Source organism: Oreochromis aureus, linkage group 22 (genome assembly GCF_013358895.1).
Source record: "Oreochromis aureus strain Israel breed Guangdong linkage group 22, ZZ_aureus, whole genome shotgun sequence".
NCBI classification, from domain to species: domain Eukaryota; kingdom Metazoa; phylum Chordata; class Actinopteri; order Cichliformes; family Cichlidae; genus Oreochromis; species Oreochromis aureus.
In genome coordinates, this window is record NC_052962.1 from 39170179 (window position 1) to 39241984 (window position 71806).

At 41.1% G+C, this 71806-nt stretch overlaps 4 protein-coding genes and 1 long non-coding RNA gene across 5 annotated transcripts; 1 reads left to right on the top strand and 4 right to left on the bottom strand.

Moving 5' to 3' along the window:
* Positions 1-34690: 34690 nt before the first annotated feature.
* On the bottom strand, positions 34691-37771 carry LOC120435608 (CD209 antigen-like protein E). Its single transcript, XM_039605361.1, has 7 exons — positions 37577-37771; positions 37057-37168; positions 36288-36368; positions 35681-35719; positions 35497-35601; positions 35073-35212; positions 34691-34813 (listed from the first exon to the last, which is right to left on the bottom strand). The coding sequence occupies exons 1-7, from the start codon at positions 37769-37771 to the stop codon at positions 34691-34693; spliced, it is 795 nt and encodes a 264-aa protein (XP_039461295.1).
* An 11192-nt stretch (positions 37772-48963) lies between these two features.
* On the top strand, positions 48964-50727 carry LOC120435953. Its single transcript, XR_005610037.1, has 3 exons — positions 48964-49626; positions 49887-50050; positions 50126-50727. It is a non-coding gene; the product is annotated as an uncharacterized LOC120435953 (long non-coding RNA).
* A 252-nt stretch (positions 50728-50979) lies between these two features.
* On the bottom strand, positions 50980-54736 carry LOC116333539 (C-type lectin domain family 4 member C-like). Its single transcript, XM_039605975.1, has 7 exons — positions 54695-54736; positions 54038-54384; positions 53493-53600; positions 53199-53381; positions 52985-53109; positions 52416-52537; positions 50980-51442 (listed from the first exon to the last, which is right to left on the bottom strand). The coding sequence occupies exons 2-7, from the start codon at positions 54192-54194 to the stop codon at positions 51316-51318; spliced, it is 822 nt and encodes a 273-aa protein (XP_039461909.1). The 5' UTR covers positions 54195-54384; positions 54695-54736; the 3' UTR covers positions 50980-51315.
* Positions 54737-63192: 8456 nt separating this feature from the next.
* Positions 63193-66432, bottom strand: LOC120435623. The gene is made up of 2 exons (XM_039605378.1): positions 63676-66432; positions 63193-63274 (listed from the first exon to the last, which is right to left on the bottom strand). The coding sequence occupies exon 1, from the start codon at positions 66120-66122 to the stop codon at positions 64038-64040; it is 2085 nt and encodes a 694-aa protein (XP_039461312.1). The 5' UTR covers positions 66123-66432; the 3' UTR covers positions 63193-63274; positions 63676-64037.
* Positions 66433-66952: 520 nt separating this feature from the next.
* Positions 66953-68525, bottom strand: LOC120435609. Its single transcript, XM_039605362.1, has one exon. It carries the CDS (start codon positions 68489-68491, stop codon positions 66953-66955), a length of 1539 nt encoding a protein of 512 aa, XP_039461296.1. The 5' UTR covers positions 68492-68525.
* Between the last annotated feature and the right edge of the window lie 3281 nt (positions 68526-71806).

The window sequence follows — 71806 nt, forward strand, 5'->3', positions numbered from 1 at the left end:
AAGCACTTGTTGCAGGCTGCTGAGTTTGCATCTTTTGCTGTGAAGTACAGCCAGACTTTTGATCGCTTCGCCTTGGGCATTTTTAATCTGTAGCTCTGCTCTAAAAGAACGTACGTACCTGGGCCCGCCTACTATCCTCGGAAACGTAAAATGATTGGCTAGAATCTAAAGTGTATCACAGCTCAGGGAAAAAAAGCACCGAAATAAAGCACCAAAATGTGCGCTGCTTTTTGGTCTGCTTACTACCGTTTATGTCAGAACCGGTGCCATAATGGTACCGGATACTGGTACCCATCCCTAGTGGAGAGCAAACTTTATCACAGTAGATGTCTTTGTGAAAGTGCTGTAATTAAGTTTAAGAATATAATCCACCCACTGTTATCATCTTCAATGCTCATAGAGCAGAGCAGCTATCTGAACGCTACTCCAACAGAGGTCGATTATCTTGTTAATAACTTTGACTCTTCACTACGTACGACTCTGGATACTGTGGCTCTAGTGAAAAATAGAGCCTCAAAAGAGAAGAACTTGACTCCGTGAACTTTTTGTGTCCGTCTCTGTGACCATATGTCGTCCTCCGCTATTCTCTTGTGGGGTGTCCCACAGGGCTCAGCTCTAGGCCCCCTAAAAAATTGTTTTGTTCTATTACTCTTAATTTATTTACTGTACAGCACTTTGTTCCTGTTCTGGCTGTTTTAAAGTGCTTTATAAATAAAATTGGATTGGATTCTTTCACAAATGTTTGTAGAAGTAGAGTCTGCTTGATTTTATACACCTGTGGCCATGGAACTGATTGGAACACCTGAATTCAGTGATTTGGAAGCCATGGTGAGTTTCCATAATGTTCAAAATCAGCAGCAACGATGGGAAGCGGGGAACTGAAGATAAATCTTTCTGTACTTCCAGGTAGAGACAGAGATAGAAGGACTACCTCTGAGGGCACATCAAGCCTGACATATGATTTAGTATTAAATACATTAGGTTACATAAAACTGGAGCCAGCTGTGATCTTCAAAGTGATACGTGACGAGTGAATCCTTTCCAGTGTCCTCAGCTTTAGCTGCTGGTGATTAGCCACTAACGTTGTAACTTTATTGCAGTTTATTGTTTGATAACAGCATTTTGGTTATTTTGTAAGTGATTTAAGTGTTAGCCACATGTTTAGTGAGAGCTGTTAATTATAGATTTCATTTTCTGCTAAAAGGGAGCATTTAACAGGTATTTCATTAGAAAACTGCGTTTCCCAGAATCGAAAGTTACTTTGGTTTTAGCTAGCAAAGAAAGTTTCTGGAAGCCATTATATGTTGCTCTGATGTCGAGCAGTTTATTTGTTGTACATCCCCTTTTGAAGCCCTATATAAAGACTATCGTTTCTGCAATTGATGTCTGATCCATTTTTTTGGCTAAGTGGATTCGCCACAATATTTTTTGGTGCCGAAACCCGGGAAAAAATGAGTGAACAGAATTTACGCGGAGCCGCCACCGAAGCTGCGGGAGTGGCGGATGACGAGCATCAGAGAGAAATGGAAAGAATAAAACGGAAACGTGGGACGATAAGAGGTGCTACCACACGACTTGTACATCAAATTGACTCCGAAATGGCTAAACCAGATCCGGACACTGACCATCTGAGCACATTACTGGAAATGCTGTCGGCAAAGGAGCTCAGTTTGTATGCCTTAGATAGTGAAATAGAACGTAAAACAGCTCTGGATGACCTGGAAATGGAGATCGAAAGCGCAGAGGAATATAAGGAGCGCATCATCCTGTCCAAGAGCCGTGCACGGCGCATAATTAAGAGAAATGAGGATTGCCACGAACGAGCCGCGCATTAAAGGGTGAGTGACGCTAGCTCTGCTCATTCATTGGCACAGAGAGCATCGGTAAGGCTTCCTAAGCTGATCATTCACAAATATGATGGAGATGCCAGTTTGTGGCAGGAGTTTTGGAGCCAATATGAAGCTGTTATTCACCACAATGATGCACTATGCAAAAGAGAGAAGTTTACATATCTGAAAACCTCTCTCACTGGCCAAGCAGCAAAAGCAGTTGCAGGACTGATGTTGACAGATGAAAATTATGACAACGCAATTGATTTACTGCAAAACCGATTTGGAAGAAAGGATGTAGTAATTAGTGCGCACATGTCAAAACTGCTGAACCTCACCCCTGTTAAAAAATCCTCTGATGTGCATGCTTTGAGGCAGCTGTATGATGAATGTGAAATTCAGATCAGAAGTTTAGAGTCATTGGGTGTAGTGTCAGACAGCTACGGAAGCTTGTTATGCCCAATACTGCTAAAGATGATTCCAGATGATATAGCTCTTGAATACAGCCGTCAGAGAAATGGAGATGAAGAGTGGAAAGTGTCAGAAATGGTCACATTCCTACAGAAGGAGGTTCAGAGCAGGGAAAGAGCCCTGCAAATGACAAAGTCGTACAACCCACAGAAAACTGAAAATAAACTGTACAAGCCACCGTTCAGTAATGTGAGGTTTAAAAGGCCTAGCATACAATCTGCTGCTGCCCTGTACACAGCCAGCCAGAAACAAAACACCTGTATATTCTGTGAGTGTGACGATCACAAATCGGAAAACTGCCCAAATAATGACACGCTTCAAAGAAAGGACAAGTTAAAGAGAATGGGGAGATGTTTTGTGTGTTTGGGACAGAAACACATTGCAAGATTCTGTAAGACCAAGAATGTGTCCTGTGAGAAATGTGGACGGAGACATCACGTTGCTGTGTGCGGTGGTGAAAGGGTGGATGTACAGGCCCCATCCCAACCAGAAGAAGCAGTGGTCTCCTCCGTGCTCCCTCATTCAGTAAGAGTGAAACCAGGTGAACAGAACACTGTGTTGCTACAGACTGCAAAGGTGTGGATTGAAGGCCCGTCAGGCAGAAGGGTAGCTCGTTGCTTATTAGATGGAGGCAGCCAAAGAAGCTTCATACATGAAACGTTGGTGAAGAGCCTAAATTTACCAGTAATAAGGCAAGAGACATTGACACTACACACATTTGGATCCTCTTTTCACACAAGATCACAGCGCGGCATAGTGAAGGTTATGCTACAAAATATCTGGGATCCTAGCCAGAGTATTGTAATAGAAGCTGTGGAGACCCCACAAGTGTGCTCGGCAATAATGAAGGTTCCTGGTGAACAGATCCAGCATGAGCTTAAGAAAAGAGGACTACAACTGGCTGACTTCCCAGGATCCAATGAGGAACCTGAGCTTGCTGTCCTCATAGGAGCTGACTACTATTGGCAGATCGTGACAGGAAGGGTGGAGAGACTGACAGAAACATTGGTGGCACTGGAGAGCACCTTCGGATGGTCTGTTCAGGGGCCAGTCTCTGCATCAACTGTTACAGAGGCAACCTGCATGTTCATTCCCTGTGAGGAAGAGCAACTCCTCTCCAAGCAACTGAAAGCATTCTGGGAAATAGAGTCTCTGGGTATTACAAACGAGAAAACGAAGAACCCAGAAGATGATGAGGCTCTGCAGATGTTTGAGAGAACGACTATGTTTAAAGATGGACGCTACCAGGTGGAGTTGCCATGGAAGCCAGAAAAGGTAGAGCTCTCAGACAACTACAGAGTTGCCAAAAAACGGCTGGAAGGTCTGAGTAAAAGATTTAAGAAGGATGTCACACTCTTCAGCAGGTATAATCAAGTGGTGGAGGACTACTTGGACCAGAACATTGCCGAGGAAGTGACACCAAACAGCGGCACAGACTCTGTAATGTATTATATGTCTCACCATGCAGTGCTGAGAGAGGACAAAGCAACTACAAAATTAAGAGTGGTCTTTGATGCATCGTCCCATGAAGAAGGCTGTCTGTCGCTGAATGACTGCTTATTTACGGGGCCAAATTTGAATCCAGATCTGCTCAGTGTTCTCCTTAGATTTAGGGAACACGAAATCGCCTTTCTGGCAGACATAAAACAAGCATTCCTGCAAATATGTCCTGCAGAAAGGGACAGAGATGCAGTCAGGTTCCTGTGGTTCACAGGTGCACCGAAAGGAGAAGTGAATGATCACCTGCGCATTCTGAGGATGACGAGAGTGGTGTTTGGAGTTACGCCAAGCCCGTTTCTGCTTGCAGCGACAATTCAAAGACATCTAAAACAATATGGAACAAGCCAACCACAAGTGGTGAATACAATAAGGGAGTCACTTTACGTAGATGACTTCATTTCAAGTACACGCTCCGTGGAAGAGGCGTATCACATGACGACGAATGCCAAAGAAATACTGGCGGCTGCTGGTATGGAGCTTTGCAAAATGGATGACAAACTCAGCTGAACTGAGGCAGAAATGGGAGAAGAGCTCCACAAACTACATGATGGGGTGATCGTGGCTCAAGAGTTGGGAGTTCGCCTTGAAATCGGAAGGTTGCCGGTTCGAGCCCCGGCTTGGACAGTCTCGGTCGTTGTGTCCTTGGGCAAGACACTTCACCCGTTGCCTACTGGTGGTGGTCAGAGGCCCGGTGGCGCCAGTGTCCGCAGCCTCGCCTCTGTCAGTGCGCCCCAGGGTGGCTGTGGCTACAATGTAGCTTGCCATCACCAGTGTGTGAATGGGTGGATGACAGGTTGTGTAAAGCGCTTTGGGGTCCTTAGGGACTAGAAAAGCGCTTTACAAATACAGGCCATTTACCATGATGGCACCTGAGACGAATGGAGTAGCATTAAAGGTGCTAGGATTAGTGTGGAGGCCAGAGCCTGATGATTTCACCTTTGACCTTAGTTCACTAGTGAGGCTTCTAACATAGAAGAAAGGAACCAAACGAAGCGTGCTGCAGTCCTCAGCATGAATTTATGACCCACTTGGGTTTCTGAACCCCTTCACCATTAGGGTCAAGTGCATGTTCCAAGCAATGTGGGAGAGGGGGCTCTCCTGGGATGAAGAATTGCCACCAGATCTGGCACAAGAATGGCAACCGTGGTGTTCAGAGCTTACTCAGTTACACCAGCTCGCCATACCAAGGTAGAGCTGGGCGATATAAGATTTTTTCATATCACGATATGTTTTTTTTCATTTCAGGCGATAACGATATATATCACGATATAAGCCAAATAACTATATTTGTAAGATTTAAATGTGCCGTTGCTCACAAGTAAAATGTGAAATAATCAGCAGCTTGTTTTGATTAAAATATTTATTTCCCATAATAAGTTCAACAGGGTAGATGTACTTAAGGAACATGAGACTTCAGTTTCAGATAAATAAAGGCAAATATTGCAAACTACACAAAAGGCAGCCGCTAAAGCGTTTAAGTTTCAAAATAGAACAAACAAAACAGACTAAACTGTCAATTCCACTTAGAAACAAAATATTAATTCTAAAAATAAATCTTAGGTCGTTTTACAGAAGAACAGACAAAATTGACTAACTTTTGTCAATATCAAATAAACTGAGAACTAAAAGGAAATTCTCAATCTCTCCTTGTTGTATAGCTTAGCTTTTCAAACAGTTTTAACAGTTACTTTAGTCTGACAAAAGCCGAATGACGAATTAGCGCTTTCAGTCAGAGATTGAGCATGCACCGCTTTATTGTATTTCCAGACTTGCTTTCGCACAATTTACAGTGCGCCGCTACTCTGTTTTTTGTCAGACTTGAAATAGCCGAAATACCTTCACACTACGGAACTTCTGTGGCCCTTCCGTTCGACAAGCTCTCCGGCATTGGAACCATCATCTGTTTTTTCTTCGGTAACCTTCGCTCACGCTCTCGGTTGATTTTTCTCTAGTCGGCAAACTCCTTTCCTTCATTACCCGGGCAGCCCAGATGGGCTGCTTCCCAAACAAATACACATGTGCGCCTTGGCACTTGTGCTGTACGTAACAAGTCATGTGACGTGACGCTGCGGCTGTGATTGGTTTGGCTCTGCGCTACTTAATTTGGATTGGCTGTTCTTCTTTTTTTTTTTTTTTTTTTTTTTTAAGAGGACAAGAGAGATTAGGCCTATCGCAATAGTTTAATTTTTCTATCGAGAAAAAGTTATTTCGCAATACATATCGTTATCGTTTTATCGCCCAGCTCTATACCAAGGTGGTACCAAATCAATATGCAACAAGAAAGCAAAGATGGCTTGGAATTACATGTGTTTTGTGATGCCAGTGAAAGGGCATACAGTGCTGTGGCCTATTTGCAAGGCAAAACACGAGAAGGAGAAACGACAATGAGCTTGGTTGCATCTAAAGCCAGGGTGGCTCCCATAAAGAAAATGACGTTGCCACGTCTGGAACTCATGGGAGCCGTGATTGGGGCCAGATTGGCCAACAACTTGATCATCTCGCTGAAGATGGAGCAAGCCCAAATAAAAAATTGGACTGACTCCATGATCACTTTGCAATGGATTTGCAGTTCGGCACAAAGGTGGAAACCGTTTGTTGCAAACCGAGTGACTGAGATCCAGACTCTTACGAGTCCATCTTCATGGTCACACGTCCCAGGGAAGGCTAATCCCGCTGACCTGCCCACAAGAGGACAATCAGTGGAGGCCCTACTACAAAACCAGCTATGGTGGAATGGCCCCAGTTTTCTTGTATCAGAAGATCGGATACATGAGTCTGAAGATCAAAACATTTCAGATGAAATGAATGTAGAACTTAAATCCAGTCATCAAATAGCCGTGCAGTTTGCTGCTAATGACACTGATATCTGTGAACCAATACTGAAGCTTGAGAGTTACAGCAAACTGAAAAGAGTGCTCAGAGTGACAGCATGGATTAGGAGATTCATAACTAATGCAAAAACAACAATGCGACCAAAGATGCAAGGTGAGCTGACAGCAAATGAGCTTCTTGATGCTGAGAAGTACTGGATTAAGGTTGCACAACATCACAGTTTTAACCAGGAGGTCCAGACACTGAAGGCAGTGTAGAATTATAGGAATTATTTTAGGGTTACTGTTCATAACCATCATCTTTATCATTGCATTAATTATCATTTCATCCAAGCATTTATTGAAGTGCTGGCATTAGGTTATAATTTGTATTACAGGGGTTATCATAATCAAATATTAACATGTTTATTACAGGTTGTTCTAAAATTTAAAGGTTTTCGAATGTTTTTATATTCTTATACTGAAGTCTTCAGTGGGGGAGAAGCGGACTGCAGGGATAGGAAGTTACATGTGTTTGAAGTTGCAGGTTCTGCAGAAGTGAAACCGAAAGCAGAGCGAGCGCAACCCAAAGAGTAGGGTGTTTGTTCAGTGGATTGAATATATAGTTCCAGTAAGGTTATTATAGGGAGGGATGAGCCTCTGTTCTGGTGAAAGGTCAGAAATGTAACGGGTGAGATGTGAGAGCATTTAAGGGCGAGACATATACATACAGACACAAATAGTGAGAGAGGTCATGACACGCACGCAGTACACAGCATGCATGCACGCCCGCACGCGTATGCACACACACACATACACACCATGGTAGATCTATTTTGGTAGGGCAGAAATGCAGAAGTTGTGCCTGTATGAGTGACATTTTCTACAGGAAGTGCAACTGATGTTCCAGGGAGATAAGCGACAGCGAGAATGGAGACAGGAAGCATCAGCCGTCGACACGAAGATGATGTTCTATGTTAAAAGTCATTGGGGTTTTGGTGTGACGTATTTCTGCCTAGTAACAGAAAAGGGGGCTGTACAATTCTTAACCCCATAAAACAGTTGTCTGAATATGAGAAAGACAGTTCAACACTGATTGGGTTGTTGAACTCACACATGTGTTCATTAAAATGCCGTCTAAATTGCACACGCCTGGATCTGTGGTTATTTATGGATTCCTCTCTCAACATTGAACCCTAACATTTGGGGGCTCGTTCCGGTGAGAGAGAGGGAATAATGTTGGGGTTTTGGTGAGATCCGGGGTCTGTGGTGATTGGATGGGCAGATACGAGTCAGTGGTCTGAAGTGAGAGACAAGCCGGCTTAAACAAGGTAAGGCACATACCTGTTGAATTTTCCAAAATGTGCTAGATTGGACATGTCAAATTAAAGTCTACTCACTGAAAATTACTGGTGAATGTCTGTTTTTTAATTTTGGTGAAGTTTTCATGAAGTTTACCGGTTGAAGTAATGATAAGGAAGTATAAGTGACAGTACTGAGTAATGAGAATAAAGGAATGAAGAGAGTTAAGGCAGTTGGACTGCCAAGCAGTTGGACTGCTAAGTGAACTTAGAATGATAGGGAATTTGGTCATTGTGTGGGTTAAAGTCCCGTTGGTCATTTGGTCTACGCGTGATGGTCATTTTTGTGGGTTCAAGTCCCCTATGTCCACAACGGGAGATCTGCCTCAATCTTAATCCTGCTTCGGGTGTAGATTGTTGTTTCAAATTATTGTAAATTTTTCTAGGACGACAGCGGCGTCTGTTAAGAAGCGCATTTTTCTCCTTGGTAACGCTTGCACCTGGGCAGGACGCTGACCCTTGGCCTACCCTGAAGAGTAGGGATAGTACCGTCGACAGCGGGAGAGAACTTGGGAACCTCCGAAATTGCTAGGAGTTAGAGTCTCCTATTTTTGCGCTTATTGGGTATGCTGGCAAATTAAGTTAGGTTTAGAGATCTGGACAGGACAGTCTGGGACCGCCCTGGTGAATTGAGCACAAAAAGTCTGGGACTGATCGGTTGGAGCCGTTATGTTCTATTATCGAAATTACATAGGAGTTGAAAAGGCCTAAAAAATCTGTGCAGTTGTAATTAATAAGACGTCTGTAATATAAAATATGAGATCTATGAGTAAGATCAGTCTCTGTGTCAGCGATGCACAGCCGGATGTGCACGGATGGTGTGTAAATGCAAATGAGCAGCAGTGACGCGCAGAGAGGGTGGTTTCAATTTCGAGAGGACTGAGAGCTTTTTGCTAAATGCCTGTATATAAGAGGTTGGTTTTGCTTATTATGAGAGTGTAAATACAGTGTGAATATATTAGTGTGGATGTATAGCAAGTGACTGAATTTTGATAGATGTATATTTCGTGAGCCATAAATGTTGGTGTGTTTTATTTTTCAGTTATGTGTGTGTGGGGAGAAGCTGTGAGACGATGAGAGGTTTCAGTTTTCTTTTTCTTTTTTCTTTTGACTTGCTCTTTCTGATCATGGAAGGCATGTCCAAAATACTCGTATGAAAGCGTATTTTGTGTGATTTTAACTGGGTGAATGCTGTCAGTATTTGATTTGAGTGACTGGGTGATTTGTCTGAGTAAGTGAAAAGGGGAAGTTTGAGAGAGAGAAAGGCAGTGCGTGTGAGACGATTTATGGCGTCTGAAAGAGGTTAGAGCATTTAAAAGGTGTGTATGGAATAAAGGAGTGTGAAATATATTTCTTGTGTGATGAAAAGTAGGATGTGCTAAAGTTTGAAAGTGTTTTTAATTTAAGAAAACAAAAAACAAAGGAGTTAGATTAGTTTGAGGAACAGGAAATATGGCTCTGTGTACCGGGGCTGCAGCGACAGGAAATAGTGAACAGGAACTTTGCATGCCCATATATGGGAACTGAGTGTGTACAGAAAGAACACAGAGAGACAGACGAGGCCCATGGAGCAAATGAAGCCTTTAAGAACAATGAATATATTACTAATTGTATGCTTTAGTGTGTCAATACAGGTGGACTCTCTCAACATTGGAACCTTGAGTTCAGCAGCAGAAAAGTAGATTAAAAGAATTGGGAGAATAAGCCAGTTTTTGGCTCGAAATTGTGCGGCTGGATCTCTCACTTTGTCCCTGAAGCGGAGAAGAAGTTCAAAGGACAGTCAATCGCCTGATGAAGACCGACAGAACATCGTGGACTTGAATACAGCAGGCAAACGGCAGTGCCACTGATCCATTAACACTGATGACGACTGACGACCAGCAGCAGCATGTAAGAGTACTGCAACATGTACTGTGAAAATACAGGCTGGGCAGTTGAACAGTGGGATAAAGAATTGTGGAAGAGCACTGGACATTGAGTGATATTTTGCCATGCTGGGACTTAATCTGAAAGAAAGACTGTAAAGAAACAGAGAAGAAGACAACAGCTGAGTTGAGACTGTGTTTGCTGGAGCTTTGAAGCCCGAACAGGACATTGTGCAGAGAGGACCAGTGAGAGATGAAGCTGGACGAGTTTGACTGCGAGAATATAGGATATAATTGGATTGAAAATTGAAGCCTGAACTCATGAATTGTTTAGGGATGTCCACTACAGCATAACAAAGAGGTAAACATTAGAAAAGGTAAGAATAATGAACAAAAATAATTGTCATGACCTTAATGAATAGAAAACACACATACAAATTGTTACATGTGAGATTATTTTTGAGATGAATCAGAAGTGAGATAGTTTGAATCTAAAGCTCAGTGGTGAAATGCATAAATTAAATATGAATATATAGGATGCAATGAAGAAACAGCTTACACGTAGTGTACATTAACATGAATACATCGCAAGGCAACGAAGAACTCAATGAATTAATTTAATGAAGAAGCAGTTTACACCCAATTAACATAAAATGCAAGGAAGAACACGCTTACATGCCTGGCAAAATTGGTATTTTTGACTAGAAAAAGAGAAATGGGTCGTTTAGGCGTCCGTGATAATAATGAAAATGTTTTAGTTTGTTATTTTTAGGGGCAAGCAGACCTGGACCAATTCTCCAGATCCAGGAGTCGGACGAAACTACAGGTTAACATCTATGGATAAGTTAAGGCAAGTTTCTGGTTGAATTGTTCACAGCATGATGTGTCCAGGAACCTGAAAACCAAGCCCCAGCTCCTGGCTGAAGACCAGGAGGGCGGTAATTTAAGGTGGGAAATCAAAATGTGGGTTAGTAACTCAGGGAAAAAGAAAACTGACTGCTTAACTGGAGAGTTGGGAAGAAGTCTGGGAGACTGAAGTCATAGATGCAAAATAACATATACCCATACACACACAAACAGAAAATGCATTAACCTTATAAAGACAAGCTCCTGAAGCTTAATGAACAGATATTGATTAAAAACCTGGCTAAGAGCATAAGCATATGCAATGAAGATCCGCTTGCTGCTTGTATGAGTGAGAGAATGGTGTGAATGGTTAATACAATTGATGGAAAGATTTAAAATAGATGGAAAAAAACAAAAGAAAAGTGTTTATAAGAGAGACTCAGGAGTGCTCTCGTACTGAGTGATCAAAATCAGTGATTATTATAGAAAGAAAATGAAAATAATTCAATTTTGTTTGGTACTTTGATGAGCTAATACTCAGCTCTCTTTTTTTTTCTCATTTTTGTTGTAAGCAGGCCTGCAAAAGAAAACAATGGATAACGGCGCTGACAATAGTCTCAGGAGAACAAAAAGTAAGGTGACCTTGTCCGAATTACAAGGGGACAGATTGTGGGTCCCTGTCTAAAAGGATTGGAGCGAGCCAATCCAGTTCAAAAGTATAAAGAACTATTTTCCTAGAAACAACTAAAAAGAAAATAGAGGAGTATATAAATTAACTGAGTTTACAAAATTACCAAGTACGAAAATCAGGTGGGCATTACAGAATTATAATTGATTACGATCAGAGACTGATTGGCGGCAAGTCTCTGTCTAAAAATGATTGCAGCGTGTCAATCCAGTCAAAATATAGAGAACTACTCTCCTAAAAAGGAAAACGAAATAAAACAAATGATTGAGCTCATTTTGCTGATGTGGAGCATCTGATGACGTGCGCAGAAGGCTGCAGTATCAGCAAAAAATATCATGGGTGAATGCATGGGAGTGAATGTGAGTGATTGGACCAAGAGGGGAAACAAATAAAAGGTTGACAAACAGGACAAGTGGGAGACTTAAATATGGGGATGCTGATTTTGGGTTGCTGATGTATGTTTGGAGAAAATTTCTTTTTTACTGGGGTTAGATTATGGGATTACATTATATTGTTGGGAGAATGCTAAATGCTAAAAGGGAAACATTGATGTAACTCAAGTTACCATTAACTGAGGTAACACATGATTAATAACTGTTCTGTGTAAGTTTATTTTGGGTTATGACACAGATTGGATCATATAGGGGGAGAGTTGAGTAAAGGTTTTGTTTTCAGGAAATTCCAAGGATCCAGACTTTGCATGGAGCAACGAGTTGAAGGAGATTTGACATGATGATTAAATTGATTTTGTTCCTTAAACACAGGTTTTCAGGGCTGGAGCAAAACACCGGAGGGGAGGATGGCTGAAGTGTTCTGAGAAATGATATGATATGACTAACCTTTTTTCCTTTTAATTTGTTAAGCTGGGGTGAAGCATGTTGAGTTTTTTGCCACATGAGATGTGTCAAAAAAGAGAGGGATTTAAGATTTAATTTGTTTAATTTGAAATGGGTTTTAGTATGATTTTATAACGATTGGGTTTTTTGATAATTTAGATATGGTAAAATCCTTTAAATTCTTTAAAGAGAGGATTAAAATGAACTGAATTAGGTTTAGAAGATAAATTGCTGGGGTTAATAAGAAGTTGTACACCAAACTTAAAGGGGAAACTGTGGGAATAAAGGATATGCTTTGGGGGAAAATAGTGACGATTTTATGAGTTGAAAATGTGGGATTTCTTTTTGATTTTTAGGATAAGTTGTAACAGTGACATAATGTTAGAATGTTGTTATAATGTAGGCTTTAGAAACAGATAGTAAATAGATTTATTTTTAGGGTAGAGGAGAGCTTTTTATGAGGATGTTAAAAGTCTCGCTGACTCAAATGAATAATATTGGAGATTATATATGTAGAAATGATTTTTTCATACACATTGCATTTTGGTGCCTTTAACGGAGTTGTGGCTCAGAGAGTCGTCTCTTGAGGGTCACAAACTTTTGGTTAACGTTATGATTAGCCAATCTACTGTGAGAATGACCTGAGTTTTGAAGGATTGCACACGCTTACAGACATATAGAGTTCATCAACACACAGGACAGTATTGATTTGAGGCCTAGGGCCTGAAATTCATTTAGCTTTTAACTGAATTTGAGTTGGCCCGGTAACAAGTGACAGAAAAGAGGAACTGAATAGGAGTTTCGGTGGTAACTAAATGGGGTGACATGTAAAATACGGAGATAACACATGCAGCTCTAACTTAGTCCTCTTATATAAAATGCAGTTACAGAATAACAAATGCTTGTTGAAGTAAAAAAAAGTTGTTGTTTAAAACAGAAGCAAAGGGAGAAAGCTTATATATTTTGGTTAAGTCTGATAAAGTTTAAGTTAGAGGGAGTCATTACATTAAGAGTAGCAAAATGAAATAAAATGATAGATTCAAACAGGTTATCACCCAGGAAATGGGAGTTCAAAATACAGTTAGAGTTCAGCTTTTAGCTATGATGAAGTTTATCTAGGAGCAATTAACTAGGTGCTTACACTGAGTGATTAAAGTGGTTGTTTTTTCTTTGATCCTTTTAGTAGAATAAGCCCTTATAATGATTTTATGATGATTATGCTTGTGATAGGTGACTTTAGATGAGAGGCACTTGCAGCAGCAGCGACAGTTTTGTGCACAAGATGTTGATGATCAGATAAGGAGCAAAGAGGAAGCACATGCAGAGACGTGCTTCCTTTGATCCTCTTAAAGACAACGCTTTCAGAGGTTCACAAATGCTGAGTAATGTTGAATAAGATATGAAAATAAATGTCGAAAAACCAAATACAAAATTAGGTTCATGTTTTGAGTAACATTAGGTTTGAATAAGGAAGACAACTGAGGGACATAAGGCAGGGAAGCCGTACTAGGGAGAAAGTGTTTTCTATCCTTTACAGGAGAAGATTTCCACAAGGGAAGGACCCAGAAAAGGGACAGACCACTAGAGATTCACACGTGTAAGGGGTCTCTCACCGGGTATGATTGGGTTCAGGGGTGAGGGAGGAGTGCTGATTGAGCTCTGCTCGCACTCTTATTCTCTCCTGCCCCTGATCAACTTTAGGCTCACTGATACTTTGGTGTGATTAACCTCAGGCATGAGTGTTCTCAAGTGGGAGCTGGCAGTTTATTACTGGACCACCTAGATGACAGGAGGTTATTGTCTGGTTTGCTGAGTCAGGGGACGGCTAGAGAGGGTCAGAGCGAAGGCAGTAGACCTGGGAATGGTGGTTTCGGGGCCCATGATGCCATTAATGGATCTAGAGGTGACCGAGTGGGTCGAGGAGTGACACCACACACAGTATGGTGACCTCTTGTGGTCAAGAGGTCAAGAGAGGGAAGTGTAGAATTATAGGAATTATTTTAGGGTTACTGTTCATAACCATCATCTTTATCATTGCATTAATTATCATTTCATCCAAGCATTTATTGAAGTGCTGGCATTAGGTTATAATTTGTATTACAGGGGTTATCATAATCAAATATTAACATGTTTATTACAGGTTGTTCTAAAATTTAAAGGTTTTCGAATGTTTTTATATTCTTATACTGAAGTCTTCAGTGGGGGAGAAGCGGACTGCAGGGATAGGAAGTTACATGTGTTTGAAGTTGCAGGTTCTGCAGAAGTGAAACCGAAAGCAGAGCGAGCGCAACCCAAAGAGTAGGGTGTTTGTTCAGTGGATTGAATATATAGTTCCAGTAAGGTTATTATAGGGAGGGATGAGCCTCTGTTCTGGTGGAAGGTCAGAAGTGTAACGGGTGAGATGTGAGAGCATTTAAGGGCGAGACATATACATACAGACACAAATAGTGAGAGAGGTCATGACACGTACGCAGTACACAGCATGCACGCGCCCTCGCACGTGTACGCACACACACATACACACCATGGTAGATCTATTTTGGTAGGGCAGAAATGCAGAAGTTGTGCCTGTATGAGTGACATTTTCTACAGGAAGTGCAACTGATGTTCCAGGGAGATAAGCGACAGCGAGAATGGAGACAGGAAGCATCAGCCGTCGACACGAAGATGATGTTCTATGTTAAAAGTCATTGGGGTTTTGGTGTGACGTATTTCTGCCTAGTAACAGAAAAGGGGGCTGTACAATTCTTAACCCCATAAAACAGTTGTCTGAATATGAGAAAGACAGTTCAACACTGATTGGGTTGTTGAACTCACACATGTGTTCATTAAAATGCCGTCTAAATTGCACACGCCTGGATCTGTGGTTATTTATGGATTCCTCTCTCAACATTGAACCCTAACAGCAGGAAAACCTATGATGAATGACAGTAAGATTCAGGAACTGAAACCATTCCTTGATGAAGATGAGCTGCTTAGTGTTGGAGGCAGGCTGCAGCAATCGGACTTCATGTTCAGAGAGCAGCATCCTTGGATTCTGCCAAACAAACACAGATTTTCAGAACTGCTGACTGTCACAAAAGGGTTGTGGTGGATTTTTGTGTGATATGTATAACTATTATCGAGAGGAGAAATATTTTCCTGCTATTATTTGCTGCTATTTTGATAATCATCATTACCGTTTCATGTTAATAGGGATGTTGCATTCAGAGGTTCAAATATATTGGTATTATATTAGCCTTTATTACAGGTCCAAGAAGAACCACTTTAAACGGTTGAGTTGAATCTATAATTGTAAATGTTTTTAATGCTTTTATGATCTCAGTGTAGAGGGCAGAGACAGGAAAATACACTCTGTGCCAAAATGAGACAGGAAACGCGTCTGCAGAGCATGTTTTTGCAGAAGTGAAACTGAAGCCAGAGTTTAAGTGCAAGCCAAAGAGTAGGGTGTTTATTATGCATTTATTGCGGATTAAGCCTTAAGTAGTTGTGGTAGATTGAAACAGTTGTTTATATATTTTACATATAAGTCGAGATCATTACACACAGGATGGCCTTAGCCTGGTTGGTTGCTTAAGTTGAGGTCAACTAAGGTTCAGAAAGCAGATGCAAACTCTGCACGTACAGACAGACAAATAGTGAGAGAGGTCATGACACGCACGCAGTACACACAGCACGCACGCGCCCGCACGCACGCACACACACACACACACCATAGTAGATCTATTTTGGTAGGGCAGAAGTGAAGATGTATTTTTGCTGCAAATGCAGAATTGTGCCGACGTACTTAGAGGAAGTGCAACAGATGTCCTAGGAGATAAGCGACAGCGAAGACGAGCTGAGGGGAAGTACCGACCCGAAGACAATGTTCTTTAAAACTATGTTAAAGGTTGTTGACAGAACATTTGTGGTTTTGAGTTGACGTATGCTTTGTTTAAATCTGCCTAGCAACAGAAAAGGGGGCTGTACTATCTTAACCCTATAAAACTGTTGTCTGAATATGGTAAAGACAGTTCAATACTGATTGGGTTGTTGGACATGTGTTCATTAAAATGTCGTCTAATTGCACACTGGACCGGATCTGTGGTTATTTATGGATTCCTCTCTCAACATTGAACCCTAACACTATATACACTATATATCTATGCGCACTGAACATATATATTTTAACTTTCATGTAGAGTCTTAAGCACAAGACATTTTTGCTTCACCGAGGTTTATTAAGTTGGGACAGTAACAGGGCAGTTAATGTAAGGGGAGAGTTCTCTTGAATAATTTACTTAATAATTAATTAATTTAACATCTTTAATGCAGCACAACCAAAACAGTAACATTGTAACAGAGATCCTGAACACATAACGATAAAATATCATACAAAGTACACACACACACACACACACACACACACACACACTTTGAACCCAAACTGAAGTGTTTTTAAGCATGTAACCTGTGTATTATATGTTATAAGATTGTGCCACTTGCTGAATAAGATTTAATAATTAGGATTAATGTCTGACCTTTGACCGTGTCATGACCTATTGTGATAAGCCAGAGCAAGGGGTACTCAGAGTCCTGACTGGCCTTTGGCCAAGACCTTGGCCGCTATCTGACCCCAGCAGCTGTGCGGGGCGTGTGGGAAAGTTACCCAGCAGCAGGGGGCGGGGATACTGGTCCCTATATTAGGGGACCAGAGGACGCCCCCAGAGCTCTTTTCCTCCTGCTGCTGCTACCTGTCTGTCTCTGTGTTGCTCTGCTGTCTGTGCTTAAGGCTGTACACCCTGGGGTTTTGCTTTGCTAGCTTTCTGCTTTGTAATTTTCTTGCTAAATGTCTGTATGTATTTTTCCTGCTGTTCATATGATTCAGTGTATTAAACTCTGTTCCAAGAATTCTACTCTTTTACAGAGCATCTTTTTGAGTGTCTTGATTTTAATTGGATTTGGGTCTCCACATTGTTGGTGGAAGAAGGTTATCAGGATGGCCTCAAAATTTGCCACCACAATTGGCGACGTACGAAGGGACAAGGAATTAAGGTGATTGCTGGCAGCCTTGGGGAATGCCAAAGCCTTGCACATCAGAGAACACCAAGCGGCCGCTATAATAAGGTAAGCAGAGTTTTTTTTTCTGCTCAATGTTGGTGTTGTCTGAGTGCAGAAGGGGGGTTCCACCTTGGCTCCAAGTAGATTTCACCTAACCTTGAAAAGGACTTTAATCAAATGGTCGCTGTTATTCTAAGTGATAAAGTGTTACACTGTAAAAATAACGTTGCGGATGCTGAAGGAGTGGAGTTTAATACTGCATCATATGTGTGTGTGTTATTCCTGTAACTTGTGTGACCCGCGGGGGGAGTGTGAGTGAGCGCTGTATGTGTGTGTGCGTATTTGGGGTTTTTGTGTGTGAGAGGCTGCTCTGCCCTGTGCTGGAGTACGACTCCAGGGCTGTGTTGGGGGAGTTTGGGTTTATTTTTCCGCTATTCTTTAGTGCATCTGAAGAATAGGCGTAAGTTGCGCAGAAGTAAAAAGTTGAAGTGATGAAAAGTGATGAAAAGTGAAATATATGTCGGCACCCCCAAGGTGGTTACCGCTGGAAACCTAGTTATCCATTTAGGTAGACAAGGTGACACAGGTTAACTAGGTTAACCATTTAATTGGTTAACCTAGTTAACCCAAGTGAATTGCTAGGTAGTCAGGACTGCTCGGGCTTTGGGGGAATTTTGGAGATAAGAACTCAGCACGTAACGCGGGGGCTTGGGGCTCGCAGTGGGATTCTGAGGGCTTTCGAGTCCACCGGTCTGGACGAGCTAGATGAACTGCGCGCGTCGCTGTATGAAAGGCGACACCTTCGGCCAAAGTGTAAATATGTAAATAGCTGTTACTAACCCTTAAGTATAATCACTGCTGTAAATATTGCTAAGTAGTAGTCTAGAGTATAACAATGTATTGCTGTAAATATTGCTTAAAATAACTCTTGCTGTAAATAAGAGGAATACGCGTAAGGGGTGGGTTTTGATAAATAAATACGGAAAAGGGAAGTTAGTAGGTAGATAAGTAAAAAGTTGTAGAGGGACTGATTTGAGAGACTAAAAAACTGAGCTCTCTGTGCTGCAGAGCGCTGTGTCTGCAGGCAGTTTGTGAATCATCCCTACGGTACGTGGAGGAGTGAGAGGAGCATCAGAGCAGTGAAAAGAGATAAGTCGGCAAAAATTAAGAGTTTTTGAATATAAAGAGGAAAATAGACACTGCTGCTGAAATATAATGTTGTTGTTTAAGGAATTTAAACTCAAAGATCTGTAGAAATAATATTTGTCAAGCAGCAATATGAAGTAAGGTGGAAAATTTGTGGGTAAATTTCAGTAAAAGAAGATATTAATTGCCAAAATAGGGATAATGAGTAAATAGGGATTGCAGGCACTTTTTTGGATTATTAACTTAAAAGTATGACCAAAAGTTAAATTGGAAATAGAGCTGCTTGACTAAAGTAAAAAAAAATAAAAAAGGATAACCTAACCTAGAGCTAAATTATAACATATCCAAACTAATAATAGTAAGAATGAGAACTATAAACTAATTCTAATAATAAAACATAGCTGGGATAAAACCCAGGGAAAGTAAGTAAATCACACAAACAAATAATAAATGAAATAGGGAGCTTTGTGTTGTGTTTGGAGAAATATAGAAGGCAGTGGTGATGATCTAAGACCATCTGAACATCTTAGTAAAGAGGGAGAGATAGAGACTAAATAAATAAGAACATGTCTGGGCTACAACGGAGATAAGAGAGTCAAAAGAGCTTCCATAAATCGATCTCAGTAAAATGCAGGAGTTGTAGAAGAATCTAATAATGTCTCAGAGTTTGCATGTGAAATGTATATTGAGGGTTTGTCATCACTCACCAAAGAAATAGTAAATAATGTTGTAGAGAGTTCTGCCGAGGGGTCATAAACTCACCCAAAAGCATACAGAGAGTGCAAGAGGCACCTGAGTAATATGATGTGAAATGAATGATTGTTGGAAATAAATTGTGTGACGCTCAGAGGAGTTCAGAATAAACAGGCTGACATGTTGGGTGAAGTGGTCATGAGGACGAATAATGAACAAATTAACAAAAAGAGACACCTGCTAGAGATCTGTTTAAAATGCTGCCATCACAAATAAGTAGTTGGGAAGAGAAAAGAAGGTAGACACGTTTAAATGCAACTAACTGATATATCAAACCCAGAGCATAAGAGCTAAAATCACTGGATGGAAAATAGTGAAGTGAAATAGAAGAGTTTTGTTGGAAATGGTGGTTTAAGTCAGAGATTGTGACTTAACAATTTCAAGTAAAGTTTAGCGCCTGTTGAGTGTGGCAGAGGGAGACAGTTAAAAAAAAAAAAAAAAAAAAAAAAAAAGGAAAAGTGTTGTAGTGAGAGAGCTCACATCAGCTGAGCCGCTGCTGCAGGAGGCGGCCTGTAAACAGCGTCACAGGGTGTAGCTGGCTCAAGTTGCTCTGACTGTGGAGTGTGTGGGGTGGGCCCCGACATCCTGCCAAGAGTGTCCTTGACCAGTGCACAGGCTTTCAAATGATCTAAGCCAAATGTAAGTGTGTGAGAAGACGAGTAAAAGACTGACCCGCATGTCTCAAAGAGGTTATTGTTATGGTGAGCTTGTGCGAAGCTCAGAGGAGTCACCTGAGACAGGAAGCAAAATTGTTTGCTTAAAAAAAAGAAAAAGAGAAAAAGATGTAACTTGTTTGTAAAGTTTAAGGTCCACAGCAGTGAAGATGCTTAAACAAGTGATCAAATGTTGAGTACTATGAACAAAAAAACAAAATGTATAAAAGAATAGTGCCCATCAGAGTGAGGAACAGGAAGAAAGAAGCTCTAAATTTGAGAACAAAATATTAGAAGAAACACCTGGGAGGAAAATGATAAGGCCAGTAAACTGGTTCTCAGGTAAATTAAAATAAATATAACAAACTATTAAAATAAGAACAGGGAAGTAAGACAGAACTGAATGACAGAGGGGCAAAAGACATAACAGTAGAGAAGCAGTGGAAAGAATTGAGAATAATAATAATTCAGCGAGTAAACAAAAAGTTTAAATATAATAGTAACTGATTAGAGTGTAATGTTAACAATAATAAAACAATAATTAGAAAGATGTAATAAATAATGCCATTAAGTGTAATAGTAAAATAAGAGGAAGAGTAGGTAAGAATGAAAAGTGATTACACTCAAGCACTTTAGAAAAAAAGAATAAAAAATTTAAAGAAAAAGAATATTTGGCTGGGAAAAGAAACAATAGAAATAAAGTTGTGGGATGCATGGCTGGTCAACCTGCAGCTGTGGATCATTAGAAATGCTGATCAATAAATAAAAAGCATGATTAGATATTGTATGGGGGAAGGGATTATTAAAGGGATCTTTGGTATCTAAAACACTCACCTTGATGCTGGTCAGACTGTGTGTAATCCTTCTTCTATAGCTATGAGAGAAATAACATTTAGACGAGCTTCAGAGGTGGGTGACATAAGAGGGCCTTAACCCTTTAAGGCCTCGAGTGTCAGGCTTGAATCAGGAAATATTTAAGTTTTAAGAGTCCCAAAACATCAGAGTGATTTTTACCATCCAAGAAAGTAAATAAATAAATTGCACTTTATACATTTAAGGAATAACTTGCAAAATGCTGTCTTTAGCAAATGCAATATGGTAATTCTTACATATGCAAAATTACTATTGCTTTTAATTTGTCAAGTTTAATAGGTATTGTGACAAAATTTGGGGGTAATTGTTTCAGGAATCAGGGTTTTGAATAGTGACAGGATTAATCCCACAGCTGCATCTTGTCACTTACAGGAAAGTTGAGCAGAAAAACATAAAACTGTTGTATATGATAATAAAGCCCCTATGATCTTGTTTTAGTTTTACAAGGAAAATAAAATAAAAGCAAATATAGATAAATCTCTGCTGCCAGTAGGAAACAGAAAGCTCCCTGAATAAGCAGTGTGCATCGTGCAGGGAGGAAATACACAGGAGCAGGGTTTGGAGGGGATGACAGAGCCTTTGTTCCAGCAAAAGCTGGTGATTAGAAAGAAAACACATTGACCTAAAATGCAATAAGGAGAAACCAAAAGTTGAGCCTTTGTACTAAAAAAACTAAACAAAAAAACAAAAACCATGACAAAAGTGATTATGGCTTAGAAGAGGAGAAGTAAACACGAGAAAGTTTGAGATGTAGGAAGTTAGATAAAGGAACCGCAGAGTGAAGAGTGATTAGAGAGGTGGGACAAAGACAGTTGTGAGTCAGAGGAAAGGAAGCTAAATAGGAGAATTCAAAGACCAGGAGTAAGATAACAAAGAGTAACATGAGGTCGAGCTCACAGGCAAAAGAAAAAAATGGAGCAAATGAAAACAGTTACTAACTAACTGATGTATGCACATACTCGAAACAATGACTCTCCTGCTATGGAAAAAAAAGAAATAACCCCTTACAGATGAAGGAGCTCACCAACTGAAGGGGAGAAACACAGAGCACCAGTGAAAGACACCAGGCCATGAGTCTGTGGAGTAGAGCAACACTGGCACTGCGAAGGCCTACGTCACTAATGAGGCCTGCACAAAGGTGGAGAGGAGGAGTCAGCTGTATGACGACATCCAATGGTTGGCACATGTGAAAGCCCAGGAACTCCAGAGAGGAGCGTCCAAGTGAAGATCCACAATTCATGAAACCGAGTCTCCTCGAGTCCAATGAAGGACTGTATCTGCAGAGGGCTGGAAAAGTGTATTAAAACACACTTTTAGTCAGCTGACATACTCATCAATCTGCTGAGGACTGACAATCGATGGCCTCTAAGAGCCAACATCGTCTGCATCTGGGATGTTCTCTGTGTGGATGTTCCTGGAGAACTCCAAGAGGAATGTGGGCAGCACCGTAACAACAAGGAATTTACTGCCAAGAGAAATCTTCAGTACATGGACTGTGACTGATACCAGAGTACTAACTATCCATGTTATCTGCAGTGAACAACATGAAGCAGCTGCATCAGTAATGCTCCCAACAAACTAATAAGTTTAAAGCCCTGGGCTCCACTCCTTGTGTTACTCTCCCAGTAGAAAAAGAACACAAATAATAAGAACTGGGCCACATGAAAGCGTTAGATGGGAGATTATTAGAAATATATTCATTACTAACACTCTTACATTAGAATATTATTTAAGGTTAGGATAGTTTAATACATAAAGGGTGCAGACATGACTCTCACTGACACTAGAACAGATACACACAGAGCATTAGAACCCCAGTAGGGCATGGGACAGATAAGTAAACTTAGAGAAGTTATTAATCACCTTATGAGCATTGCATTATTGAAGGGATGAAACGTACACATGGGGATTTACTAAAAGTTGTGGTACTGATGAAACTCAGGATCCCTGGTAACATGAAATGAGAAATTTAAACATCTGCTGTTTCTGACCCTGATACACTGCTCTTGGGTATCCTCCTGACATGTATGTAACTGTGTGGGTGCAAATATGTGTGAATCTGTGTGCAGATATGACAAATAATCTGTCTTTTATCTTTTTCAGTGCAGCTACATATAGACCAGTGGCAGCTACTTCTGTTCATGTGTTGAAGCTAATAGTAAGATGCTAGCTCTAAACGTGCAGCACGTTTATCCACAACACAACAACTATCCACAGTGCTATAATTCAGTGTGTGACCAATTTGTAGTTACTTTCAAATGGAAGAAAAATAAAAATGAATGCAGTGTGGAGGAGAAAGCAGCGAAGGATTCTGTCATAATCTTAACTGCATTGGGAAAAGGGGGGAACATATAGCTTAGCAGAGCTAAATTGTTAACTCTCCCAAGGAATGAACCAAACAAAAAAAGAGAAAATCTAAATTATCAGATATTTTGGAGGGAAAGAGGCTAAAGCCTGATCCCCTATAAAATGATCAAACCTCAATTTAGAAACATGGGGCATAAATGATCTTTCCTGTGTGTGGCAGGGTCCAGTTGTCTGTGGATTGACATATTTAAATTACTCAAATGCTTACTCTAGTAAAAACTGCAGAACTAAATGCCTCTATTCTAGTTCTCTTCTAGTTCCAGTGTGCAGAGGTAGAGTTTGAAGCACTGAGGAGGGACATGCAGTCTGACCGGGCACATGGCAACCAAAAGGAAAGAGAAGAACATTTCATTGGTATGGGGGAAACTGGGAAGATTAAGGTAAGGCAGAGTTGAGTCAGCATGATTAAGCCTTCATAGGTGAGCAACTACTGACCTAGTAAAATCCAAATTTACAAACTGTTGAAGTAGACCTTTTACCCTGCAATTAGAACTGCTTGTTTTTCAGGAGGTCTCAATGTTCCTCATGGCCATCCAGGTGTATTGTAAACATAATACCAGTTACATGTATTATTTACGGTTCCAAAATTTATTATCATTCAAGTTAAGGAAAATGGGGTGTGAAGTAATTGTCTGCCTCAGAGTCCACCACCAAAATGTGTAACAAGATTACAGTTAGGGAATTTCTTATGATTACTGTCTATAAACAATCCATGCATGGCTGAGAAAAGTTTTTTATTAGTCTAATACAGCTGTTTTAGCTTTTCAATGGCTATTTTTCTATAAGAACAAAGGCTGTCATGCTGTATAGCATTCAACAGGTATGAAAATGCGATGCCAGTCATCTAAAGGCACTTTATTATCTAAGGATAAACTGCAAAATTAAAACATTACAAAACGATTATTTATCTGACCCCCTTTTAGCAAGAAACTTGGAGAGGAGGAACTCCCTTTTTAACAGGAATAAATGCCCAGTAGAACTGGGCACAGGGGGGAGTGGTCATCAGCTGTGACCAGCTGGGGTGAGGAGAAGGAGACAGGACTAAAAACATGCTGTGTAGGAGAGTCAGAGATTGATAATAACTAATAATAACTCAAAAGAGAGACCTAAAAACTGGAGGCCTGGCTTCCCATTTTACTTTTAAATATTCTAGTAAGCTTAAAGTTCGAGAGTCAAGTGGGGAGATACAGTACTATAGGAGCAGGATGGTAATTAAAAAAAACAGATTTAACAAGGAGCCTATGAAGAGAAGTCAATAGGAGAAATATACTCTGTCATTCTAGTCCCTTTCAGTATTCATGTGCAACATTTTGATGTAGTTGAATGCTTTTTAAGGAGTTTTTACCACAACCTGATAATAATAATAGCTCAGCCTAGAAGTAATGAATGCATGAACTTGTCTTCCAGCATCACTCTGGGACAGGACTTTAGAGATATTGCAGAAATTGAAGAAAGCAGTCCTTAATATTCGCATATTAGCACATATTGGGATTTAAAAAAATTACTCCAAGAAACCTCACAGTGTTAATGGAGACCAAGGTAATGCCATTCAGAGCATTCCTTTAGGTTGACTGATAGGTGTGTGTTGTTTGGCTTCATGGATGAATGAGAGAGAGGCTGTCATCAGTATGGCAGAGGTATGTTGTGTCTTTTGTGGTGTTACCTAAAGGAGGCATGTGTTATATAAACAGAAATAGATCCTGGGGTGGAACCTTGTGAAGCTCAATGGTTAGTCTTGTGTATGTGGGAGGATTCTTAGAATAACATGTTCACAAGTGTCGAACATAGAGATCAATCCACTGTCAGAGGCCTTAAGAAGATCATTTTTAACCTTCACCAAAGCTGTCTCTATACTGTGATGTGCTCTGAAACCTGACTGAAACTCTTTAAATAAGGCATTCCTCTGTGGCTATTTTACAGCATCTCTTGTGGGGATTTTTGACATAAAGGAAAGTTGGAGATTGGCCTATAATTGGCTAGGACAGTTGGGTCAAGTGATGGTTTTTGAGTGATGGTTTAACTACTGCCAATATGAAGAACTGTGTGGTCAATGTGGCATTGTCTAACTTAGCTTTGAAAATTTCAATTCTGCGGCTATAGAGGTGTGGGAAGTTTGATCAGCCATATAGCCAGCAACGCTAAGTTTTGGGCTAACAGTGCTAATGATGAATTGTGAATTGGCAGCCGGTAACAGAGTTAATGTTTATTCAAATTCAGCATATAAATTTGACATGTGCTCAATAGTGTTTAAGAACAAAGAAGATCTTAGAGAAGCCAACAGAGCAGTTATAGTTACTCAGCTACTAGTCGCCCTAAAGCTCCCTGGTATCACTAGAAAACAGACATATTAATACCTAAATGAAACAACCTTGTAGAGCTTTACTATGCACTTCCTAAATTGATAGCTATGCAAAGATAAATAAAGCTTTCTCTTTATAACAGCATTTGGGACAAATATTTCAAAGTGCTTCACAAAATAAAGCAATGAATTGGAATTTGTTAAGGAAGAGGTTAACTAGGTACAAATATTAACTTTAGTACTAAGGTGCATGTAGTCGTGAACTAACAAGACTAAAACAACTAACATTGCATGGCATACTCACAAAGGTCCATAGATAAGTCCTCATAAAGGGCCTGTAGAGGTAACTGTGAACAAAACTAATGCACTCTGCAAAGTTATCTTTCTGCAGGTGGAGATGGTATCTGGATAACAGACGGAGATGCAGAGGTCCTGGAGCAGGTGCTGGCGATCTGATGATGAGTGCGAGGGGAAAACGGAGTGAAACAGGTGTTACGTCCCTCTGCAGCCTCTAATCTGCGTCTCATGTGAGTGTGTTCAGTTTTACCTCTGTCTCGTCTTGTTGATTATTCCCAGCTGTGTTCCCCACCTGTGTGTAATCTCCCTGTGTTTCCCTGTGTGTACTTAAGTCGCGTCCTCTGTCTTTGTAGTTTGGCTGGTCCGTCTGTGTATCCACCATGTCTCATCCGTGTGTTTCCCTGCTGCCCAACCGTCATCTGTTTTCTGCTCGCGGTTATTTGTGTTCAGGTTTGTGTTTCTGTTCAGGGTCAGTAGTTTAGTTTTTCCCAGTATAGTTTAGTTCTCCGTTCACCATTTTGTCCATCTTTTGTTGTTGTGTTTGCCTTAGTGGCACCAGCCATTTTAGCGAACCTGCCATTTTAAGAAAAACCTCTTCTCACACTCACTCTGATATTCATCTCCTTTTTTATGTTGCGGCTTTGAGCCGGGTCGTAACACAGGCTGCTCCAGACAGCTGAACCATGACCCATCCAGTAGCTGTTGAATCTGCTGCAGAGCCTACAGCCCAGGTGGAGCTGGACAGTGCCCAAACCAGCTTCCAAATGATGGATGTGCAAGATCAACTACTACCCATCGCCGACCCTGACTTTAATCAAGAGTAGGACCAAGTCGTCTCGAGTATTCTTAGAAGCTATGCAAGATCCAGCAGTCAAGAAGTACCATAAGAGACTTTTCTCGGACTAATAAATTAGTTGAAATATGGACTGAAAAAGGGACACAAGTTGAGTAAAGGTTGAAGCTGACTGCAGAGAAATGTCAACCTTGAAGCTAACAAAGGACATTTCAAAGCCCACACTGAGAAGTCTGTTCAGAAAAAGAAGTTGCACCTGACCAAGATGAAATCCAAAATTGGAAAATAATTGTTTAATTGTATTATTTTTAATGTCACATATGGTGTTGTGTAATCCATGTATGTATTATGTATCTCTGCTGATGTGTTTTATGCCTTACTTTCATTTTCCTGTAATTAGGCTGATTTTTAAGTTTCTTGAGTATTCTGTTAGGGATACTGTGTAGTATGATTTGCAAATGAAGATGAATCAATTTGTCTTAAATTAATTGACTAAGAGAAATGGAATGTTGGGAGAATGTTATGTTGATAACTGTGAGGTTTTTGGTGGAAGGAAGGGCTTATTCATTTGAGCAACAACTGTGTGGGATCTTTATACAAATTCTTATGTTCTATTTAGAGCTTGCTTTAAAATATGTTAGCAAAAAAACAGCGCACGCATTAGTTTTCACAATTTTTGTTCTTCTTTAGTCATGGGGTCTTTTTAGGTGGTACCTCTAGGTACCACAGGGGGGAATGTGGTGGATTTTTGTGTGATATGTATAACTATGTAACTATATACACTATATATTTATGTGCACTGAACATACATATTTTAACTTTCATGTAGAGTCTTAAGCACAAGACATTTTTGCTTCACCGAGGTTTATTAAGTTGGTACTGTAACAGGGCAGTTAATGTAAGGGGAGAGTTCTCTTGAATAATTTACTTAATAATTAATTAATTTAACATCTTTAATGCAGCACAACCAAAACAGTAACATTGTAATAGAGATCCTGAACACATAACGATAAAATATCATACAAAGTACACACACACACACACACACACACACACACTTTGAACCCACACTGAAGTGTTTTTAAGCATGTAACCTGTGTATTATATGTTTTAAGATTGTGCCACTTGCTGTATAAGATTTAATAATTAGGATTAATGTCTGACCTTTGACCGTGTCATGACCTATTGTGATAAGCCAGAGCAAGGGGTACTCAGAGTCCTGACTGGCCTTTGGCCAAGACCTTGGCCGCTATCTGACCCCAGCAGCTGTGCGGGGCGTGTGGGAAAGTTACCCAGCAGCAGGGGGCGGGGATACTGGTCCCTATATTAGGGGACCAGAGGACACCCCCAGAGCTCTTTTCCTCCTGCTGCTGCTACCTGTCTGTCTCTGTGTTGCTCTGCTGTCTGTGCTTAAGGCTGTACACCCCGGGGTTTTGCTTTGCTTGCTTTCTGCTTTGTAATTTTCTTGCTAAATGTCTGTATGTATTTTTCCTGCTGTTCATATGATTCAGTGTATTAAACTCTGTTCCAAGAATTCTGCTCTTTTACAGAGCATCTTTTTGAGTGTCTTGGTTTTAATTGGATTTGGATCTCCACATCGTTGGTGGAAGAAGGTTATCAGGATGGCTTCAAAATTTGCGACCACAGGGTGATGCATTCAGGAGTGAGGGACACTCTTGTACAAATAAGAGAGAGATATTGGATCATCCAGGCTCGGCAGCTGGTTAAGAGCATTGTGACCAGATGCACTGTGTGTAAGAGGTTTAAGGCAAAGGCTGGGCATCAGCTAACTGCACCTTTGCCTAGGGACTGAATATCCGAGTCACCACCATTCGAAGTTACAGGTGTGGATTTTGCTGGGCCGCTCTATGTGAAAACAGAGGATTCTGTGAAAAGATCCTGCATTGCCCTATTTACCTGTGCTGTGACACGAGCTGTCCATTTAGAGCTTGTGTCAGATCAGTTAACTGAGACATTTTTGCTAGCGTTGAAGAGATTCATTGCCCGGAGAGGGCTATGCAGAGTTATCTATTCTGACAATGCCAGAACATTTAAGAGAGCAGACCAAGATTTGAAGGAGCTGTGGAAGACAATTAAAGACCCACATTTGCTGGAGTTTTTCTCGGAAGGAGGAATTACTTGGAAGTTCATTGCAGAAAGAGCAGCCTGGTGGGGTGGATTCTGGGAACGTCTTGTCAGATCAGTGAAAATCTGCCTCAAGAAGGTGTTAGGTAGAGCTTCACTCCACTTTGAAGAAATGTGTACTGTGTTGGCGGAAGTCGAAGCTACTCTGAACTCTTGGCCTCTCACCTTTGTGCACAACGAGGTAAATGAACCGCAACCACTTACTCCAGCCCACTTTTTGGTGGGCAAACGACTGACATCTCTACCACCCAAGTCAATCCCGAAGGACACACACCATCCAACAGCTAACAAAGAGGACATTACTCGGAGATGGAGATACCGGCAGAAACTCATGACCAACTTCTGGAACACCTGGAGAAGAGACGATCTGTTGGAGTTGAAGTCAGCTCATTGCTGTGACGCTTCAAAGCCTACACCCCTAAAACTAGGGGATGGCGTGCTCATTGGGCATGACAACCTCCCCAGACAAGTGTGGAAACTTGGAAGGATTGAAGAAATGTTTCCTGGTCGAGACGGTCTTGTTAGATCTTGCTTAGTTGGCACGACAACAGGGACTCTGTTAAGAAGACCGATTCAGTTGTTGTATAACCTAGAGCTTTAGATGAACAGATTGTTCATCGGGGTTCATCGAGCTGTTAATTATAGATTTAATTTTCTGCTAAAAGGGAGCATTTAACAGGTATTTCATTAGAAAACTGCGTTTCCCAGAATCCTTTGTGGTAGACGAAAGTTACTTTGGTTTTAGCTAGCAAAGAAAGTTTCTGGAAGCCATTATATGTTGCTCTGATGTCGAGCAGTTTATTTGTTGTACATCCCCTTTTGAAGCCCTATATAAAGACTATCGTTTCTGCAATTGATGTCTGATCCATTTTTTGGGCTAAGTGGATTCGCCACAATAAACGTTAAAGGTCAATCTTGTCTTTAGTTAATTTACTTTAGTGTAGATGTCATCAGTTAGCTGGGCCCCAGCACATTTCTAACCAGCCTGTAGGTAGTGAACATATTTCAGCAGTAGTGTAACATTTATAAGAAAACTCTGCAGAGTGACTGTTTCTAACTGTAACATGAAGATAGAACAGGAAGTAAACAGAATCAGGTCAACAACATCAAATAATTTCACTTGAAATGTTAAAAATCACAAATCTAACATGATAAAATAAAGTTGCTCACAGCGTGTTGAGATTCCAGCCAGAGTCAGCAGGTACAGCACTCCCAGGGTCACTTCAAACACTCTGAAACAGCTGCTGTCCACAGCTGGAAGCTTTCTCTGGGTGTGTTCATCTACAGAGAAAATACACAAAGAGTCCATTCATGGAGCACTAATGAGGGACTCTGGAGCTCCTTCTTCTTCCTCCCTTTTATTATCTGTAGTTTGTATTTTTATTTCTTTCCTACTTACCAGCTTCTTGTAATCCACCAGCAGGGTTCTGCTCTCCATCGTCTAACATCTCCACCTCGATTTGCTCTCTTCCTCTTCCATCCTCATGGGTCCCTCTGCTGTATTTCACCCTGGAGTCATGGACACCTTGAGTTTGTGTCGACATCTTTAGCTAAGAAGATATTTGACCGTCCGTCACTGTCTGCCTGTTTCTTTGAGTCAGGCAGCTTTGAACTGGAAATATCCAGGAAGTCAAACCAGAAGAGAGCCACAGTTTTCCTGTCACGTCATGATGTGTGAAACGCTGAGTTATTTATGAGCACTAACAGCATCCAACAAGATCTGAAGTTCAGTTCACTTCAAATGCAAAACTTTCACTGATGCAGTTTTAATTGATGACAAATGTGAAAGAGTCAGAAACAGCAGAACAAACCACAAACACAACAAAGACTTCAAAAGTCATTAAAACACCTCCAGAACATTCTGAACATTTCCTGTCTGAATATCTCAGAGACACTGAGGCTGAACTCAGCAGCAGCAACATGCACATAAATGCCTTTGTTAGATGCTGCTTTCATCAGTTTCTACATGTTGTAAGTCCACAGAATGAGAAGAGAGAAGAAGAGTTTGTGACACAGGAAATATGACGTCAGTGTGAACTGCTGAGGAGTTTTTATTTTGACCTGCAGAGAAGCTAACGGGGCGTCACGGTGCTGCAGAGGTTCGCTCTGTCACTGTCACCGTCTCCAGTTGAAACAGACAAACAAACAGAATTCAACAAGACCTGAAGTTCAGATTCATCAGTTTAATTACTGAGATTTCATTGATGCAGTTGTGATTAATTACAAATGTGAATGAGTCAGAAACAGCAGAATAAAGCACAAACACAGACAGCTTAAATACTTTTCTACATTTAATTTGGAAAACTTTTCCATTTCATGCATTAATACATAGATACTTGTACAGCAATACAAGCAAAGCCACAAATGTGCTGTATTTGAAATGTTTGTCATAAAGCACAGACACTGAGCTTTAACTCAGCAGCAGCAACATAAAAACAGCTTTCTCAGAAGCTGCTGTCATCACACAATATCTATTGTTAGTAATGAGCAGTGTTGGGACTAACGCGTTATTAAGTAACGCGTTACAGTAACTACGTTATTATTGTGGTAACGAGCACGGTAACTACTTATTATGCCAAAACCAGGAACGCGTTATTCGTTACTTCGTGTGGTGGATATCGCGGAGCTTCCACAGATTCAGTAAGATTAGCAAGTGGTGGAGGCCAGCAGGTGGATGAAGGAAAAGGGAGGCAAGAGGAGAGACCCGAAGCGGCCGCCGGTCCGAGTGTCAGGTGAACTGAACTTCAGGTAAGAAGTTATGACCTGCAGTCTATCTGGGTCAGATATAAACCAAGTTTAGGTGGAGTTTATTTTCGGTATGCTGACTTTTTCGTACTGCGTGCTAGCTAGCATGACGGAGTTTCTATACAGCTGGGTGGGTGCTATGTTACTGATGTTGAACTTTATTTTGTTCATACGGTTAATTATTAGAGTTGCCAACCGTCCCTAAAAAACAGAATCGTCTCGTATTCAGAGAAAATATTACGCGTTTCGTACTGAGGTGAAAAGGAACACAGTTTGTCCCGGACTTCAGCTACAATGAAAAAGACACAAAGCTGAAGCTGCACAGCTGCCTCTTCTTCTCTCATTCTCTCCTGTTTCTACTTCAATCATGAAACTGATCAATGATCAGCTGATCGGCTTTTCTCTCTTGTTTGTTTATCGCCCACTTTGCGCCAGAAAGAGGAAACCAGCGGATGTCGCGTTAAACAACAGCAGCACGTTTAAGCTTGATCAGCTGTTGTTAGAATTTATTTAATATTAATTTCTAGTATCAGCTGAGGTTTGCTGGAGCCACAGCTGTAAAGCTGCTGGCCATGATATCGGTTTGGTTATCTGGTGAGAGGGAAACATGAAGATGAAACCAGGAGATGTCCTTACTGAATCATCAGAGCTGAACAGGTGATGGAGAAACAGGTTTACCTTTAGGTGACATGAATGAGTTGAAGGAAGTTATGAACTGTTTCTGAGAGACAAATAACACCAGGATCCTTTTCTAAGTAGCTGACAGCTGGTAACTGTGCAGGGGCGGGTCTAGCAAAGTGTTGCCAGGGGCCAGGTAGGGCATTAACAGGAAAGGGGGCACAAGGAAATACTTTTCTTTATTATTCTCATTTAAAATGTCTCGCTTTTAAAAAAAATAATTATCTGAATCTTACAACAAACGATTGATAGATTGATCCATATATAACATCAGAACAGTGTACATCACTGTCACAACAGTGTTTATTTTCATTCAAAGGCTTTATGATTTTTCCTATAATGGCGGGCCGGTCTCTAGTCAAAATGCCCGGGACGATTTTTTTGTCCCAGTCCAGCTCTGTATGCAGCTCATCTGCAGTCTGGTGTTACCTACATCTTCCTATTCAGAAGGCAGAATTTCCAAGTTCTGAGTACAATCAAAAGCACCACGACTGCAGTTTTTGTGTTGGATGTAAAAGCAGGCTAGAATCATGGCGGTCAACGACGGTCCAGGCGTGATTTCTCTCGTGGAAATGTGCACATTATTTTTCCTTTCTGTTGGTAGGTGGCACAGTGCACTTGTGGCAAGTAAGCAAGCTAGAAGACTGGCAGTGTGGCTGGGTATCCAGTTACGGAAGCAACACATTAACAAGAGAATTCTGAGTAAAACCAAAGTTACTTTCCCTAGTAACTAGTTACTTTGAAAGTAACGAGTAACTTGAAGTAACTGAGTTACTTTTTTAGAGAAGTAACTAGTAATGTAACTAAGTTACTAATTTAAAGTAACTTACCCAACACTGGTAATGAGCAAAGAGGAATGTTTCTGATGCAGGAAATATGGCGTCAGTGTGAACTCTTCAGTTATTTCGAGTTTACCAGCAGAGAAACTAACAGCATGCAACAAGATCTGAAGTCAGTTTGATGAATTGAAACGCTGAAATGTCTTTGATGCAGTTAGAATTCAATGAAATGCTGAAAATCATCTGAAGTGAAACACAACCAGGGTCTGTGGTCATTAGTTAAAGGTCAGCTTTGCACCAATCACATGTGGACACATACAGGCTGCAGGTGAAGGCTCCAAAGCAGGAAGTGTGTCACATGGAAACTGGCTCTGAAACTGTCTGATTCATGAAAGACGACTAAGGCCCACATTACAAAAAGACCCGAGTCATGTTCAGAGTCATCAGACTGTAACCGTGTCCACTGTGAGGGTTGTTGTTTCTGCACTTTTTCTTTCTGTCATGCTGACATGAACTTTGACCTTCAGTGTGTTAACGCTGTGCAGGCAGCTCGCTGCAAACTAAGCAGGAAGGTAAAGTTGTGTTTTGATGTAAGTGAAGAAGAAGAAGGAAAGTTGTTTTAAACGGATTCATCTTCACTTATTCACACGTTGTAAGTTTGACAAACTGAATTTGTGCTGGTTTCAGTCTCTTGGTTCCTGATTTGTAGCTAAAAGTAAGAAGCAGCTACTTTCAGCTGTTTGAGAGAAACTCAAGAAGACATTTACTGAAGTTTTAGGACCAACAGACTGATGAATAAACCAAGTAAACCAAAGTAAAGACAAGCTGCACTTTGACTTGTATTAGAACAATTTGCTGGAACTACAGAGTAATGAAGTACTTCAAGGTTTTGTGTGGATGACTTCCAACCTTACTGTACAGCACAGAGCACAGAGGGACAATATATGTAATCAATATATGATGCAGAATGAACAAGTAACAACTGTGAGCTGAGTCTGAGGCTCATGCAGGACATTTCATAGTGAGGTGTCTTTGGTTGGATTATTCAAACATTTACATCCAAGCACCAAACTCATTTCTCACAGATGAAGGTCTTGATTCAGAAGATCTGTACTGACTGCATTTCCTTTCATAACTACAGTAAACTGCATAGCGATCTGAAATTGGATCTCGCGGTCCTTCTGCCCAGAACCTGTCAGAGAGATCAAATCTGATATGAAACTGGACTAAACTCATAACTATTGTCACATTCATATAAATATGAGTCTCTTTTGGAATATTTCCAATATTTGCTGTGTTTCTTTCCCAGGTTTCTCGCCCACTTTCCCTCCTTTAGACTTTTCTCTGAGAATCATCATGCACACTAAAACAGCTTTCAAGCTTTGATGAATATGAAATCTTCCTGCTGTAAAAATGGAGAATAAAAAGAAGTCAGAGCTGACTTTCTGCTGTTTGAAACGGTTTTGTCAGCTGTTTACAGACATCACTTTGAAATGTGTGTCTATCAGGTCATATTTACTGAAGCTTCTTCCTTCATATGTTCTGAAGTTTTACAAACACCAAAGAAGAAGAGACAGGAATTCTCTGAAACAGTTTTTCTTCTGTGAGAAAAGAAACATTACAGCACAAAAACATGAAGACAAATTGAACAAAGTGAAATGTGTCGGTCGCTGCTTTGAACATTTTTCAATCCTGATTTCTTCAAACTGACTTGTTGTAACTGAACGTCATCACAGACTGCAGATGAAGAGAGTTCAAGCACAGCTGTTCATTCAAAGAAGGATTTCTGCTTTTCTTTACATTCAGTTTGTGGGGCTGTTGGAAAATAGCTCAGCTCATGTATTGCTGATCTATCGTCCAAAACATCAATGTTTCACTTCTAAATAATAACTCTGGAATAGAAACAAACTAATGTCTCACGTTTCTGTCAGCGCTGATCCGTCCACCCATTCCCATTTATATCCTCCTGATGTCTGTTTATAAGTGGCTCTCAGACCAATCCAGGACTCTCCTCTCATGTTCAGTTCATTGATAAATTCCTGTTTGAGAAGAGACAAAACTATTGTCTCCAGTCATAATTCAGCACTTCTGTTGTCGTAACATCATCTTGTGAATATGTCTGAAGGAAGAATAAATGTGATGAAAGTTTTCAGTTCTTCCATTGAGCAGAAATCAGAAAGAAATCCATCAGAGTGGAGACAGGAAGCAGGTCACAGACTGACAGCAGGTCAAAAACACAAGTAACAGATGACTGTCAGCTCCATCAAAGATCACACAGACATGAACAAACACACCCACCTGTTCCTCTTTGCTGTTTATCATCACCAGATCAGCTCCTTTATCCTGACAGTCTCTCCTGCTGTCAGACCAAGTTTTCCTCTCATGGGATTTAAAGTAACAGCTGCTTCCAAATCTCGTCCATCGATCAGGACACTTCTCTTAAAGTCAAACACATGTTTTAAAGACAGACTTTGTGTCATGTTGTATCACATTAATAAGATCTCTGATTTCAGTCTGTAGTCAAAAATCTTTGGTTCCTGTCATTTTCCTGTAAATCCTTCATTTAAACTCAGGTTTTCTCTTATTCATAATTAACTGAAACTTACATTTATACAGAAAAACTGTTACACAGCATCAAACATTTAGGATTCAAAATAAAGACACAGTCAGGTTATCACTGTGTAACACTGATGTTTTCTATTAGTTATTCAAACTTTATTACCTTCTATCTTCTCCTTCAGCTTCTTCACTTCTTCCTGTAGCTGACTGTGGTTTTTACTCAGTTTATCATAACTGCTCTGTAACTGAGTCAGGTTGGTTTTTGTGCCTTTAGAGAAAAACAGATTAAAATTAAGTTAAAATATTCTGATCATTAGGTGTGATGTTAGAATCAACGATTCTCTCACCTTGAAGTTGATCCTGGAGTTGACTCTTGTTCAAAGCATCTGAAATATTTTAGTGAAATCAAAATAAAATAAAATAAAATGAGTGAAACATTGAACAGAAATAATCTTCTTCCTCTGCATTGTCAAATATATCAATAAGAGTCAGAAACTTGTGCAGCCGTTGTTCTTTAACATGTCCTGTGGGTGGAGCTGTTAGAACTACAGGAAATCTGATGAGCTAAATACGTATCAACTGTGAACAAAAACCACTGACAAGATTCAAAATAATTGTGCTTCAGTGTGGAGGAAGAAGGTGAAGAATCAAACAGCATTTTTACACCTGTAGTCAGAGATGTTCTCTATATGCTGTGAAAGAATAGATTCTGACTCATGTGACATGTGCCTGTTCTCACTGAAAATATGTCTTTTTACATTCAGTCAAAGCTGCTCTGAGGCTTCAACACTTCCTCATATTAAAGGTGTTTCCATGTGATCAGGTACTTCCTGTATTTGCTGTGGCAGAAGGACACGTTCTGGTTGTGAAGCTGCATGTTTGTTGGCTGCTGGGATTCAGTATCAGTCATACATTCATTTGCAGGAGAAGTTGAGAGGTTGTATCTTATCTTACAGCATATGGACAGGATGATGATCCCAGCTAACATCAGGAGGCACAGCACTCTTAGAGCCAGTGTAGCAGTGTACCAGAAAACTGCAAACATCTCCCAAGGCAGCTCACCTTTCCGCAGTATTTACTTTAAAGGGAATATTATTTTACTTGTAATGGATCAGAGATTGAATGTGACATGATGTTTCACTGCAAACTTTAATTTGATATTTAGAAAATACTTATATCAGTATCATTTTCTCAATGGTGCCAATAAAAACAAAGGCAACAAAGTTTTAAACATTAAAGACATTTTATTGAAGTTTAACCTTGAAGAAGCCACCGGAGGAACAAAGTAATGTGATATTTAGAATCTCCATATTTTACTTCCTACATGTTTTTATGTTGTCAACACAAGCAAAGAAAGTAAGAAAGATTTTTAAAAGGTTTAAATGTTGGTTTGTGGTTTTTTCCTGTCACTCTGCTTTTAATAGACCTGTGGTTGTACAAACGTAACTCCACAAAAGGATAAGATGCTTAAAACAAGAGATTATTATTACATCTGCACTTTGAATAAAGTGTCTAAATGACTTTTCTGTGCACAGAACTTAAAAGTCAAAAAAATGTATGTAAAATGTAAACTACAAAGGTTCACACAGTACAGAGAAACAGATGTTTGGCTGCAGTTATTTGGCATTAAAAGCTGAATGTAACAAACTGGGAGTACATTTATTTTAACAATTTACTTCCTGTGACTGAAAATGATCATAACTATCTCTGTCCTCATCTGTACTCTCGTAGATATCCACCTCCCTCTGCTCCCACTCTGCTCTGTCCTCCTGCTCCTTTCTGCTGTATCTCACCTTCTTTGATAGATCTGGTTTGGCGTAAATATCTGAGGACATCTTGAGAGGACTGAGACACTGAGCAGGAGTTTAAACTGTACTCTAACGGTTCTGCAGTACTGACCCTGGTAGATATCGAGCTGTTCTGTATTGTTCTTGTCCAGCCTTCTGTCTGCTTTCAGGCAGGAGGAAGCTTTGAGGAAGTGACATCATGTAAGGAAGCGCACTCTTTAACTTACATAATTAATGTGGGTGAAAAGTTTGGAGTTGTCTTTTTTCTGAGGTCAGGTTAGACTGCACCTGTGTTTGGCTGTGCCTCTGTTTGTGTGTTACTTCACTTTTTTGTGTGAGTACTTTTGCCACAATTTTGTCCTCCTTGTATGATCGTCAAATCTGCTGTGCATCATTTTCAGAGCTTGTTTTTCCACTGCCGTTTGAGCTCAGCAGCCAGTATACCTCCACTCTCACCAGTCGGTTCATTTTTGCTTCGGGGGCCTCATCAGAGGAAGCAGGGGAAGAGAGCCGGTTTCCTCGTGCTGCTTTGTCGGCTTCGGAGAGAAGCGGATCTTCATTCCTGGGCTGCTGCCGGTCAGATTGATCTCCACGCCTGCTCGTGTTTACCACCCGAGCGGTCACCTGAATGCGTGGAAACCCTCGGCTCATCGCGGCAGGAACCTGATTTGTTGTGCAGCTTTTCCCACAGTCCTAACTCTGTTCCAGCCCCCTGTACCTGTCCTGGTGGATCACAAAATTAAAATAATGATAATTAATGTCCGCTAAACTGCCAAAAAGTCTTTTTATTTTAAATGACTTGTTCTGTGCAGAGAAACTTAATTTCATATTTATCTCTGAGAAGTGGCAGCGTAAGAATGAAGTCTCATATCTTTTACAGCAATGTCCCACAGACTGTTCATGTCTCTGTGTACCTCAGATCTGTGGAGGAGGAGGTGGAACAGCTTTGATTTTTAAAAAGACATTTTTATGCCAGATGATCTCTTCCAGCTGTTACAACTCGTTTTTTCCCCAGATGATAAAAAGAGTATTTTAATTTCATCCACCTGGGTCTGCTGCATCTTTTCTGTCAGACTTTTACAAGAATTTTTAACTTTCACTATTGAACTGAGCAATGTCATCATTGTTGGTGACTTCAACACTCATGCAGAGCACCCATTAAATAGAACCACTAAGGAGCTCCTGTTCATCATGGACTCTTAACTTTGTTCATGTATCAGGGCCTACTCATGCTGCTGGGCCCACTCTGGACTTGTGGTGTTTCCTTCGACCATTTAAACATAAATGAAGTTGTTTTCAGTGACCATAAGTCTCTGTCAACTCAGAGTTTGTATTAGGCACAGGTGCTTTATTGATGACTCTATCACTTCTAACTTTTCTTCCTGAAAGTCTGAATGTCTGTGGAAGTCCATCATTCTGATTGTCCATCAGAGCTTCACTTATATAATGAGTCAGTGAAAGAGGCTAGATCATCTGATTTTACGGGCGACCATGGTTCAGGGGGTTGGGAAGCTCATCTTGTAACCGGAAGATTGCCAGTTCGATCCCCAGCTCTGTCTGTCCTGGTCGTTGTGTCCTTGGGTAAGACACTTCACCTACTGCTTACTGGTGTTGGCCAGAGGGGCTGATGGCGTGATATGGCAGCCTCGCTTCTGTCAGTCTGCCCCAGGGCAGCTGTGGCTACAACTGTAGTTTGCCTCCACCAGTGTGTGAATGTGAGAGTGACTGAATAGCGGAATTGTAAACCGCTTTGAGTGTCTAGAAAAGCGCTATATAAATGCAATCCATTGTTATTATTTCAATAATCTTATAAATCATCATAAGAATAATCCAAGAGTCTTATTTGAGACTATCAACAGTATCGTTTCTCCTCCATCTCAGCATGCTGTGATACTTTTCTCAGTCACTTTGTAAATGAGGTGATGGACTTGAGTGTCTCCCTTATGAAGATGGTCCTCGGTGCCCTGGGTCATTTACTACTTTTACTTAAGGTCTTAATGACCTAATTACTGTAATAGATAAAAATGAAATCCTCATCATGCTGCTCAGAGATATGAAGTACATCAGCAGCTTAGTAGTGGGACACACATCTTCTTTCAACACAGCTGCACACATCAGGCCCTCCCCTTTTATTTCTGGATCAGCTTCCAAATGGACAGATACACAATTCATGCCTACAGGCCAGTGAACAACAGGTTTACTGAGAAATTCTGGACCACTGATCCAGGTGGAAGATTTCAGGAAACAGCCAACTGTCATTCCTCGAGAGGCTGCATCAGCTGGATTCAGCTTTGAACTGATGTACCTCCACTGCTCAACTTTTGTCAAAGCATGAATGATGGAAACTCTATTAGCTACATATGTTTTGAACCGTGTGGTTGTGTTTGCAATGTACTGTAGCACAGTTGTCCTGTCAGATCAAAAGACTGATTCACTCAGATTAAGATTAAGTTCAACTGATAGCATTTTGTCCAAGCGCACAGCTAAAACTGCAGCAGCCAGCTCAAGACGTGGGATGGTGACTTGTTTTAACGGCGCCACCCTTGCTTTACCAATAATAAAGGAAACACACACACTTCCTGCTTGCTATTAGATAGCCTAAGATATGATACAGCACCATACCCAGTTTCACTGGCATCACAAAAGTCATGCAGCTGTGCACTTTTTATCTCCCCAAATCCTTTGGATGTGACACATCTACTAATACTAAACTTGTTAAGAAGAACTAAATCCTCAACCCATTTTTGCCAAGTTTGTGCCATTTCTGCTGGTATTGTCTCATCCCAGCCAAACCTCAGTTTACATAGATGTTGCAGAATTTGTTTTGCAGGCAGAATGACTGGAGCTAAGAAACCCAGAGGGTCGTAAATGGAGCTGACATTGGACAGAATACTACGTCTTGTAAGTGGTTTGTCCTTGTTCACAATACTGAATGTGAAAACATCATGTTCAATATCCCATTGCGCACCGAGAGCTCTTTCTGTGGGTAGCTGATCCCGAATAAGGTCCAGCATCTTTACACCTGTGGCTCTATTTTCAATCCGGGATCTGACAGAGGACAGAGCGATCACTACATACCCACTTATTGAGCTTAAATCCCCCCTTGGCACACACCTCAGTAAGCTGCTGATAAAGTGAGATGGCCTGCTCAACAGACTGAGTAGATTTAAGACAGTCATCTGCATAAAAACTATGCCTGATTGTACGTATAACCTCCTCTGGGTACAAATGTTGGTTGTCATCAGCAGTCTTTAGTAGTGCATAGGTGGCACAGCTGGGGGAGGATACTGCACCAAAAATGTGGACAAACATTCTATGTTCCACCAGCTGCTTTGTGATGTCACCATTGGGCCACCAGAGAAAACGTAAAAAGTTTACGTGTTCCTCAGCCACTCTGACCTGATGAAACATCCCTTTGATGTCTGTCATAAGCGCTATTGGACCCTGCCGAAAGCGAATCAACACACCTAATAAAGTGCTAGTCAAATCTGGGCCTTGTAACAGCTCTTTGTTCAGTGATGTTCCAGCAAATGTTGAAGCACAATCATACACAACACGCAGTGTTTTCTTGCGGGGGTGGTAGACCCCATGATGAGGTATATACCACACCTTTCCTTCCTCATGCTTCAACTGTTCTTGTGGTATGATTTCTGAATGTCCCTCCATACTAACATTGTGCATGAATTCCTTGTATTCTTCAAAGAATAACTGATCCTTCTCAGACCGTTTTAGCAGATATTGTGCCCTCTGCTGAGCCACCTGCTTGTTGTTTGGCATTCTTACTTCAGGTTTACGAAAGGGTAATTTCAAGTAATAATGACCATCCTTAAGTACAGCTGACTCTGATATTATGTTCATGAACTGTTTATCTTCTACAGACATTTCTGCACACTCATTACACTGGCTCTCCACAAAATCTTGATTATACTGTTTAACCAGCATTTCCTCTAAACTACTTATAGAAATGCGGTTTACCTGGACAAAACTAGCATCATGCTCATCCTTTTCACTACCATGATTGAGTGGCCCATTGACAACCCAACCAAGACGAGTTAGCACAGCATAGGGTCCATTACCCTCACTGTTAACGATTCTCCAAGGTTCCTGCGCTTTGGGAGAATTTACACCAATAAGCAGCCCAATGCCAGCATTTATCGGTGGCAACTCAACATCTTTTAAGTAAGGCCATTTTCTTAAGTCTTCTTCTTTAGGGATATTTTCTTTAGTGACAGGAATAGACTTTTGAGTATACACGTCAGGCAACCTCAAATACTCATTCTGTTTTAAAGCAGCTACTTCCATACCAAAAAGTCTATAGCTACTTACTGGCCTTTCCTGACCCATAGTCTTTAACATGATTTCCACTTTCTTTCAGATGCATTTAACTGCATCATCAACGCCTCGGTGCAAAAAGTTGCAGCGCTGCCAGGATCAAGAAAGGCGTATGTCTCCACAACCTTCGTCCCATTTTCCAACTTCAGTTTTACTGGAACAACTGACAAAGCACATTCATTAGACCCGGCCCCAGTATGGCTACCAAAGTTCAAAGAAACAAGAGCATTTGAGACTGATGATTCTTTACATTCAGCTTTAGCTGCTTGCCACTGCCGTTCTTTTGAGTCTATGTGGAGAACAGTAGGGTGATTTTTATTGCAGGTGTGGCACGTCAAACGATGTGGACAAGTTTTACTCATGTGCCCTCTCTGTAAGCAACCAAAGCATAAACCTTTTTTCTTAAGGAATGTCACCTTTTCTTTGTTGGTTTTTAGTTTGAATGAGTCACATACGTCCAAAAAATGATTTTGGTCACAAAACAAGCACCGAGTTTGATCTAACCCTTTATCTTCATGGCTTATTTGAATCCGTTCCAGTTTGTGTTTGTCATTGTTCTGTTCTGAAACTACAGCAACAGAAGTAGCAAAGCTACTGCTTTTAGTTTTAAACGGTGTCTTTGAAGGTTTTGAAGCCATCTTTTCTTTTGTGTTTTGACTCTCTCCAAAAACAGGATCTAATGCAGCTCTTGTTTGCTTTTCAAGAAAATCAAGAAGATCTTTAAATCTTGCTCTGCGATCGCACTTTTCTGTTATATCAACGACTATTAGTCGCCATTTATCACGAAGTCTAAAAGGCAACTTTGAAACAAGAATCCTCATATTGGTTGAATTTTCCAGCTCATCAAGAAACCCGGCTTCATCCATTGTGTTGAAGCAGCTTCTTTAAAAGAATGTGTAAGCTCGTAATGCTGACGCATCATCAGACTTTAAAACTGACCAGTTAAGAGCCTTGTCTATAAATGCAGATGTTATCTTTGCTCTGTTACCAAAGTTCCACTCAAGCTGCTTTTTTGCCTCAACATAAGCTGTCTGTGGACTCATGTGCATGCAACTTCTCACTAAAATTCTGGGCTGTCCTGTAGTAAACTGTTCTAAATAATAAAGCCTATCCTGCATGTTATCAGTTTTAGTTTCTATTCCTTGCTCAAACGCCTTAAGAAAGGATCTAAAATGCAAAGGATCACCACCAAAAACAGGAATTTCTATAGCTGGAAGCAGTGACAACCTCTGTTGTTTTACAACCATCTGAGTAATCTCATTTTGCTTTCTCATAATCTCTGTTAGGGCACTGCTGTGGCCATCAACCTGAGAAGAGATTGGCCTTGGGCTTTCCCCTTCTGGTTTGACCTTAGCAGGTGCATGTGTCTCTAGGGGCATTGGCAAAGGTGAATGAACTAGAGGGGCTTTCTTTGTTCTTGGAGCCTTTTGAGCTGTAGCAGCAGGTATGAACTCAGTAGATGTTCCAGAAGGAGCTGTAATCCCGCCTTCTGATTCAACCTCAGCCCTGGAACCAAAGCTCTGCCGATCCTGAGCAAAGGTGAAAATCTGCATTTTTGCATCAGCCTTAACCAACTTAGTTCTTAGAGCCAATGCTTCTTTTCTTGCTTTTAATTGAACTTCTTCCAGTTCGAGCGCATGTTTTTCTTGCAGTGCGTCCATCTCCGCTTTAAAGCGACTCTTTCCACTTCAGCTTCCATCAGCGCCATTGAAGCCGCACGCGAGCTTTTACTCCTTAGACTTAAGGCTGCAGAAACATTACTGGGCGCTTTACTAGAGCCCTTGCTGACAGGTTTAGCAACTCGTTCAGAAATCATGTCGCTCGTTTCTTGCGCTACTTGTGAGACACTATCATGCGGCGCAATGTCACTGTCATGAGATGCTACCTTTGATTCAACATTAGAGGCTGCAACTTCATCCTTTTGTGGATCAGGGTCTGCATTTATCCAAGTGTCGATTTCATGCAGAAAGTCTTTAAAACCGATCAGCTTAGGTTCATACCAATCGCTGTGATCGGTTTCCTTTTCATCATCGTTCAGCAATCTTTGAACTGAAGTCTGTAAGTCCATAAACTCTCCCAAATAATCATTAAATGTCTTCATGTGTTCATCTATGGAGGCTTTGATTCTCCAGCATCAATGAGAGCATTAATGTCATTTTGTTTTTTTGTTAGAACGCCAAGCTTCGCTCTGCGTTTTTTAATTAAATTAAAAAGCTCTCTTTCTTGTTCCTCCATTTTAACCAGAAAATTCGTTTCACAAGGTCCAAAAGATGATTCTTTAATACAAATGTTTCATGTTGCAGCTCAGCATCTCGGTTGATCCAAACAAAGTTTCGCATTTACTCACGAACTTTGCGTCATTTTTTCAGTCCATTCTGCGAAGATCCAATCTTCCAAGTCCAGTCTTGCAGGTTTTCCCAGCTTCCAAGTTGACATCCAAGCGAGTCAAAATGATTTTTTCACTTAAATGTCACAGCCTTTTATGTTTCAAACACCAAAAAAGTCCAAGAAAAGGCCGTGGGTGGCAACGGGAGGTTTGTTTTAGAACGCACTTCTGACTCCATTGTTTAAAAATCATATGGCATTTATTTCGTGGAAAATTATAAACAAAAATCAGCCAAATAACTTCTTAAAACTTAAAATTAAACGAAAGTTAACTTAATTTGCTTTAACAACTTCAAAAGTGGTCAAAAAATCATTTTCTAACCCTCCCGTCCTCCCATCTGACATTTGGCAAACAAAAAACAAAACATTTACCACACCCCTCCAGGGTGCTCTTAATCCCCTGATTAATGGGAGGGTCCATAAGCTAATAAACCAATCACTTTCCAAAAAACTTTCTCCAAGAAAATTGATTACAAATTTACATAACAAAACTAGGTCAGTATATTCTTACAACTGCAAAGAAAAAACAAAAATGAAGACAAATTGCATTTTATAAACGTTCAACATAAATGGCCACAACAACCTCCCTCCTGTCTCGGACTCTCAGCATTGGTTCCACACAGATCTCGGTGCAGCCTTCGATGGCTCCACAAGGCTGTGGAACAGGCTAGCACCACAACTACATTTGGCTGACTCTTGTTAAGGTTCAGAATATAGGGAAGTAAATACAGGCGGAATGCAAGTAACCACACTGGTCCAAAAGGTAAAGACGATGATTTTAATGAAAAGACACGCGTGGGAGAATGAGCTGACTCTGTAAGCAGAGAGCCCCACAATCTCATCCTCCTAACATCAAACTACAGTTTTATATGCATCAGAGTATATTTTGTGACGCCCCCTCATTGCGTCAGTACATCAGCTTCGAAACCACAAATGTTCTATTTGACAACTTGAGACACAATTAAAAGAACATCACGTCTTCGCCTCCATGCAGATGTTTTCCCCCACACCGCTGTCGCTTATCGCTGGAACCAGCAGATCGGTTTCCTGAAACAGCTTGGTCGCGTCCGCCGGCACTCTTACAGGTATAGCAGAATTAAATCTGAACTCTTTACCACAAAATGGGCCTACTACTATGTGTATGTATGTATGTGGTTATGTCATCATCGCAGCTGCACTTTGTCTCACCTCTCACCTTCTCCCCAGACAAAGGCCAGCACATACACAACTGAAACTGATGTGTAATATATTGAATAAATGTCTTACTTAAATGGTACTACTTAAAACTTAATCAAAGAATGTAAACAAATAAAAGATCATAAAAATAACCTGATATACATGTCTTGTAAGCGTGTGTTGTGATCCTTCCACAGCTCCAGTCAAACTCACAGTAGATTGGCTGGTCATAACGCCAACCAAAAGTTTTTGACCCTCACTTGACCAAGGAGCGACAGCTCTTTCATAAGCACAAAATGCAATTATGTATAAATGATTATAATCATTTTCATAACAGAAGTTCCAACAGTTTCAAAAGTTGCCAATATGTTCGCTCCTCCTAATATAGTCTGAAAGCAACCCCAAGCAAAACAATTTAAACTTTCCCCTATAAATGATCCCTCTAACTAAGTGTGTGTGTGTGTGTGTGTGGTTACGTGTGTGTCTATGTGCTAACCACAATCGCACCCCATTTCACCTCGCCGACTAGCTCCTCAGAATAACTTTCACTCAGACTCTGGTTTTGGTTTCACTTCCTGCAAAGCATGTAACTTCAAAAACATGTAACTTCCTGTCTTATTTTGGCACAGAGTTACTCTTTCACACTGCAGTCTACATATAAACATTTAAGATTATAAATCCAACTCAACAGTTTAAAGTGGTTATAACTGCACCTGTAATAAAAACTTAATTGGGTGCCAATGTGTTTAAACATCTAAATGCAATATCACTCTTAATAAATGCGTCAATGCAGATGCTTGTTATATGATTATGATGCAATAGCAATAGCAAAATAATAAAAATAGAATTAATAAAATGAAATAATAAAAATGGCAGAAAAATAACACCTCAATTCCTCACACTCTGTGGATTCTTTTAAAAGAAGCCGTTAAAAACTTTTCTGTTTAAACAAGATTTGAGAATAATTATTTATGTAGCACCCTCAAGGACTGAGGTAGGCACGATGTAGAGGGTTGGGGTTAGGGTTTATTTATGGTCTTGACAACCTGTGAGAACTGCTCACAGACGAAAACAACAAAACAAAAACATCACATCAAAATGCACTCTTGTACTTGGTGTCAATCAATCAAAAGTCATTAATCACAGAAAATAAAACATTAAAGTACACAAACCTCGTGAGCTGACATCCAGGAGGGGCTAAATAGTCCTTTATAGCCTTATTATCTCATTCTCCATCTTCTTTCTCACTTATTTCTTCTCTTTCTCTAACTTTACTTTCTCCATGTGTGGAGCTAACCATGAGCTGCAGCATGCAGACACCATGTGCACTAGCAAAGAGTGCCAGGTGGAGACCCAAACTGTAAATAACTGTACCCTCCATAGTTCACCACCAGAGGGTGCAAAAGAGCATAATCTGGACATACAGCTCAACAAAACATCAAATGCAAAAGACTGTTACAATGTATTTATTTATTTATTGTATTTTTAAACTACCTGTTAACTTTAGTGTATTTTATTTAATCTTTTGTATTGGTTATTTTTGCCTTTTGTGTACAGCGCCTTGTGACCGCTTGTCTGTGACAAGCACTTAATAAATCAACTTTATAAATATGTGTATTTAGTAAATAATGTGTCTGCATAAAGTAAAAAATAAATACACTTTTCCTTGTTTAACAAAAGCTTGTGTCAGACTCAGAGATACTATCCTGGCACAAACACAAACATTTAGCAGATTAATAGTTTTTACATAGCAGGAAATGTCACTTTGTTAGTTCCAGTTTTTCTGCTGCTTCACACAAAAAAGTGAAAGTGTTCCAAGTTAAACTTTGGTCTTTATTAAGTTTAAGAATTGTTGTTTCTATGGATCAGTAAATGAGCCCGTCTGCCAGTCTGTGATTAAACAATAAGATCCTTTCACTCCTGTGTGTGGATTTAAAATGATGATGGTGACACCCTGATGCTTCCATTACTACCACCATCAGACCAAACCAGGTTATGCTGAGAAATATTGATGTTTTCAGTCATTCTGTGTTTCTGGTTTGTTGTCTTTATGTTTAGAAATAAAGAAAAAACATTTAGCTGTTTAGCAGTTAGCCACGAATGCTAGAGATCTTCAGAGACACCGACAGATATCTTTAGCTAGTTGGCAGGTGGATAAACAAATACCTTTGGAAACACAACTACTCAAAAGAAAAAGAGCTGCTTTTACAGAGGAAGCAAAGAAGGAGAGGACGGGACAAACCAAAAGAACTCGTCTTCATCTTCTCTGTAAGTGACCAGCTGTCAGCTTCAAAGTAATGAACAACAAGTGACTCCTTTCCAGTGTGTAAACAGCATTAGCAGTTAGCTATTAGCTGCTCGATACAGGTGGACGTCTTCAGGTAGCTGGTACTCTGGCACATTTTTAGTCAAGCCTCTAGTGAAGGTAGTTATTTCTTCAGTGTCCATCGCTCTGTGTGCTGAGCTGATGCTAAATGAGCAAAACAAAACATCACTTGTATCTTTGTGATTGAAGCTGTTGTAATACCATTTACAATCACTACAGGACCAAAATATTATCTAATGTAGATTTACAAACAAAGATAAGATAAGATATGATAACCTTTATTAGTCCCACATGTGGGAAATTTGTTTTGTCACAGCAGGAAGTGGACAGTGCAAAAGTTATGAAGCAAAAATTAGAATAAAATAAAATAAGAATAAATACAGTACACAACTGTACAGAATAGAATAAAATAAAATACTATATACAGTAGAATAAAATAGAATAAAATATACAATAAGATAAAAATAGAATACAAATGCTATATACAAATGAGTAAAAATACAACGATGCCAGGAAGATTATTGCACTTAGTGTTATTGCACATGTGTGGATGTGTGTGTTTGATCAGTTAAAGTCTTTGTTATGGAGTCTGACAGCAGTGGGGAGGAAAGACCTGCGAAATCTCTCCGTCCCACAGCGTGGGTGCCGCAGCCACTGAAGGAGCTGCTCAGTGCTGTCAGAGTCTTATGCATGGGGTGGGAGATGTTGTCCAACAGGGATGACAGCTTAGCTGCCAAAGAAAAGAAAAATAATCAGCAGCGCTGCTCATATTTCAGCACTAGTGTGGTGTATATATGTCACTTTGTTCTCTCACTCTCGGGTCCTCTGCTTTATTTCACCCTGAAATCTTGTACAGTTTGAATTTCTGTTGAAATTTTGAGCTAAAATATATTTGATTAGCATTTAATCAGGCAGCTTTGAAGAGGAAAATACTGAAGACGTAAAACCACAATATGTGAGATGGTCGGTTATTTAGAAGTACAAAGAACGTTCAACATGATCTGAAGTTTAGTTCTATATTTATATATTTTAAACACATTTGTGAAGTTTAAATTTTGGTAACTTTAAAAAACTGTTCATTAAAATACCTCCATTTTTAATATTTTCTGTCGTAATGAGATCGTTTCAACTCAGCAGCTGCAAAATGTACATAATAACATGACTTTGTTAGATGCGCCTTGTACAAACAAATAAATGTGTCAGTGTGAACTATTTATGCATCTTTTTTTTTTTACTAGCAGAGACACTAACAGGGCAGCGTGGTGCTGCTTCTGGGTGGAGTTTGCACGTCCTCCTGTGCTTGGGTGGGTTTGATGCAAGGGTGGGGAACTCCAGGCCTCGAGGCCCGGTGTCCTGAAGGTTTTAGATGTGTCCTTGATCCAACACAGCTGATTTAAATGGCTAGATGACCTCCTCAACATGTCTGAAGTTCTCCAGAGGCCTGGTAATCAACTAATCATTTGATTCAGGTGTGTAGACCCAGGGTGAGATCTGAAACCTGCAGGACACCGGCCCTCGAGGGTTGGAATTGCCCACCCCTGGGCTACAGACATGCTTGCTAGGCTAAATGATCATTCAGCTGTCTTGATCTGCTTCTCTGTTCCTCTTTGTCTTCTTTCAGTATTTGTTCCCCTGTATGAGTTTATTCATCTTTCTGTTCAGTATTTGTCTTTCCTTTACTTCCTGTTTTAGTTAAAGTTTAGTTTTCTGTTCTCTAATCCAGATTCAATCCCTGTTTTTCCCTCCTGTTTGATTGGCAGCCCCACCCTAACTGTTTCCACCTGTGTTAATTAATTTCAGATGCTGCTTGTTCCTGTGTATATAAATTCCTCTGTTCCTCTTTCAGACATCTGTTATTCTCCTTCTGTGATCTCTATCCCTCTCTTGATCTTTATAATTGCTTTATTTGGATATAAACATAATCTTATTCTGGAATATCCTGCTACACACTGGAATATTCTCCCATGTTGCTTGTCTGTGGTTTAATATGTTATGGTGTGATGATATCTGTGCATTCTTTTTCTCCTGAATTACCATTTTGTGTTACACATTTCACTGTTTTTCCTTTTGCTGCCTGACCTGTCCCCACTGTGATGTTTGTGTGTTGTATGTACGGTCGGCAAGGTCTGTCATCTCGATTGTGGGCAACTGTAACTGACAAATAAAGGTTATCTCATCATCTCATCTCATCTTCCTGTCTCCTCAATCTGAGCCCTCACCTCTACTTCAAAACTACTTGTGACAGAAACGTCTCAGGCTGGAAGAGAAACAGAAGAAGAGCTGAAAGGTTTGATTGACTAAAAAATAAAATGAAAGTATTTAATTAGTATTAGAAATTATTAATATGTTTAGGCCTTTTTGAGAATTTAAAGATGAGTTTCATAGTTCCAGGTTTTTAAATATATTTGAGTATTTGCTGCATTTCCTTTCAACATGAACATTTTCTGTCATGGTTGAACGGTTCCCGCCAGCCGACCTACCTGTTTATTTCCATGTGTGGTTTTCCTGCATTTTCTCCCTCTCCGTCTCCCGGGGTTTTGTTTACAGAAGTCGTCTCCAGACGCCGGGTGGCCTGTGACCCGGAAGTACCTCCGCGCGGGAGCTACCGCGGTGATGCGGCGCACAGTCGTTTCTAATTATCCGCCATCTTGTGAGGGCTATTTAACCACGGAGCTGGGTGACAGTCGGCGTGGGAATATTCTCCAAGCCTGGTAGTAGCACTGAGAGTCGTGTTATGTGAGGACTGTGAAGAAGTGAACTAACCTTAGCTATACTTATTTCCTTAGGATAACGGACGGAGAGGAAATCATTGGGGAAAGAAGTCACGAGCACAGATTCACCTTGAAGGAAGACACGGACGCACTATCACGCACAGCTTGGGACACGGGGAGAAACACACGAAGGACGACTTGCACACTGAACTGTTGTTTGAACCCTTTCTCACTGTAAATAAATGCACTGCCTATTCATTCCACAAGCTCCACTTTTGGGTCCCTCATTCTACTAACCGTGACTACAACTGTCACCACAGGGGGCAGCATACAGCTTTAGTGTAGGTGTCCATCCCTAAAAGAAGAAACAGGAACATTCATGAAGTAACAACCTGCTTCTGTCTGGATTCACAGAGGGAGGAACTTTAACGTAGCAGCATTCAGAGAGCAGTAAGGCTGTAAACTCCACAATGTGGAGACAGAAATTGATCTGTTGTAACCTCTGTGTAAAGCTCAGCACTGTTCTCATGTTCAAGTAATTTGGATTTTTCCTTAAAGATTTTTTTGTTTGTTTTTTACAGACCTTCAAACACACAAGAAAAATAGGCTGAAGTGTGGACTTACCACAGAAGTATTATTAAAATGGTCATTGATGCTTTTTCCTCATTTTAAGCCCACTGCACACACATTAGTGTCTCACTTCATGTGCCTACTTCTGCTCTTTAGGATGCATCCGTCCTCAGGCTTTGGAAATACCATCTTAATATGACAAATACTAAGTCTTTATGCTTTAAGAGCTGAGCTTCATTTACTTTTTATTATTTATCAGCTTGTTTTATGAAGTCTTACAGTCAGGTCCATGTGTGTTTTTATAGCTTTGCCTCTGTACATCATGACAGTAGATTTGAAATCAAACAGATAAGATGTGATTGAAGTGCAGACTTCCATCTTTAATTCAAGGAGTTTAACAAAATTATTACATTAACTGTTCAGGAATTACAGACATTTTCATCCATAGTCACCAATTAGAGGTCTGTCAGTCTGTGATTTCACAACAACAGACCTTTGCATTTATTTTTCACTTTGATTACGCTGTCAGCAAAACATAAAGGTCATAATACCATGATAGTTATTTTACCTTCACACAGTTGTACCTTCAGACTGATGCAGCTCAGTTTCTCTGTTAAAATCCTTGGTAAGGTTTAAATCTGATACAGTGCAGTTACATGTTACAGATGTTAGACTGAGAGGTCACCAGCAAACTCTCAGTAGATGTCCCTCTCACAGATCCAGTGTTTCGATCCAGTGTTGGTGTGCATCCATGTTCCTTGTAGATCCATAAATACTTTGAAATGATCCACAGGATTTAATTTTGCACCTGGATTCCAGCCTCTGTTGAACAAGTACAATGTTGTTACAGGTAAAATCGTGAAAACACAACAGAATATTTTGCAGAGAGCTCTTAGCTGTGCTTACAAACACACATCAACATATTCTCCTACTGAACTATTAAACTTCCATTTGTCTTCCCAGTATTCCCAGAATTACCAGTTGTGCAGTTTTCACACATGAACTGCAGCTCTGAACCTTTCTACACAAAATGATGCAGGACACATGAGAAGCATATACTGTAAATAAAAGATGGACGTTGCCACTGTGACATCACCCGTTAGTTTACTCAGGCTGAACTCAGCTGTTACTCTCTGAGCGAGGGATCTGACCTTTAAATCCAGGAACATCACATACTCATCAGTCACCTTGGTAACCACACAGTCCCCTCACACTAAAGCGTACCTGCTTCATCGCCTTCTTTCAACATTAACAGGAGAATAAATTATTAAATGAATATCACTGTATCCAGTAAATCTGAGACCATGGACTCATAGAAAAGTGTTTATGAGGACATGGATCAGTGCAGCTGAAGGACATTTTCCCACAGACTTCAACACAAGCTGACCTGTTTATGCAACCACAGGAGACGCCCCCTGCTGGCTGTTAGAAATAATGCAGATTTAAGGGATTTCTACGTTATCTTGGTGAGAACATAAATGTTCAGTGTAGTCAGATCAGACCTGAAATGATCTTTAATCAACAGTAACTGTCTGGTGTGAGCGAGTGGGTGTCATGTATCCTGCCTCCTGCACACTCTCTACAGACAGCAGCAGCTCCTCCATCAAAAAGTCTCCAGCTGGGAGAAACTCTCTCCTGTTCTGTGCTACATGGAAAAAAGGACGATTTATTCAGCGTCCCGTCCTGATTCTGCGACATTGTTCAGAGTTCATATGTGAAAACACACGAGGAAGGCACATAGCTTTTATCCAGGAGATATATCACAATGTTATAAACTCTAAATTAAATTTCTCACGTATATGTTAGTGGTGATCCGTCCACCCATTTCCACTCCCATGTTGACCAGTCATTTGTCTTTGGCTTTGTCTCCAGACCGATCCAGAATTCTCCACGTTTATTCAGCTCTCTGAAAAATTCCTGATAATTTGTCAGAAACAGGAATGGATTAGTTTTTCGTTTCATTCCAGTTTCTATAGGAGTAGATTCATGTTTCAGGTTGTTTTCATTTTGTTAATTTTTACTAACCCAAAAAACAACAAGCATGAAGATCTTACTCATAATTATTAATTTGGAGATTATTAGATAATTTTAAACAGATAACACTGAACACAATAATGGACAGCAAAGAGAGACACATGGCAGAAAAACATATCACATGTTAAATCATTCACGGACGATTGAGCTCTGACAGCAACATCACATATATGATACATGTTAGATTCACAGACGTTGAGAAGTGAATGTCAAAGTGTGACCTGACACATCTAAACACACAAATTAGGGATTTGACTTTTTAAATCATTCTCATTAAAATATTATCAAATGATGAATAATGTGTTACGTTAACAGTTATGACACACTTACATGTTTGCTGCTGGTCTTTATCACCAGCAGATCTGCTCCTCTCCTCTCACAGTCTTTCCTGCTCTCTGTCCAGTTTTTCCTCTCAGTAGAAATGTAGTAACAGCTGCACTCAAATCGTTTCCATTCTTTAAGAAATAACTCATCATCAACATGAGGTCCTGTTTCAAATCATCTAATCACAGTTTAATAAGAGTCAGTTTGAGATGTTTCTCACCTGTGGTGTTCCCTGTTTGGTTTTCCTTTCCAAACTGGCAGTTTATCCTTTCCAGATCCGATGTCAGCTTCTCATTCTCAGACGTCAGCTTCTGATTCTGAGATATCAGCGTCTCATACTCAGACGTCAGCTTTTTATTTTCAGACATCAGCTTTTCATTGTCAGACATCAGCTTCTCTGTATCTTATGAGAACCATAAAAAGAGACAGTTCAGTGGTGTAGAAACAGTGATGAGGTCATCAGGGTTTTGAATGACTCATGTTATGGTTTTAAAAATGAAAGTGAAGGCCTCACAGAGTCTGCACACGACTATGAGCACTGCTAACAGCAGAGCCAGAATTAGTCCAAGAACTCTGAAACGGTTTCTTTGGGCTGCTGGGAGATGATTCTCAGTGTGCGGCTCTGCAAAGAAAAACAGAAGTCACAGTTGGACAGTTGAAGTCACATGACTGAAGCGTTTCTTCCTTTATTTCATCTCAGCAGATAAGAGAGAGTCCCGCCTACTGCAGGAAACAACCACAAAACAGTTCACACGCATCAAGGCAGCGATGCTGATAGCTGTTAGCTAACTGCTCTGAGTTCATGACAAACTGAGCTTGTAACAATGTGCTGATGGGGAATATGATACTGCTCTAACATAAACAGCCTTTATGACTATATCAGGCTGTGTTTGAAAGGTTTTCAAGATTGTATTTGTTACAACTTTATTCAGTCAGCTGAATACAGCCGAACCTCAACAGAACAAGGACGACACTGACAGAAGGTTAAAGTCTCTAAGTTTATGGAGAAGATGGAAACAGTCTCTGCTGATTCCTGATCCCACAGTATCTGATACTTACCTCCACCCTGTGTTGAAACATGGACCTGATGGTCTGTGCAGGAGTCCACATTCTCATGGAGGAGGACCCATCCCTCCAGTCTCTCTCCTCTGTCCTCTCCTTTGCTGTATTTCACATTCATGCTCAGCTCTGGATCCTCATCAGTGATGGAAGACATTTTCAGATGCTCAGTTTTCAGCAGTATCAGTTTCCTGTACAGCAGAGCTGTCACTCAGTCGCTGTGTTTCTCTGTTAACTGCAGCTTTTCTATGTGAAGCTGATTCTGATTCTGCAGTAAATCATAAGTAAATGTTGGTCCTCTGTGTTCTGATGCTGCTGTCGCTTCAGTTTCTCTGTCTCTCTGTGAGCTGCTTTGAACAGGAAGTACAGACGTCATGACAGGAAAAGCTAAACCACATTTTGTTCAAGGTTAAAATTAAAACTGCAAACACAAAGTCCAGATAAACAGAATCAACTTTGCTGAAAGTTTATTCAACTAAAATAAATGTATTTCAAATAGAATTTTTAAATTGTATTTTATTTATTTATTCATTCATGATTTGAGTTTATGAACTCTACTTTTTCACAGATATTTCTTTGGTGTCTTTTTGGACAGAGACCATTGAAACAGTAAAGAAAGTGGGGGGAGAGAGAGGGGAGCCTGGGCTGAACACAAACCTGAGACTCTGCAGTACTTTTTACTGCTGCTAGTTTTTCTGTCCTGACAGATGTGATGATCTGATCTGTGACTAAATAAGAACACAGAAGTGTTTATATTATAGTCGAGTCACATTTAAAGGACAAAATGATAAAAGTGCATCTGAACCGTCTCTAAAAATATTTTTCTTATCTGATATGAAACTCACAAATACGTTGTGCAACATTTAATGTGCCACACATCCTCGTGCCCTCATTTTATCATCAGATGTTACAGCTGAGATAAAATGGAGAGAGTGAGAGAGAGAGAGAGAGAGAGAGAGAGAGAGTGATATTGACAGCGAGTTTTGAGATGTGAGAGATTTGTCATGTTTAGCGTGTTTGCAGTGTGTAGTTAGTGTGTTGTGTAGTCGTTATTTTGTTTTGTGCTTCAGTGAGGGCAGCAGTGAGTGTCACAGGTGCCAAAAAGCCACCAAAGGCAGACCAAGGTGTGTTTTGGCTCTTTAAGAGTCGCCCCATATATTATGTGGTGTTATATAGGTTCATACAATCTTCATTTGTTTCTCAGGTGTTTTAACACTGTCCATTTTATTTTGACATCCTACCGGAAGTGGCACCTCTCACTGCTTCCTGTCTAATGGGAGAAGGACATTTATCGACTCCTGTGGCTGCCTCAACTTACACTCTGTAAGTGATGGTTATCTACCTGCCTAGTTAAGTGCGAGGGCAGAGTACAGTGTAAACACTGTCTCCAGGTGGGAAACAGGAGTGACACACCTCCTGTTGTCAGTAGGAGGTGCAGGCCCTGCTCTTTGTGATCACCCACAAAGTCCAGGGCTGTGACAGCCGTGTTTTTGATTTGTTTAGTTCTTCAGGTCCTCCATACGTCCCCTCTCAGTGACTTCCTGCTTTGCTTCAGCTGTTGTTGCTGTGAGCTGTAAAGTTGCTCCAGATGACTGCTCTCAATCAGACCAGGAGTGACATGTTTAGCCGCATGTTCTCCTTAAATTGCTGGCTGTCTGACTGGTGTCCAAAAAAAGATGTGGGCTTCATAGATAATTGGCAAACCTTCTGGAGGAAACCTGGTCTTGTTAGGAGAGACGGCATCCATCCCACTTTGGATGGAGCAGCTCTCATTTCTAGAAATATGGCCCAATTTATTAAACCCCCCAAAATATGACTATCCAGAGTTGGGACCAGGAAGCAGAGTTGCAGTCTTACACGCCTCTCTGCAGCTTCTCTCCTCCTGCTACCCCCCCAAAAACCCATCTCCATTGAGACTGTGTCAGCTCCCAAACAGACAAAAAACAAACTAAAAACCAGCAACAAACAACTTCAACATACAAAATCACAAAGAAAAAACAATACAGTATCCACATCTGAACCAAAGAGTAAAACAGTGAAATGTGGATTATTAAATATTAGGTCTCTCTCCTCCAAGTCTCTGTTAGTACATGACTTAATAATTGATCAACAAATCGATTTACTCTGCCTTACAGAAACCTGGTTGCAGCAGGATGATTATGTTAGTTTAAATGAATCAACACCCCCGAGTCATTCTAACTACCAGAAACCTCGAAGCACAGGCCGAGGGGGCGGTGTGGCAGCAATTTTTCACACCAGTCTATTAATCAACCAAAGACCAATGTAACACGCCCCAAGCAAGAGGGCGGCCGACAGATTATGTCTGATTCTGAAAAAAACAGATAAATCATGAGATGGACGACAGGTAGTGTGTTTCCTCTCTTGCTTCTGCCAGATCTTTATTTAAACACATTCATGTGTTCACAACAGGTTGCAAAAACTTCTTAACATCTCTGTCTCACATTCCGAAAGCCCAAAATCAGAATAAACTAAAATAGTATAAACAAAAATCTAAACAGTCATCTCTGTTGTTTGTTACTAAGAGCTATAAATTACACTTTTTTTCCACACATAGTTTGATAAAGCAAACATTCCAGTACTGTACCATATACCGATGGTATATCTGTATAGTGGAAATCTCCACATCAACATTGCAGAGCGATCAGAATTATTATAGGTTATAGGGCTTTGGAGCGTGATGTCACGGGAGGTGGGCCACGCCCCCTTCCGCCATGACAGTAGGCTAGACACAGGATACAGCTGCAGCTATGGTTCGTACGTGTTGTGTTGTCAGTTGCAACATTTGATCACACGATCGTGAAGGCAAGAAGCTGGATAATGGGCTCTCTTTTCATCGTTTTTCAACCTGGAGGCAATGTGAAGGATCCCATGTATCCGATATTACTAAACAAAGACGTCAGGCTTGCATTGCAGCGGTGAGACGAGCGGATCGAGTTCTGTGCAATCCCCAGCTTTTTGTTGGTTTGGTCTCCGCATCTTCTTTCCGGTGAGTTCTAAATTAATTCATATCACTATTAAAATGCTTTTAGTGTTTTTTAAATGTGCTGAGGTCATAGATAATGAGATAAAACATGCTAATGTGTGATGCTGCAGAACCACGTCATGTCATCATGTCGACTGAGTAGCTTATGATTTAGCATTATTGCAGGCAAACCAGCATATGAAATGGATGTAACAAATCCAGACTGGGCACCAACACTGCTCATGGGCCTCTAAAAACATACTAAATTGCTCTCATTGTACACTAATCCGCACATAACTTCCAGATGAATCACACACCTGTCATTGGAATATTGGTGTACATTTACCTTATGTGTATGCACTAATTTTATCTTACAGGCTTTTATTATGCAGCTGCAGAGTCTGAAGGTGTGCCGCGTGCAGAAGTGATTGATGAAGATCTGACAGAAGACCAACAACAAAATCACCATGTCATAGAGGCAGTGGACAGCAGTTGTGTTGGACAAGTGGAGGTTGAGGTACCAGCTGTAAATGTGGACAGTGGCGATCGGACAGACAGCATCATGGAAGCTAAAGGGCAGACGAAGCATTGTGTGTGCAATGAACAGGGCAGAGCAGAAATAAACACAACACTGCTTGATAAGATTGTTAAGGTTTGCTGTGTTTTGGTGAATATGTGCCCCAGTGTGGTTGTCAAACCAGCGCCAAATGAAACTTGCTCTTGTTGAGTATTCATAAAGCTGTTGTGTTGCATGTGTAGTTCATTGTAAATAATTGTACTTTGTGTGAAGTAGTTTCAATAAAACAGAAAAGAATAGTATATTTGCTTGTTTTTTATTCTTGATCTGTTCACAAGTACATAAAAATGAAATGCAAACTATTTACATGGCAACACACAGCTGGCCTCAATCTTGAACCACAAAATGAAACATTACAGGCTATTTAGAGCAGCACGTTGTTTGGAGAAGTATTTCCCAACAAGTTCAGGAAGACACACTTTAAGAAAGAAATCTTGTGCTTGCTTTAAACGTGGTTCCAGAAATCCACATCAGGGAAGATGCGTATCACAGCAAGGTCTCTCTGTGTCCACACAACGAGGTCACAGTGGTTGGCGCCAGTAACAAAGATTTGTGTTTGTACCTGACAGTAGTGTATCCAGTAATGGTGACAAATCCTCCAGCGTTGCAATAGGAATCTGCCTTTTTTGCGATCGCCTCCTTTTGCCTTTGGTGTGTTTATGTTTTCATCAAGACCACGTTTTTGGGCAGCTGCTGAGGAGAAGTCAATGTTATGTGCAACCTCGGGCTGTATCCTGGTCATATTTCCGGGCAATACCCAATATGCAGGCTCGTCTGTTACAGTTCTGGTGCCTCTGATACGCACTGTAGCCTCGACTTTAAACAAAAGAGCAGCAACATGGGTGCAGGTCTCTGCAACTCCGGCCATGCATGTGCAGTGAGCAGCTTCGACCCTCCCATTGGTGCTCACAATGACCCATGGCTGTAATGCAGTTTCATTCAGTCGTTGTTAGTGCAGTACCTGAAACACACAAAAACCACTTTTAATAAAAGGTCTGTAATGAACCAAGGCTAATATAGATGGGTTGGCTGTACGTGCAAATCAGAAACTGTAACAAGGAAGTTGTTTAGAAAGTTATCAAGTTCAAACCGACTTACCTTTGTCTTAACGACAACGTACTCGCAGCGTGGAGGCATAAAGATGGACAAATCTTGCACCCAGCCGTTCGTGAATTGGATGTGGGCCTCCAGGGATTTATAATTCTTAAACTGGTTTGCTGTGTATGCGCTGACTCCACAGACAAGGTATGCGAAGATATCGGGATAGGACAAAGGCGGTAGGTCGTCTGGGTTTCCACTCCGCTTCCTTATTTCATACGGGTCCACATTACCGATGCACGGAATCTTTTCAAAGTACCGTCTCTTGGCATCTGGGCACAATCGGTCACGATACAGCCCTTTGTCTTTTGCGCTGATTTTGAGCATGGTTCTGGCAGTCCCGATTCCAACACTCCAACACTGTGCGCTTGTTTTGCTTTCTAGCCTACTGACATGGCGCCGCGATCCCACAATGCACTGCGGCGCCATTTTCGGGGTCTACGAATCAAAAGAGACACAGTGTTGGAACGACATTGACGACAAGAATCATGCTTAAAAGCAGCTCCAAAGAAAACGGACGGAATAGAGACCGATTGCGTCCAGAGGCGAAGCGGCGGTACCTGCAGAAAATAGCGTGCATTGGAAATGTGGACCCGTATGAAATACTGCCGTGGAGTAGAAACCCTGAAGACCAACCGCTATAGCCGGACATATTTTCGTACTTTGTCTGTGGAGTCAGCACGTACAAGTTGTCATCCAAACAAAGGTAAGTCAGCTCGAGTACTGCGTGTGAAATGCGTTTGATTTCCCCCCGAACATTCAGATTAGTGCAGCATAAATTCATTCATGAGGGGAAATTACAGTGAGAACATGTGGAGGCTGTTAGGTGGATAACACAGTGAGTTCAGTGCATTGATGTGACATTGTCCTGAAGGATTTAGTTATTCTTTATGGTTAAAGAAATTGCAATGATTTATTCATATTTATTATAAATAATTCTAATTATACATCTTGCTTCCATATTTGTATCTTGTGTCACTAAAAATACATTTTATTTTAGTTTTATACATTGATTAATGACCTGCCGAATCTCCTTATCATATTAAGTGATTCATAATTGTCACTTTATGCTTTCTCCATCTCTAAAGTGATGACATCCTTGCATTACATACTTTAGGTTCATTTTCTGCAGGCAGGTTTCTGACAGAGAACATGCAGATTTACCCTATAAAATGCAGCGTTCTATAGATGGACACATAAAGAAATGAAAAATTACATGTATGTGCTAACTTTCTAAACACTTTGTTACATTTATGATAAAGTAGATAAAACACATTTATGTCGGCCTTGGCTCATAGTTCTTGTCTTTAAATTAACTTTGTGTGTGTTTCAGGTGCTGCACTCTCAAAGAATGAACCAGCATTGCAGCCATGGGTCACTGTGAGCATCACAGGGAAGGTTGAAGCCACCCACTGCACCTGTATGGCCGGAGTCGTGGAGACCTGCAGCCATGTTGCTGCTCTTCTGTTTAATCTAGAAGCAACAGTGCAGATCTGTGGCACAAGGCCTGTTACAGATGAACCTGCATACTGGGTTTTGCTGGGTTATGTGACCAAGATACAGCCAGAGGTTGGCCATAAGATGGACTTCTCCTCTTCAGCTGCCCAAAAAAAGGCTCTTGATCAAAACATAAACAGACCATCCGTATTGAAAGGTAAAAGGAGCCGTCCTCAAAAAAGAAAAATCCCACCTGCTACTGTGGAGGAGTTGTCACTGCTATAATGCCATAATGTTTTATCTAGGGGTCTAAATTTATGCCTGAAGTGCACTGCCATGTAAATAATCTGCATTTACTGAATATGTACTGAGTCCCACTGTTCAAAAATTGAATAAAGAAACAAACTAATTTTTGCCTCTTTTTTATTATTAAAACCACTTTATAGAACATCACATCAGTTACAGTGTAGAATCCATGTAAGTAAACTAGTAAGTAAACTTTATTTATTAAGCGCTTTTCGCAGATAGACAATCACAAAGCGCTGTACATAAATATTAAAATAAACAATAAAATCGATAGACAATGTACACAATATAAAAGATCAAATGTAAATAATGTAAAAAATATAAAATATGAAGAGATCAACAAAAGGCTTGTTTAAACAGAAAAGTTTTTAACTGTTTTTTAAAACAATCCACAGAGTCAAGCAAACGTAACTGTAGTGGTAAACTGTTCCACAGCCTTGGTGCAACAGACAGACATGTCATTTATAGTTTATAAAAGACAAAATGTTTACATAAAATCATTACTAACATTATTTACTGTATTTTTACAAAAATAAATACCACTATTTATACAGCAAAAGACTTAAGAATATTTAACAGGAGCAAGTTTCATTTTCCCTGGTTTTACTATAACACTGTTCAACAAACGCAGCAAACCTTCACCGTCTTATCCAGAAGGGTCACCTCTTCACCCTCACATGGAAGAAGTAATCTGATTGGCATGGTGGTAAGTTTGAAGCAGGCCCGTTATGTAGCGCTGGAACCCAGTCACGATGTTTCATCCATTTCATAGGCTGGTTTGCTGCAATAATGCCAAATAATTAGCAACTCTATAAATAGAAGGTAGTTCTGCAAAATCACTCAGGATGTTTGTTCTAATTTGCTATGACCTCAAAGCGCATCTAAAATAAAACTAATAGGCTATAAAGAGTGATATGAACATATTTAGAACTTACCGGAATGAAAATGTCTGGAGCACCAACAGATATTTGGAGATGGAAGAGAGCTGGATATCAGCTCGTCTCACAGCTGCTATCCAGGCTAGACGCCTTCGTTTGGTAACATCGATACACGAGCTGCCTCATGTTGCTTCCAGGTTGGGAAAGAATGAAAAGACAAACCCTTTTCAAGCTTATTCTCTTGCCGGTCGTGCGATCACACATTGCAGCCGACCACACAGCAAATACGAACCACGGCTGTTGTGTGTGCCTTCGCTCCCTTTTCACTTGCTAGACCCCGAAAATGGCGGATCGGGCCAAAATCCTTTCCACGCCCACCCCTGTGACATCACGCTCCAAAGCCCTATTACACTAACTTTAGACAATAACAGTGACAACACATCAAACTGTCTCTGCGAACACATTAACTCAAATATACAGGAGCCGTGGTGTACTTTTGTTACAAGAGGGTGCCTTAAATTTAGGAAACAACAAAGCCGACGGCTACTCCAGCATGCGGCGAGCTAAGCTAGCTCCTACTCTCGACCTTAACACATTTCAATGAGCAAAACAAGCGAATACAGATCTCAGCATAACAAACTGCTGGTCGGGTTTTACCCTTATTTGGCATGTAAATTATGTGGACCACATGTGTGGCCTTATTACTTACTAACCTGAAAAAAACAGATAAATCATGAGATGGACGACAGGTAGTGTGTTTCCTCTCTCGCTTCTGCCAGATCTGAAGACGAGCAGTAGCGTCACACTAAACCATCTCACTAGGGCGGAAGTGCCCCCTTGTGGTGTAACTTGGGATCACACCACATTTTGAATCTCTAACAAAAATCACAAGATTAAGGCCCTTCCTTAACAAAACTACACCTAAAAGCTTATACAATATACAAAAATTAAATCACATAATGTGACCACACATTACAGTGTGTCACACCAAGACAGACTTAATTCATTTGAAAGCCTGATGCTTAGCCTCGTCCACCCCAGCTGTAAAACTCAGAAACCAGTCTTACTTGTTATCATCTATCGTCCACCTGGGCCTTACACAGAGTTTCTCTCTGATTTCTCAGACTTTTTATCTGATTTAGTGCTCAGCTCAGATAAAATAATTATTGTGGGTGATTTTAACATCCATGTAGATGCTAAAAATGACAGCCTCAACATGGCATTTAATCTGTTATTAGACTCAATTGGCTTCTCTCAAAATGTAAAAGAACCCACCCACCACTTTAATCACACTCTAGATCTTGTTTTAACATATGGCATATGTAACGCAATCTGTACTTACGCCAATGCTTTAATGCTTGGAAATCAGGACTGTTGACCTTGGGCAGTTCACTAGGTGTCGGTGTCATCAATTTCACCCCAATGTCTAGGCCCAGAATCACAGCTTCTCAAGAAATAGGTTACAAGAATTCAAATGTGTCCCAAATATCTGTATCCCATCAGAGGCTAGTTTCGTAAAGGAGATTGGTAGTAGCTGCTCCACCACAGGAACAGTAAGGCTTCCAGCACACAATGGACACCACACTCACTTAACATAAACACATTTATTAAACACAATTTTAAATAATAAGGCCTTTTTTCGTAGTGTCTTTCCACTCAGTGTCCCAAGGAAAAAAAATAAAATAAACACAAATATGTATCCTTCAAGGTCCTTTGGCCAAAAGAAAACCACCTGAGCTCAGGGAAAAGTAAAGTGCACTGTTGGGGCCCTTTAAATTGTTCCTACCGCTCTGTTGGAACGGTGTAGCATCCAATAATAGCATCCAGCAAGCAGAAGCATCCACCGCAGCAACGACCATCTACCCGCCAAGGCGATTCAGCGGAGTCATCAGATGAGGGCTTCCACAAGGCAGTTCATCCAGTAGGATCCAGGGTATCGAAAGGGCAAACAAACCAGCCTACACACAAGTGTGCAGAAGAATTAACCAAATGTTCATAAGTCTCAGTACCACTGACTCAGTGTCCATGTCACTAATGGCTTATTTAACAGTCTTACCATCATAATAATACAGGTTTGTCAAAATAAAAGTATAACAACATAAATGCTGTTAACAATGCTTATTAATGCTGTTCTCTTAGGCATAACATAATAACTCTGTAACTGACCTCGTATCGGCCGCCATTTTAGGACATTAGCCAGGCTCGCTTAACAGTTAGCTTGCTAACAGTCAACTAATAACACACATTATACAATATTTAGCCTCTTTCTTAACAAACATGACAGTGGTAGATTCGATACCTCGCTGCAGCATGATAAGGCACAACATCTAATGCGAACATGAGCTGCAAGCTAACTCACCAGAGGGGTTCATGTAATGGCGGATGGCTGTCGAATTCAGCTCAGCTTCACGCTCGTACCGCTACAAGACTCTTTTTCAAACAACATATTAAAACATTAGCTTCACATATAAAGGTTTTTAAAACTATTTACAACTCAAATGTCTACTGTACCCGAATTTCCAGCTCGCAGAGGGCACGAGAGCAGCATGCGCCTCATCGGACGAACGGAGGAAAAAACTCTGTAGCTGGACTAGGGAGTGGCTACACGCACGGCACAGTGGTGCGTTCAGTGACTACCAAATAATCAGAAATCCCCATACTCAAACAATGACCTGGGTTACACTCTCCCCCTCTAAAGTGCATGAGTCTCTGCATGCACACTTAACAGGTGTGTGAAGGAAAGTGCTCTGAGAGAATACAATTGCGAAACTCTGACAAAAAGGAACTGAGAGCTAAAATTAAAGGCTCACCTAACTCATCATAAGTTAGTTTACGAGGTTGGCGTCTCTCTCTCCCAGAACGCCGCAGCTCTACTGTCTCTGGCTCTGAACTCTGCTCAGCAGTGTTGGCGCTCTCTTGATTCATTTCAACAGGTTCTGTCTGTTCAGGAATGTCAATAACAACCCAACCTGGACCTTCATCAGATGGAATGGGAGATGTGGTCACCTCATTGCTCTCTGAGTTTAACGAAGGTTCAGGTCCAGAAACATGACCGGGTGTCTCTTGTGCATGTGACTCGTCTTGTGGCTCTGAACTGGGCAAGCTAGAATGCACATCTCCAGTGGACAACTGAGGTGTGATAACCTGCCTTTCAGTCTGGATAAAAGGACCTCTGGTTATTATTTCTGGAACCACAAAAGCTGGATACACTTCGTCCTCATCACTGTATACCTCATCTTCCTGACCATCAGGGTTATCAGAAGACTGTACTTCTCTTCCGGCTTTGTTTCTCAGCTTCTTCCCTTTAGAGGGCTCATGAGATCTGCTCCCTGCTATTTCTTCCACAGGTAAGAACCCACACGGTAGAAGGAGATCCCTGTGTAAGGTGCGTTTTGGCCCGTCTCCCAACTCGGGTTCCACAACATAGACAGGGCCATCATTGATGCGTTTAACCACAACATGTACTTTCTGTTCCCACCTGTCTGAGATTTTGTGTTTACCTCTGATACTCATGTTCCTAACCAAAACTCTGTCTCCTGCACAGAGCTCGGCCACTCTAATCCTCTTGTCAAACCTAGCTTTATTCCTTTCTCCGATCTTCTGGGAGTTTTTTGCAGCAAGGGTGTAGCTCTCCTCCAGACGTTGACGAAGGTTGTTCACATACTCCGAATGAGACTTATGGTTGGCATTTTCAGGTTGGATACCTAAGACCAGATCAATGGGTATTCGGGGTTGTCTGCCAAACATCAGTTCATATGGAGAGAAACCAGTCGTATCGTTCCTCGTGCAGTTATACGCATGAACTAAGGGTTTAACAAAGTCCCTCCAGTGAGATTTGTCTTCCTCTTCCAAAGTACCCAACATATCAAGAAGCGTCCGGTTAAACCTTTCCACCGGGTTTCCGCGGGGATGATAAGGTGTAGTGCGGATTTTGTCTGCTCCTACCAACGCACATAGCTCTTTGATTGTGTGAGATTCAAAGTCTCTACCCTGATCACTGAGTAGACGACTGGGAAACCCATAATGGACTATGAAGTTCTCCCATAGAGCTTTTGCAATGGTCCTCGACTTCTGATCTTTAGTTGGCACTGCCACAGCAAACTTTGTAAAATGGTCAGTGACAACTAATATGTTTCGGGTATCTCTGTTGTCTGGCTCAAGCGACAAATAGTCCATACAAACAAGTTCAAGCGGGTAAGTTGTTATAATATTTTCAAGAGGCGCTGCCCTCTGAGGCACTGCTTTCCTCCTGACACAGCGTGGACACTGTCTGCACTTCTCTTCTACAGACTTTGTCATCATTGGCCAATAGAATCTGGCACGGGCAAGATGTAGTGCTCGTTCAAAACCAAGATGACCAATTTCATCATGTACTCCACGCAATGCTTTCTCTCTGAACTGTTCAGGTAGGACTAACTGCCATACAATGTTGTCTCTATTTGTCCATTTCCTGTACAATACTCCATCTCTCAGTTCAAGCCTTCTCCATTCCTTGAGAAGGAGCCTAACATCAGGAGCTTCAAAGTTTGTTTCTCTGAAACTGGGCTTTTGAGCTCTTTCAACGAAGGTGATGACACGTGAGACAACTGGGTCATCCCTCTGAGCTTTATACCAGTCAGAGCTTGTCATAGATGGTAATGTGTCTTCTCCAAATACATCCGCAACTGTTGAGGGATCAACAGCAAGAGACTCTACAGCCAAAGGTGGTTCTAGATTTGAACAGTGCTCGATCTTTGCCACCACAAGATGGCGCTGACATAAGGCAGATACCACCTCGTGACTCATCTCTAGAAGACGGTTTTTCATGTCATCAACTCTCTCCCTTTCTTTGATGAAATCCTCATCTTCAAAAGGAGGAGCTTGTGGTCGTCGAGACAGCCCGTCTGCATCGCGATTGGCATGACCAGCCCTGTACTTAACGGTGAACTGATAAGTAGACAGCGCAGCTAACCAACGATGACCAGCAGCATCTAACTTCGCAGATGTCAGCACATACGTGAGAGGATTGTTATCCGTCACAATAGTGAAGTTAGCGCCATAAAGGTAGCTGTTAAACTTCTCACAAACTGCCCACTTCAAAGCTAGAAATTCAAGCTTGTGAGTGGGATAGTTTCTCTCACTTTGGAAAGTCCCCTGCTTGCATAAGCCACAGCTCTCAGCTTCCCATCCTGCTGTTTGGTAGAGCGCTGCACCCAAGCCTTCACGACTGGCATCAGTGTGCAGGACATATGGTAGCTGCGGATTGGCAAAAGCAAGGACAGGTGCCGATGTCAGTCTCTCAATCAAAGTCTTAAACGCATTTTCGCATTCAGGTGTCCACTCCTCTCCAAAAGGTAAGTTAATGTTCGATGGTTGTTTGAAACGTTCTCCGAGATACACTTTGCCCCTCTTTTGGGTGAGTAGTAACCGCCGTGAGACTATTTAAAGGCTTTGCAATCTTCGAGTATCCATCAATGAATCTCCGGTAATAACCGGCAAAGCCCAGAAAACATTTTAGCTCTCTCTTGTTTGTAGGACGAGGCCATGTTTTCAAAGCTGAGATCTTATCCGGATCTGTGTGAACTCCTTGGGCATCAACCACATGGCCAAGGTATTTCACCGAGGGCCTAAAGAAATGACATTTTCTGGGGACAGTCTCAACCCAAAGTCCTCAACCGGTTCAGCACCCTCATGAGTCTCACCTCATGTTCCTCCAGGGTGTCTGAAAACACAATCAGATCATCCAAAAACACAAGTACTTCACTCAAGTTCAAATCCCCAACACACTTCTCCATCAGTCGTTGAAACGTACTTGGAGCATTTGTAATGCCCTGCGGCATGCGATTAAACTCGTAAAACCCCAGAGGACAGACAAAAGCAGTTTTAGCTTTATCTCCCTCGGCCATCTCAACCTGATAATAGCCTGATTTGAGGTCCATGACCGAGAACCACTTGGCGCCACTAAGGGCCGTGAAGGTCTCCTCAATGTTTGGGAGGGCATAAGCATCCCTAATGGTCCGTGCGTTCAACTTCCGGTAATCAACGCACAACCTGATTGAACCATCCTTTTTACGCACAACTACTATTGGGGATGCGTAGGGGCTCTCCGACTCCCTAATGACACCTGCATCAAGCAGTTCTTTGAGGTGTTGCTTGACAGCTTCTCTGTCACTTGGGTGGATGGGCCTCGACCGTTCCTTAAACGGCGTGTCATCGTTCAGCCGAATGTGATGCTTTACCACAGTGGTATGACCGTAAGACAGGTCATCAACCGCAAACACTTCTGAAACGGACTTGAGCTTGGCGGTAATGCGCTCTCTCCATTCTTCAGAGATGGGTGACTCATCAAGATTAAACTTTAGCTTCTCTCTATCAAACTTGTCATGAGAAGAAGCATTTGAAACAGGCGCCAGGGGTGAAATGTGCTGGGCTACACATACCTGGGCAACTGTACTTCCTGGTTGCAATACAATACTGTGCCCACTCAAGTTCTGCAAGACGACTGGAACCTTACTCTTAGCTTTGTAAGGGATGTCTATCAAAGCAGTCTCAAGAAATAAACCACCGGGTAACTTGTGGTGTTCACTTGGTTCAAGGACAAAGCTTACGTTGGGAGTGTTCTTTCTCAGCCTAACATCACCAATTACACAGCACTTCCGGTTGGCAGGGATGGTGACCGGTACTTTCCCGTGCAACATTACTGGACATGTGTGGCAATCATCCATTTGTTTAGCCAAGTGCTGGAGAACCAGTGCTACATCTCTGGAACACAGTCTGTGAAGGAAATCTGGACCGTCACGTTCAGATAACTTATCATGGAGTCTCAACAGTGCATTAGTACCAATCAAAACTGGTATTCTGCTGTTAAAATGGCACTCAGGCACAACGAGAGCCAAAACAACCAACTCTTCCTCTTTGCCTGTAATGTTTTGTGGAAAAGTGACGCGGGTCTCGACATAACCAAGGTAGGGGACGTGCTGTCCACCTGCGCCCTCAATCTCAAGCAACGCTTGAATGGGCTGAATGGGGAGATGTGCCAGTTTATCCTTGTGAAATGATTCGGAGATTGTAGTGACTTGTGAACCACTATCCATGATAGAGTCGCATTGCACACCCTCAACCAAAACAGAAGCTGAACAACGAGGACCTATCAGACCGGGTGGCAAGCGGGATTGGGAACCAAAATCTTGAACCATTGTCTGGGTCTTTATTTTGCTCTGAACACTAATGCTTTGGTCAATTGGGCCGGGACTAATGCTGGTCTCAGCTCCTGGGCGTCCCACAGCAGGAGCCGCTACAAGTTTAAAGCAAAAGGCTCAGTAACCTGTTGGGCTTGGAACCTTCCTTGCTTTTCCTTTAACTCAGCATTCTTCTGACGGACTAGTGTCTGGTTGGGTTCATTTGGGCATCGAGCGGCAATATGGTTATCTTCACCACATCTAAAGCAGAACCACGCTTTTGGCATAGAGGGAACCTTAACAGGTCTCCTGGCACTGCTATTTCTTGCCGTTAGGACGTCTTTGCCATCACTATTCTCTTTAGGACATTTTTGGTTCTGGGTGAGCTCTCTGAGTTGCTTAGACAACTCATCTATTTTACTTTCAAGTTTAACAGTTTCTTCTTGTCTCTGTTTTAACGCTGCACTAAGCTCACTGTCAAAAGGAGGATTCTTGGACTTTTGACTCAGTTTCTCTACCTGCTTTGAAAGCTCATCCACTCTCCTTTCAAGCTTAGATGCTTCGCTCTGTTTAGCAGTCTGTGTTGGAACGGGCTCATCATCATAGGAGGGTACATCAAAAATGGAGTGGGCATGTACAGCTGCCTTTGTAGCACCAAGATGTTTCTTCATCCTGTCCAGCTTTGCAGATCTACGACCTTCCTCGGTCCTCAACATAAGGAGTAGTTCTGGGAATGTTGGTGGACTGTTCTTTTTGTTCTCTAGCTGGAGAGCTATAATGAGACTCTGGTCCCAGCAGCCTCTAATAAACTGTCTGAGTAGGTGCTCGCTTAAAGTTTCGACAGAGACTCCCCCTCTAGAAATAGCTCGAGTGAGGAGGCTATGGAGTCTGTTCAAATATGCTGAGGGCTTTTCTCCGCTATTTTGATTGGAACTGAGAAAGGTAGCGAATAACTCCTCTCCGTCCTCTACAACACTGAAAGCGGAATCGAGCTGCCGAATATAAGCCGTGGGTGGTGAACTCACACCAAGCAGCTTAACAACATCTGCCGCTGGACTAAGCAAACTTTCAAGTATTTTCCTAACCTTTTGCACATCACTAAGAGAGGAATCACTGACAAGAAGGTCCACTTGTGTGCGCCATGTTTCGTAATCTACCTCACCATTGGGTCTAGGAGCACGACCAGAAAAGGTGCGCAGTCTGGTTTGTGTAGACCATGATACTGTTGAGTCATTCCTGATAACGTGCTCAACAACAACCTTTTGAATCTGAGGTGGGTTAAGGAGACTGTGGTCCATATTAACAGGGTTCACCACAGCACTAGCAGGTGCATTGTGGGCCTGTGTGTAGTGAGCAGGTTCATCATAATCACTAGCTACAGTGTCATGGAGGGATGTGTCACCATCCTGAGCTGTGCGTGGCTGTGTGTCAGGAATCTCAGAGTTATGTCGAGCTTCTTTGACCTCACTCTGAATAACACTCAAGAAGCCTGCTTTACCACTATCTCCAACAGCCTTCAGTTCTTCTAAGTATCTACGAGCTAACTCCTTGCCTACCTCTTCCTGAGCAACATCTCGAATGGTTTTGACAGACCAACCGATAGCAGGATCCTTGGGGCTCGGCAAGTCACCTAAGATCTGGGGGTTGATCTTGGAAATGGCTTGATCGGACAAATATTCTACCAGGACTCTACCCACTGACTGGTTTGGTTCATCTGGAATTCGAACTATCCGAGAAACTTTACCATTAACTGAAAAAACACTAGCAATGTCATCATCTGTGTAAATCCCTTCAATGCCAGTCACAAAAAGTGAGCACTGGCCATCTACATCAAAACGTCTGCAAAGATCCATGTCCAACTAAATAGGGTCAAGGTAAAAGGAAAAGGTAGGTGTTGTGAGCTGGAAAGTCAAGGTGCTACTATTCACCAATCTCCTGGCTGGCTCGCCACTTGTAACGCAATCTGTACTTACGCCAATGCTTTAATGCTTGGAAATCAGGACTGTTGACCTTGGGCAGTTCACTAGGTGTCGGTGTCATCAATTTCACCCCAATGTCTAGGCCCAGAATCACAGCTTCTCAAGAAATAGGTTACAAGAATTCAAATGTGTCCCAAATATCTGTATCCCATCAGAGGCTAGTTTCGTAAAGGAGATTGGTAGTAGCTGCTCCACCACAGGAACAGTAAGGCTTCCAGCACACAATGGACACCACACTCACTTAACATAAACACATTTATTAAACACAATTTTAAATAATAAGGCCTTTTTTCGTAGTGTCTTTCCACTCAGTGTCCCAAGGAAAAAAAATAAAATAAACACAAATATGTATCCTTCAAGGTCCTTTGGCCAAAAGAAAACCACCTGAGCTCAGGGAAAAGTAAAGTGCACTGTTGGGGCCCTTTAAATTGTTCCTACCGCTCTGTTGGAACGGTGTAGCATCCAATAATAGCATCCAGCAAGCAGAAGCATCCACCCGCAGCAACGACCATCTACCGGCCAAGACGATTCAGCGGAGTCATCAGATGAGGGCTTCCACAAGGCAGTTCATCCAGTAGGATCCAGGGTATCGAAAGGGCAAACAAACCAGCCTACACACAAGTGTGCAGAAGAATTAACCAAATGTTCATAAGTCTCAGTACCACTGACTCAGTGTCCATGTCACTAATGGCTTATTTAACAGTCTTACCATCATAATAATACAGGTTTGTCAAAATAAAAGTATAACAACATAAATGCTGTTAACAATGCTTATTAATGCTGTTCTCTTAGGCATAACATAATAACTCTGTAACTGACCTCGTATCGGCCGCCATTTTAGGACATTAGCCAGGCTCGCTTAACAGTTAGCTTGCTAACAGTCAACTAATAACACACATTATACAATATTTAGCCTCTTTCTTAACAAACATGACAGTGGTAGATTCGATACCTCGCTGCAGCATGATAAGGCACAACATCTAATGCGAACATGAGCTGCAAGCTAACTCACCAGAGGGGTTCATGTAATGGCGGATGGCTGTCGAATTCAGCTCAGCTTCACGCTCGTACCGCTACAAGACTCTTTTTCAAACAACATATTAAAACATTAGCTTCACATATAAAGGTTTTTAAAACTATTTACAACAACTCAAATGTCTACTGTACCCGAATTTCCAGCTCGCAGAGGGCACGAGAGCAGCATGCGCCTCATCGGACGAACGGAGGAAAAAACTCTGTAGCTGGACTAGGGAGTGGCTACACGCACGGCACAGTGGTGCGTTCAGTGACTACCAAATAATCAGAAATCCCCATACTCAAACAATGACCTGGGTTACACATAGAAACTGAACAT

Bases quoted from the DNA above. Each gene is read 5' to 3' on its own strand.
- LOC120435608 (XM_039605361.1), bottom strand. From the start codon at position 37,771: ATGAGCCGAGGGTTTCCACGCATTCAGGTGACCGCTCGGGTGGTAAAC. The intron at 36,369-37,056 runs GTACAGATGAGG...AGATGTTTGCAG, and splicing joins GGAGGTGGATATCTACGAGA to TTTTCTGGTACACTGCTACA. The intron at 35,720-36,287 runs GTAAGATAAGAT...AAAATATTTCAG, and splicing joins CATCATCCTGTCCATATGCT to ATGCTTTGAACAAGAGTCAA.
- LOC116333539 (XM_039605975.1), bottom strand. From the start codon at position 54,194: ATGTCTTCCATCACTGATGAGGATCCAGAGCTGAGCATGAATGTGAAA. The intron at 53,110-53,198 runs GTGAGAAACATC...TATTTCTTAAAG, and splicing joins CCAAACAGGGAACACCACAG to AATGGAAACGATTTGAGTGC. The intron at 52,538-52,984 runs GTAAGTGTGTCA...ACAAATTATCAG, and splicing joins TAAAGACCAGCAGCAAACAT to GAATTTTTCAGAGAGCTGAA.
- LOC120435623 (XM_039605378.1), bottom strand. From the start codon at position 66,122: ATGAAAAACCGTCTTCTAGAGATGAGTCACGAGGTGGTATCTGCCTTA.
- LOC120435609 (XM_039605362.1), bottom strand. From the start codon at position 68,491: ATGGTTCAAGATTTTGGTTCCCAATCCCGCTTGCCACCCGGTCTGATA.